Source organism: Lactuca serriola, chromosome 2 (genome assembly GCF_051521515.1).
Source record: "Lactuca serriola cultivar US96UC23 chromosome 2, Lser_US96UC23_V15, whole genome shotgun sequence".
Lineage (NCBI taxonomy): Eukaryota > Viridiplantae > Streptophyta > Magnoliopsida > Asterales > Asteraceae > Lactuca > Lactuca serriola.
The window spans coordinates 196,038,836-196,110,924 of NC_136409.1; the positions used below are offsets into that span (position 1 = coordinate 196,038,836).

General features: G+C 35.5%; 2 protein-coding genes and 2 pseudogenes across 6 annotated transcripts; 1 reads left to right on the forward strand and 3 right to left on the reverse strand.

Annotated features, from left to right (window-relative positions):
- Positions 1 to 8,381: 8,381 nt before the first annotated feature.
- LOC145087974 (MSF1-like family protein) lies at positions 8,382 to 9,794 on the reverse strand. The gene is made up of 2 exons (XM_079026139.1): positions 9,729 to 9,794; positions 8,382 to 9,095 (listed from the first exon to the last, which is right to left on the reverse strand). The coding sequence occupies exon 2, from the start codon at positions 9,076 to 9,078 to the stop codon at positions 8,515 to 8,517; it is 564 nt and encodes a 187-aa protein (XP_078882265.1). The 5' UTR covers positions 9,079 to 9,095; positions 9,729 to 9,794; the 3' UTR covers positions 8,382 to 8,514.
- A 12,014-nt stretch (positions 9,795 to 21,808) lies between these two features.
- On the reverse strand, positions 21,809 to 22,696 carry LOC145087975 (zinc finger A20 and AN1 domain-containing stress-associated protein 5 pseudogene; annotated as a pseudogene).
- Positions 22,697 to 25,368: 2,672 nt separating this feature from the next.
- Positions 25,369 to 28,432, forward strand: LOC145089925 (uncharacterized; annotated as a pseudogene).
- Positions 28,433 to 63,546: 35,114 nt separating this feature from the next.
- Positions 63,547 to 66,007, reverse strand: LOC145087976 (biotin carboxylase 1, chloroplastic-like). 5 transcript variants are annotated; one of them, XM_079026145.1, is made up of 7 exons: positions 65,427 to 66,007; positions 65,048 to 65,103; positions 64,758 to 64,984; positions 64,507 to 64,656; positions 64,309 to 64,374; positions 64,116 to 64,211; positions 63,547 to 64,006 (listed from the first exon to the last, which is right to left on the reverse strand). In XM_079026145.1, exons 4-6 carry the CDS (start codon positions 64,600 to 64,602, stop codon positions 64,116 to 64,118), a joined length of 258 nt encoding a protein of 85 aa, XP_078882271.1. In that variant the 5' UTR covers positions 64,603 to 64,656; positions 64,758 to 64,984; positions 65,048 to 65,103; positions 65,427 to 66,007; the 3' UTR covers positions 63,547 to 64,006. The 5 variants fall into 5 exon arrangements, with proteins under 5 accessions (XP_078882271.1, XP_078882270.1, XP_078882269.1 ...); XM_079026144.1 differs by having other exon boundaries at positions 64,282 to 64,374; positions 65,427 to 65,994; XM_079026143.1 differs by having other exon boundaries at positions 63,547 to 64,211; positions 64,282 to 64,374; positions 64,758 to 64,826; positions 64,912 to 64,984; positions 65,427 to 65,992.
- Between the last annotated feature and the right edge of the window lie 6,082 nt (positions 66,008 to 72,089).

The following is a 72,089-nucleotide window of genomic DNA, read 5'->3' on the forward strand; positions in this document are numbered from 1 at the left end:
TTATCCTCACTATACTAAGGGGTCTAAGGCACCAAGGCCGGCCCATTGGATTTGATATCCCAATAGTTGATGATGTGTTGAGTATGAGATAGTTATACATGCTAGTTTGCTATGCCAGTTAGGTAGATCTGTAGGACTGCCTGTGTTACCGCTTGATTATTTGTATGTGCATTTAGTTATATATGTAGACACGTTGTGTGGGTAGGGTTGAGGTTGCACTGCTTCGTATGGTGACCAACAAACCCTAGAGTATGCCAGCAATGAGCTGAGGGCCGGGAAGGCATACCAGACTCATACTGAGGACTCATTAGCATACCAGATATGAGCTAAGGACCAAGTAGTGTGCCAGACTCGTACTGAGGGAAGATCAGTTATGTTTCAGTCCTAGGACTGCAGGGAGGCAAGCCTGATGTGAGCTGTAGGCCCGGAAGGCAAGTCAGACTCACACTGTGGGACAAAGGGAGGGATAATCCAGTATGTAGAGTTGTGGACCCATTACATGCTGTTATTTTGTGTATTGTTGTTATGTATCGGTATTTTGGGGGAACTCGCTAAGCTTTGTGCTTACAGTTTCAGTTTTGATTTCAGGTACATCAGATGATCGCGGGAAGGCAAAGGCATGATCGTACAACTCCTCATGTTTATGACTTGTTTCTGGGATACTATGATATTATACTATTTTGAAAACAAGTTCTATAATAATTAATGGTTTTAAATTATTTTGAAAAGTGCAAATTTTCATGAATTTTTATGGATGTTAGAAGTTGGTATTAGAGCCTTGGTTTGAGTGAATTGGAGGAACACTCGTGTGAATCCAGTGTCAATTCAAGGAAAGATTTTCAAAATGATTTTAAATGGTTTTCAAAATAAGTAAAGGAGGATGCATAGTGTACGATCATCCAGAGCCAGTAAGTAGACCCCAAAATACCATGTAGTTATTTGATATTGTGATATGTTAGAACAACATGCTAGTACTAGGCTAGGGATATTCAGGAATTGCATGATAGAATTGCCTTATCATTGATGCATTATCTTATGTAGAGTACCACATTGATTGTTGTATGACTCTTTCGTGTGTGAATTAACTATTGGGTGAATACTCCAAGTCACATGCTACATGGGTTAAATGCTCTTAGGGTAAGGGATTTGGTCCTGCTACAAAGCTCTTGACTGAGTCCAACCGTTGTGGGATTAAATCTTTTAGTCTAAGATTGTTTAAGCCGTGTGATATGTGATTGTATTCATGCAATAGTTAACGGGCACCATTGGAGGGTCGTGGGGCAGTTGGTGGATGGGTGGGTTGTACGAGGTCAGTAGGCCAGTATGAGATAATTATCATTCCTCTAGGAGTGAGGATTGAGCGCTCACTATGTTTGTATATATATTGTTAGGGCGTTGTGATGATACTTGAGACAAATATGGGTAGGTGTGGAAGGTAGTATAGGCCCGTACTACTGAAAGCACAGGACCCATACGTGTAACAAGGAAGTTAAAACCCCTAGGGTTTGTTTGGGAATAGGCTCCCCGTCGTTTATGCAGATTATCTGATATCTTCCTGGTATATGTTCAGTATGGTGATGGCGAAAGGATTTGAGGTGGGATCCGGATCAGGATCGGGAGCGAGTGGCCAGGATAGGATGGTATTGTCCGTTGATCAGATACGGGAGATGATTTCCGTGGAGGATTCTTAGATTTTGCAAGAATAATTGTTCGGTGTCGTGGACCGGGTCACCGTGAGGGTGATCGCCAAGTTCGAGGAGCAAGTAGCAGCGTTGCAATCTGTGAGAGATGTTGCTACTGGAATGACTACTGGGGGAGTGCCGGTAGTGGGGTCACAGCTAGGAAAGAGGTGGAGGGACTTTTCAGCAGAGCACGAAGGGTTGGAGGTAGCTGACCTGGGTACTGGAAGTCAGGAGGGTCAGGAGGTGTGTGGCAAGTGTGGGGGAACCCACGGATTTGCTTGTCACAAATTCAGGTGCTACAAGTGCGAGGACATAGGGAATGTGCAACAAGATTGCAAGAAGGATCAGATATGCTTTCACTATCACAGCCAGGTTATTTCAGGTCCAACGGTCCTGTGTTGAGGACGGAAGGAATTCAAATTCCAGCGGTCATCGTTCCTCAGGAGGTCAAAGTCGAGCCGCAAGAAGTCTCTGGTATGTAATTGGAAACCCCCCATTCTGTAATAATATTATGGTCAAATCGTCTGTGATCAATATTTATTTTGTCTTGGAAGATTGTTGAGTATGGATAAGCAATAAATTATGGGTTAGTTTCCTGTTTTGTCTGGTCTATGTGTTGTGAAGCTTTATGAGTTGTTAGGTCACTAGAAGTGTCAGGGGAATTTATTGCCAGGGATTTCTAAGGGCTGGTCAGGCAAGGTAGCATGGTTGGATACCATGGTTCACGGTAGTGGTTCTGTTCTTGCCAATCTTTTGGTTGTGGCTGCTCAGTCATGGGGATGGGCTTGGTATCTGTTGTGAGCCCAGTGGCATTATGGATTCAAGTTGTTGGTGTAGACCTAGTAAGTTTTGGTTTGAGGCCTCAGGGGTTTTGCTCGAAGCCGGGAATGTGAGTCACGGGGCTCAGGAAGGAAGTGATGATTATGATCAGCTTGAGTTTTGCAGTTGGAAGTAGAATGGTTGATTGATGGATTGGAACGTCGTTTTCTAGGGCAAGGGTTATGCCCTTCCAGTTGTCTGAGTTCTAAGGAGTGAGTAGGCTTGTAACCTCCAGGGTCAGGTTGTATTTTCAGCTCGGGGTCTGTTGTTCGTAGTGATTGGCGACGGTACGTCAGCGCCGGTGTGTGCTGGTGGATCAAAGTGGCATGAGTATCTTATGATGCAAGCACGGGCCCATATTCTCGGGAAATGGGAAGGCCAAGTGTCGAATTGTCACTCGGATTGCAAGCAAGGAAGGTATGTTTGGGTCGTAAATTGGTAGTTGTCTATGCTTGTAAGCGGTTATAAGTGGGGATTTCGGAGGTCTTCAGCCGAAATTCAAGTTTCTCTTGGGATTCGATTGATTCATTCCGTAGGGATCATTCTGCGTATGTTATTCGTTCCATGGCCAGGAATGATCATGCTTGGTTGATTCAGTTGAGTTATGAGTGGGCTTCAAACCAGTGGGTGGTAGTTAGAACCCTAAGTGGGGGAGAACCGGGATTCTCAAGTGAGTATCAGTTGTTTAGGGATTTGTCGGTTCATGTTAGATTACTATTCCCAGACTAGTTCCAAGCAAATGATGATTGGTAAATCGGTTCCATAAGCGGATATGTTCAGTTCTGAGTGGGTGCTAATTCTCTGGAGAAAGTGCCAGGCGTCCTCGACCTTTGGGTCGTTGAGTTCTCATTCATCAAGGGTTATCCGAAGGATTCAAAGAGTGGTGGGTAAAGTCCAAGGGATGTGTCAGCCTATCATCAAGTTCAGTATGCTTTAAGTCCCCTTGGACTCAGGTATGATTACCCACTTCGTGAGTGTGAAATCTTGGTTTTCAGTAGGCTCAGGTTTTGGTAACATTCGAGAAACCTTTGGGAGCGAGATGCATATTCGTGGAATCTGTTCAGTCTCGATCAAGGTGGTACTTTCAGGAATGGCGAAAAAGAGAATTCGGGAAAATTTCCCAATCGGTTGGTTAGATAATAGGAGCAGTAAGGGTTATGGGGAGTATCAGAAAGTATTTATCGGAAGTATGCATACTACTTCCGTTTGTTCGCAATTTGTTGTCAAGATTTTTTATTCCAAGTCGAGGATTGGTCGGGAGGTTGCAAGTCATAAAGTCCTTTATGATAGTCTCGAGTGGTTGCCCAAGTGGGGGTACGCCTGAGCCGATAAGAGTTTGTGGGATCACGGGAATTTTTGGGTCCGAACATCTTTGGTCATCAAGCCAGTGGTTGGTAATGGCATGTCAAGGGTCGAGTGTATTACGGTTTGGTGGACCATACGGTTTGGTTTTGAGTGAGGTTCGCGATCAGTGTGTTGAGGATCATTTTTCGCATGTTTCTGGTAGTGTCTCTAGTCTGGAACTGGGGGTAGATTCGTTATTGGATTCTCATCATTTATAGAGAAGGGTCTTCAAGAAGATTGTGAGTGGCATTTTCGAGTGGGCTTTTGGTGGGAACCCGCGTTAGGGAATAGTGAGTGTATTCGTGTAGGGACTGTATTCTGGGAGACTGTGAGGAAAGTGGATAATCTTTTGGTTTGTGGGTCGAGTCGTGAGTTCCAGGCGAAAGGTGTAATGACATCAATGGGGAAATCGAAGGTTGTTGGGTTAGAATGTTCTTGTCTTTCGGGTTTTTGGGAACTTGGTGGCTGGACCAGGTGTGAGACTGGTAGTCTTAGTGGCGGTTGACGAAATCTTTGTATCCAGGTTTAGTGAGGTGTCGCGTTGGATCAGAAGATTTGGGTGAAAAGCAAGGGTAGGTCCTTGGATCTCGGGTTATGAGTTTAGGCAAATAACTTGAGGATGTTGAAGAATTCTTTGAACAAATAACTTTGGTTGTTACTATCGTTTGTGGGTCTTGTAAGAGAAAAGATATGATACGAGAGATGCAAAAAGAGAGTTGAATTCGAAATTGGTATTGGTATTGGTATTGATATTGATGAAACTGAAACATGAAGAGGGTTGAATCAAGAGATTCCTCTTGTTTAAGCTGGAGATACTAGATAGGGTTCACATTATATAACAATTGTAAGTGTTGAATTTGTTTTTGCAGAAGTTGTTGCGGTTCTTAAATATGTCAAGAAGGAGGGGTCTACTTTATATAACCGTAATCAAACAAAAGGTATTTTGTCATATTTCAAGACACTTGATTTCGTGTTTGTTTTACACTTGATGTTGGAAATTCTAGGCCTCACGAACACCATGTCAAAACATCTTTAAAAAAATCAAGATATTTTGGAAACAACTTCGTTAGTAAAAGGGACAAAGAAAACATTGCTAGTTTTTAGAAAATATGAGTTTCCACTAATTTGGAATAAGATATGTGCTTTTGTGAAAAACCTAGTATTTGGAAATGGAATTGTGGACATGTTGTAATATTATGTTGTCTCACGAAAGTGTATGGCCAATATGACTGATCAACATCATTTTGAAGTTGTGATTTTTAACACAATTTTGGATATGCAAATTCAAGAATTTGGGAATTGACTTAGTGAAGTTAGCACGGAATTAATGGAGAACATGGCAGCTTTGAGTCTTTGTGACTCATTTTCTAGTTTTGATAAAAACAAAGTTGTTGAAGCTATGTGATATATACAAAAACATGATTTTGTCGATTCAGAAAGGGTACATCTTAATGGGCAACTTGATATCTATTATCAGCTTTTGCTCCATGATGAGAAATTTTTCAACTTGAAAGAATTACGTACCTCTCGTTTGTTGGTGGAAACTGAAAAACACATCTCTTTTCCTTTGGTTTATAGATTATTAAAACTAACTCTGGTTTTGCTCGTTGCAACCGCAACCATTGAACGGTGATTTTCTGCAATGAAGTTTTTGAAGACCGATTTTCGTAATAAAATAGGCGATAATTTTATTAATGATACTTTGATTTGTAGTGTTGCAAAGGTAGCACTTGAGAATGTTAAAACTGAAAATGTAATTACTCGCGCTTTCAAGCGAAAATATAAACTTTAAAACGTAACTTTGTTATGGAAGTTGAACTTTATGTCTAATGAAATTGCGGGTTTTTTTTTTATTGTATATTACAAGATTTTTTTTTTTGGGAATACCCCTTTAGTTTGACATCTTAATAAGTGTGATTTATGTTTGTCAATTTCACCTTTCTCATTCATTTTTGGTTTAAAGAACCACTTAAATCTCAAGATCTCAAGATCTTTGGCAAATATCTACTTCATTCATTTTCCAAAATTTGCGGATATTTCATATTTTATATGAATTAAGAATGAGTATATATATCAACCGCTTCATCCATGCATCAACCCAACTAATATGTCAAGCTACAATATATATATATATATATATATATATATATATATATATATATATATATATATATACCCTAACCAAAAATTAGGAGAAATGGAAAAGATTGAACTGGGGTTAACATTACATAATCATCACTCTCCCCCTTCACTAATCGAAGATCATACCATTGAGCAGGAAAGTAGCAGAGACAAAAACCATGAAAATCGTTGCTGTAGCTGCAGACCCAACATCCATCGGAGTGGAGCAGGAGTCGGCGCTGGCACCATTGACAACTCGAATTCTCGAGCAAAGACAACAGTTGAGGAGATGAGAAAAACTAAGAGAGCGATGAATGTCAATCTGAGAGGACCAGTAGACCCCATTTTCACAGTTGTTTAATTTGATACAGAGCGATGAATGCCAATCTGAAGGATGCTAGAGAAAATCAGAAAATAGTGTTTGCGTTTTGTCAATTCAGGCTTGTGCATATATGGGAGTTGCATGTTAAAGGTAACATTTTAAACGTTGGTAATGCATCCATTGAAGACCAAAACGACATCTTTTGATAGGACTAAAATACATTTACTTATTTGAAAAATGTTTTGTTTTTTTGATAAATGTTTATAAATTTAAATGTTAACAAAACAATATTTAAAAACAATATATAGATTAGCTTATATAAAATAGAATAAATTGATAAACTATGCTATAATCCTTAAAAAAAAATTCTATTTATATATTTAAATAACCAAAAAATATATGATAAAAGTAAATTGGTATACTTATTTGGATTGTTTGGATTGTTTATTTAAAATGTTTATTAGCTTATTATGGTTTTGTTTGGATTGCTTATTTAAAATGGGTATTAGTTTATTAAGGTTTGATACCATTAATACACTTTCAAATGTTTGGATGGACTAAAATAAAAATTGTTTATTAACTTAAATAAATTGTTTTTGATCAATCAAGAGCTTCTAACTTATTTAAAATTCTTTATTACTTATAGAAAGCCGATTTACGTTTTTACCCTTATTTCAAACTTTAAAAAAATCATATGTATTGTAGTTGTTAATGGTATGGAAGTTGTTAATGGAATTATAAATTCTTTTTTTTTGCTTTATAATAAGATATATTATACTACATATCACTATTAGTCTTATAAATTTTTTTTATTGCTATTGATATTATTGTTGTCTAAAAATATGATTATAAGTTTATTAACGATAAAATTAAATTGTTACACTTAAAAATCTAATATACGGATAATATATAAGAATGTCTTTTTTGATAATTTTGCAGTTATAAGTAAAAATTTACCAAACATTAAAAATAATTTATCAGTTTATTCCATTTTCATACTGGATAAGTTAAGAATTTTGTTTTGATAGCTTATGATTTAATAAGCACTTTTATTAATAAGTATAAGCTGTTTTAAATAAGAAATCCCAAAAAAAAAGGTTAGGATCAATATGATTTTTTGAAGTTGAAAGCATAAATTGGCCTCAATATAAAATTAACACTTTTAAATAAATATTAAATGTTTTCAAATAAGTAGTTAGAAAGAAATAAGTTATTAGAATGAAATGATTATCAAAAACTGATTACTTAAATCGGTAAATATTTTTTTATTCAATCCTAACATCAATAAATGTTTATTAACTGTATACCGCTTATAAGTCGGCAAGTAAACATTAATAAAATGCTTACTTATTAGCATACAGCCATTAGCCATACACCAAACCACAATAAACTATTACACACGTTAACTAAGTAATTCCAAACATATCCTAAAAACTAACGAAAAACTATTTAAAATTGATACATAAATATGGAGTATTTTAAATTGTTTTCTCAAATATTTTTTATAAACATATAGAGTACAATAATTATTTTAGACATTTCCCAGGAGCACATCAATTAAGGACTTTCTAATGTTGGGGAACAATATTTGGTACATAGACTCTATAGATGCATTTAAATAGTTTTGATGCATTCCATTTTTCGATTTTACTTATTATACCCAATATATATATATATATATATATATATATATATATATATATATATATATATATATATATATATATATATATATATATATATATATATATATATATATATACTTCTCTTCATCTTTCAGAATATTTTTTAATGATATCTCAAATGAATGAATACATTATAAATCTCCATGTTATATCATGTAGGTTAAATTAAAGATTTATGTCTTATAACGTTTGTTAAAAACTCAGGCCACCACCCTTAAACCCATATAAAATACTATTTTACCCTTGCTGAAATAGTAAAAACTCAGGCCACCACCCTTAAGATTTATGTAAGATCGCCAAACCACATTGCTGAAATCTGCAATTTCAAACCCCTATTGCAGATTGTTTTATACATTTATGTCGAAAAAAACACATAAATAACTAGAAATTAACTTTGGAAGCTCTCTCTTTGTGCCTCATAATTAGAAGACCACAGTCCATTTATTACTTGCTATATTTCCTACTAATATTTTCCTCCTATTTCAAAACAACAGACACCTCAAAAATGTCTCACAAAAATAAAAACACCCTACAGTAACAATCAGACAGAAATACCCCTGGAAGATGATTCAGCTTCCAGATACTTACACATCCTCTCCATCACCTCCCTACCCTTAGCACTATTCTGCTGAAACTTGTCAACACATTTCTGTTCTATCTTCTCCGCCATTGATGCCAGAGTGGACAACGGTTTTATCCTAATGCTTGTTTCCTGCCTGCAAATTGTCCACTCATTTGGATTCTCAGGGTGTGGATCATACCTAATCTTCTCCTCCACTTCCACATATTTCTGCAAACTAATGTTCTTGGTAGCAAGCTGCATTGATCGAGTTTTAGCATCAACAACAGTTGATTCAACACAATGGCAGATATCTTGACCAACAATCTTGCGAAGAAACCATGGCCCAGGAGCATGAATGGTGATGGCTCGTGTTGTGTAGAGCTTCCCTGATTTGGAATCAAGGTTGTGGTTTAATGTATCGACTTCTAGGATGTGAGATAAGATGCGTTTGTTTTCTGGGTCAGCAAACTTGCGCCATGATGCTGATGTCACTCGCTCCCATGGGTGCTTGTATGTGTGTTCTTGGGAGTAGGCTTTAACCATGGTGGCTTGTGTTTGACCTAGATGGAGATATGAGGTATCAGAAGTGTGTTGCGGAATGTAAGGATCTTAATCTAATATAAAGCATCTGAATCAAAGATTGATAGTGGATATATCTAATACATGTTAGTGAATTAGGGATTAGGGAATGCATTACAAGCAATTTATTCCTTATTATGTTATTAAAATACTGTGTGGAATTGTGAGTCTACTGACTTAAGAATTGGGATTTATTCAAATTCTCCATTATATGACGTTCTGGAACGTGCATACCAATACGTGGTAAGTATAGTAGGAGAAGATGATGATAATAGCTCCAAAAACTTAACTTTTCCAACAAGAAACCACTATTCAAATTTCAACACCAAAAAACAATGAAAATCTAAACGAGATTGACTAGAATTCTCCTGATAATCGTCCACCGAATCAAGCAATAAAAATAAGAAACAATAAATGAATTCATTGACAAACAACGAGAGATGATACAGGTGAAAAGCAGATCATCGTCAAATAACTATATCGAAATCAACCAACAAAAACCATCAGATTCATAGATGGATTATTAATAACTTTGAAATTAACGACTGATACATTTTGAGCACATTTCAATTAACCAAAAGAATCACGGAGAAACGAGATCAAGATGAACGCACCTTGTCCTGGAAATCGAAAGCCGGTTCGGAATAACAGTGAAATAAGGTAAGAGAAAAAACGAAAAAGAGGGGAATTTGACGAGAAAGAAAACCTCTTTATTTTAGGAAATTGTGTAGTGCGGTGCTCTATGACGGTTTCCGTGATCACACCGTTTACAGACATCCACGTGTCGAAGAGATCTGATCTGATCGGGGTGTTTTCTTTCCGGGTCAACATTTTGGGCCATACTTGTGATACTGGATCTTCTAAAAACTTGTAAACAAAAAATATGGGCCTAACAAACTTCATAAACTGAATAGCTATACTTAACTACTCACTAGGCTACATGACAAATGATGTGGACAAAAACTCGTCCGGCCCGCTTTTGGCCAATAGGCTCAAAAACTTGGAATTGTCCGGTTGTCCCAAGGTAAGTTCGGCAAATTAGTTTGATAAGGATGGCAGGCTTTGCGTAGGCTACATTGGGCCTAATGTCACAAGTTATTTCTTTTTTGAATTTTTAGTTCATTTAAGTGTCATATAGTAGCTTAAAAAGGGGAAATCAAAATCTTGATACAAGTTTAACTGTAATTAAAAGAAAACAAACATGGTTTAACAGGAAAAAGAAAAAAAAATTATAAAATGAGTGTGGGGAATAGCAGTTCTAAAAAACTTATTTGTATTATATGTTTATGTGAAAATCATATGAAACGATCATTTGTATTAATGGAATCTAAGCATGTTTTTAAAGTTTTAATGAGTGTTGAAAAAATCCATATATTTTACGTAAAAAGAAGATGATTTAAAAAGAAAATAATATGATGATAGCCCATGATATGACTCGGACCATTGGGTTTTAAAACCTTATTTAAAACAACTTTAGACATTGATGCCACTTATAATATTTGTGTTTAATGAGTTTTGTTGGTTACAAACTTTATGTATAACTAGAAGGTGATCCGTGCTTCACGGCGGTTCGATTTTTTTTTCATGTTTACATGTTTTGATTTTTTTTTCTCGTTTGTTGTTTTCTATTTTGTGTGTATATAATGTTTTGAGGAAAATGGGGTCGTTTAATAGAATATCGAAGGTCGGGAGACCAAAAGTCAAATCCACAAACTAATGTGGCAAAAACTTAAGGTATCACATTTAGTAAATGTTAGGGACCAAAAGTGGCAAACTCTTGAAACCTTTATGGCTAGCAATAGAGAATATTGAAGCTGGGGGACCAAAATTGTCAACTCCACAAACTAATATGATAAAAAGTTGAGGATGGACCAAAAATAACAAAGTGTTGAAACTTTATGGCAAAACTTTGAAAAAGTTAAGGAGGGGCCAAAAGTGGCAAAACGTTGAAAATTTTGTGGCAAAACTTTAAGAATAAAAAGTATATTATTCATAAGGTTTATGTGATTTAATTGTATATATAATGTGTTTGTCTGTTATGATCGTGTTGAATACCGATTTAATTCTCCTTTACAATATCAATTTATAAATATAGCATTTTCGACACTTAACAAAAAGATGAAAAAGACAAATCCACAATATCTTCTTCTTCTATAATGTTGTGAAACTTATTCTTGCTATCGTACCAAGGTAAAATTCGGACCTTATTGAGTACGGTGGTTTTGAAGAAACGTCATCATGTTGTACCATGGGGAACGAAATCTCGGTGCGGATTGCATTTGTTTTAAGAAAAGTGTATCAAACACAGGTATCAGTTTTTTATGTTGATCTTTCTGTTTTTCTTGTATGTTTTCGTTCACAAACTCTATATGATCTCCTCTTTTAAACAATGTGTTTGGTAATGTTCCTTGGATAATGGTCTTTGGCCTATGTTTTTTTAATAAATGGGGTAATGTAAGGCCATGGATAATTCGTTATGCTCAAAATTTCTTATGGTTATGATGTTCTGTCATATTATTTATTTCTCTTTGTAAAACACAACAGGTTGAATTAGGTTTAGTGTGAGAGGGTGATTGCACCTAAAGAGGTTGGTGGTTTTGAGGTTAGCAATTTATTGCTACTAATCGGGGTATTTTGGTAAATTGAAGATAATATTTTTTTAAGGAAGCTAGATCCTTATGGTTGAGTTTGATAAAAGTATCCATGGTAATATGGTGATTTTAGACACTTGGCAAGTGGGTACGCCTTCAAAAGAATTGGTAATCGGACTTGAACATATTTTTGGAATGATATATGGGTTGGGTCAAGATCGTTAGCCAATTGATTCTCAAAGCTAAACTATTAAAAATAAAACGGTCTCGTCTTTTTATTGTGACACGGAGAAATACTCTACATAGAAATAGACTTTATGTCCAGAAAGTGGATGGGCAACTTTCCTTTAGTTCTCTAGACTTTTTGCTTGTGTTACTATCATGGATTTGGAAAAGAGTTATTGACATAATAACACATGAAAGTTTCGTGTTTGGTTTGAATGACCATCACTATAACAAAAACACCCTTTAATGACACGCATTGCATGTCATAAAAGCCACAGATGACACGCAAATGTCTGTCAAGGAAGGCCCTGTCATAAAGGAAGATGACACACATTTGTGTGTCGTAACCTTATGGCGCTCTCTTACGACACGCAATGTGTGTCAAAGAAGGCCATGTCATAAAGAAGACGACACACATTTGCATGTTGTAACCTTACGACACGCGATACATATCATTAAATCATGTGTCATAAATGAAGATGACATGCTTTTTTGTGTCATAAACTTAGTAACCATTTACGATACGCATTCGCAATGTGCATTTTAGGCATAATAAAGAAACAAATGTACATACCTAACATTCAATTTCATCTAAATGTCAAACTAAGTATCAAAAACATTATATTACACTACATCTCAAAAGATGATGATACCTAGCACTTTACACAATTAACAAAAAAACATCATACACCACATGTCAGAAGATGATGCGCTACCTAACATTTCATTGCTAACAAAAATATTATTTCTGGATACATAAAATCATCGATAAGCTGACCATTCTGCGCAGATTTCATCAATATCATCATTTGTGTATTTAACTTTACCACCCCCGTCCTGAGAAAAAAATTGCATACATTGTTTCAGTTATAAAAAAATGATCATTTCTTTAACAGTTAATGCTATATTCAACAAACAAACATAAAATGTAAATTCTCCTTTCTTATTAAACATTGTACTTTCAAATAAATGAAAAAGATAAAATGGCATATAATAGAAGGAAAAAGAAACCTTTATCATTGAATCGGCTTGCAATAAGCTTCCACAGGGGCAAGAAATTTTTTCCATGTTTTGATGATCAAGCATCTTCAATCTCCTCTTTAGGTTTTGTAGAGTTAATTGCATCTAAAACTGAAAACAAATACCTGCATTTTCCTTGTTACAAGAGGAAAGGACACATGTCAGACAATGGTGAATAAAAAAAATACTAGCAATATAAAGCAATAAAAGTAGATACTAGCAATATACATCTGAAAGCAAATACCCTATTCTTCATTGCTTGTTTTATTTGGCTTGTAAACTATACACTATACAGAGTGTGACTGATTTCCAATTCTGGAACTAACTTATATTAAATCTATAAACACTTTAAGTTAATGATAGTAACATGAGATTATTCTCGTTTTCCTTAGAAGAATTTGATGGAACGTGATAGATTATGTTGTTTTTAGAGGTGGGCTTTGCTTCATGATGATAATAAGATGCAACTTTACTACTTAGATCATATATAAACTTTTTATTAGGAAGTAAAAAAGAAAACCATTTAGATAGAAAGTGATTGCTTACATGTGGACGACATGTGTAACACCCATAAAAATAATATCAAATTTGAACTTTTAAAAACATTTCAACCCATTAAAAATCATTACATCTTTTTGTTTTCAAAATGTATAATATCAGAGTTTTCCCAGAAACATAAACTAAACATGAGGAGCTGTACGATCATGCTTTCGCCTTGCCGCGATCCCCTGATGTACCTGAAACAATAAACTGAAACTGTAAGCCTGAAAGCTTAGTGAGTTCCCCCAAAATACTCATACCCACAATAATACACATATAACCATAAACAACATACTATGGGTCCAGTCAACCATCGGGTTGGAATACCCCAGGCCCTCAACCATCTGGTTGGAATGCCAACATACTATGGGTCTAATCATCCTCGGGATGGAATACCCTAGGCCCACAACCAACATGTTGGAATGCCCACATACCATGAGTCCAATCATCCTCGGGATGGAATACTCACGACCCACAACCAACAGGTTGGAATGCCCAGGTCTATTGGCTTTCCAACAAAGCAGATAAGCCTCAACCGCCAAACAAACATGTGCACATATAACAGATAATCACATAGTAGTCTATAGACAACAACTGATCCAATGGATCATACCACATACCACATAATATTATCCTACCCTCTAGGATACCGAACTAACAGGTCATACCGCATATCACATAATATCATCCTACCCTCTAGGATACCGATCTAACAGATCATACTAGCATAACATAACTAAATAACAATTCAAAGGGCCGGCCTTGGTGCCTTAGACCCTTGAGTATAGTGAGGATAACTCACCTGGCACTGCTGAAGTCCTGCAGATAAAACTCCAGCTGCTAGTTGACAGATTCCCGAACTGTCAACATCAAACAATACCCAATTAATAATTGGGTTCCAAGCCCAAGGTCCATCTCACACTCCAAGACCCAAAAGTCAAGTAATGGGCCAAAGCCCAACATGTGGCCCAATTTTCTAAATTGGGACCAAACCTCTACATGGTCTTTCCTTAAGGCTCGTTCAATTATTCTAGTCCAAGGTATTCCCACGGCCCAATATCACATAATCATAAAGGCCTAGTTATGGCCCATCTATGGCCCAATTTTTTACAAATTGGGCCCAAGTCCTTCACATGAGCCTTATCCTAAGGCCCATCTAATTATTTTAGTCCATTTACTTATTCTTGGAAAGACCATCAATAGTCCAATCACCAAAGCCCAATAGGAAGGCCCAACTCAAGGCCTAAGTGAAATTAGGGTTTTCACACGAAATGACAATTAGGGTTAAGTATTCCTACTTAACCCATTAAGTCCAATATTGCCTTAGGTCAATTTGCCAATGATTATTAATTAACATTTTCAGTTTAGTAATTAATTCAAGTGTGGGTCCCGATAATTTCCCAAAATTAGGGTTTTATGCCATTAGGGTTTTCCAAACCCTAATTAGGGTTTCCAACCCAAATACCAACTCATTAATCAAATGGTTGGGCTTTTAGGTCAGTTAGGGCTTCATTGAGCCCATTAGGGTTTCATTGGGCCCATTTTGTCCAAGCATCCCCAAACGAGTCAAAACGCAAACGAGGCACACCGCCACCCAACACAGCGGTTAGTGGCGGCAAGAGGCAGCAGCCACCACCTTACGGTGGTGGTTTAGAGTTTTCTTACTATTCTGATCGATTACAATATTACAACACGATACCTGAACACATACTAAGCTACACACACTCATAAATAACACACACATAGCCACCTTATGGCGGCTGGTGGCCGAACATGGTGGTAGCCACCACCCTATAGTGGTGTCGGTAGTGGTTTCTTTGGATCTCCGGCCAAAAGACACTCTAGCGGCCTCATCCCATCACAGTACACAAACACACATCCCTTGCGCAGAAAATACATCCAACACCCACTGAGGTGGGTAGCGAAGGCAGCAGCACAAGAAAGTTGGCAACGGCGGCGGCCATGACAGCGGATGGCGTTGAACGAAATAACATGCAGCAGAACCAGTTAACGGCGGCCATGGCCAACCCCTGCACACACTCGACGTCTCACCATCAATGTCTCTCTTCTGCCGCAACAAACAGCGATGACGGCTGGTAGCGGAGACTGGGACATTTCCTCGACGTCTCCTCGTCGGCAGTTTGGATCAGCAACGGCACTGGATGCTCCAGCGCTTCTCAACTTCTCTACTCGTCGGAAATGACGTCGATGGCAGCAGCAAAGTGGAATGACAGTTTTCGGACCCGGCGATGCCAACAACGGCTGAGGAGGCTTCAATGGTGGAAGCGGCTGCCGGAAATGAGGAAGGAGATGGCGGCTGCAAATATGGTCCCTAGGGTTAGGGTTACGGGACCCTTAAATACCCACTTCATTTAGAAGTTTGCCATAATGGAAACTATGGTCCCCCTTTTTCCTTATTTTATTTCAATATAAATCCCAAATTTACCATTTGACCCCTCCATAACAAATTCTTTTCACCTTAGGTACATAATTTACTCTTTTAGCCCCAACCATTCAAAAACCTTTCATATTAAGTCCAAATGATACCAAACGCCCCCTGACTTCTAAAATCCTTTGCAAAATAAATCCCGAAATTACACCTTAACCCCTGGAGGTTCAAACCTTGTGATTTGGCTTCCCTAAACTAACACACCACTAAATATTATTCGATTTTGGGCTATAATAATACGAAATAACAATAAAAATCACTTCTCGGGGTTCCGGGGTTATTATTTAATTATTATATTTAAATGGGATGTTACAACATGAATAACCTCCATCAATGATTGAACTCATTCAATCGATTTGAAAGCGTATCCTTTACCAAATCGATTGAAGACGTCATATTGAAGGGTGTTTGTAACTAAAATCAACGAGATTGATGATTTTAGTAAGCTAAGTAAACAGACGATGGAGTGTTGAAATGGGGAAATATGGATTTGAGCCCTAGAAGCTGAAAAGTAGACACATCTATGAAGCAAGGTACATGCAATCGGTTTTGTTGGATGTGCTAGTCCGATTTTTAAGAGGATTTTATGTGGTCCAGAGAAAAGCCCTAGTTCTTCCAAAGTTGGGGGGGATGAATCCATGTAATGAGGCTTAGGTTGCCGACAAGGAGAAACGAGCATGAGATCACTAGACCTGAGGTTGTCGGCAAGGTAAGGTGAGATTGTCGATTGTTGTAGAGGCAGAGAGCACCGAGAGCCTTCGTTCTGTAGGGAAACTTAGGGTTTGTGGTGGAGATCTGGATACCAACTTGGATCGTGATATCACTTTACGAACTGATATTTCTACCCTATGTCTGGGTTATAAGAAATTTAGCCTAGGATAACCCAAGTGGACACTTATGATTCCAAGCACAAAAATCATAAGCCAATATGCTAGAGGATTCTATGAAAGTATGATGAAAAGCAAGAGCTTAAGATCGTAACCCTCTTCTAAAGAGGAAGAATTTTTTATATATTAACTGAGATTACGGTTTCATTAGGGTTGGACCGTCATTAGTTGCTTTGGAGGCAAGTCATGATAATCCGGATTTAATGAGGATTTAGGGTTACCAAAACTAACGAGTTTCGTTAGTTTTACCATAATCACCCTCAAGAAATTGAATTTTCCACTAGTTTTACCAGCCAGGGGCTCTGCCCCTTGGACCCCTCTAGGGGGCGCTGCCCCTAGACCCCGCCAAAGGGGCGCTGCCCCCAAACCCCCAACTAGTCGTCGAACTGGCTTCTAATTCGATCTTATACATGTGTGCACTCCACACAACCCCGTACATATATTAGAGTACAAATTATGAATCCATTAGCTCACATGTTAGTTCTGGTTATTTAAAATGACATGGTGACACTAAAATCACCAACACGTTCTTGAAAAAAATCCCTAGATGGAATGGTCTCTCTGATTTTGTGGAATTTAGTACATGGTCGACACGCGTTCGAAAAAAATTATAAGGCGACATCCATCTACATGACATCCATTTAAGATAGGTGCCCTCCATGTTTGTAATATTTTTTTTGTTGAACGCTAATTTTAGAGCACGCACAAATGCTTGTCCTCTATCCTTCATATTTTGGAAAAATGACATTATTTTTAGAACACGCAAAAAATGCGTATCGTAAATCAGTGCGTGTCATTAAATGGATGTTTTCTAGTAGTGCATTTAACCTTTTTTTAGACCTTTTAGATTATCAAACTCGAAATATACCTATCTAAAATACCATTTTTTTTAAATTAACAGGTTTCCAACTGAAGTGATGATGTGTAGATTGACTTTTAATAGTCAAAGGTTTCCATAGCCACCTAGACATATCCACGTGAACCTGAGGAATGACACATAAATCTTACCATTCATATTTAATGGGTGCTCCAAAACCCAGTAACTCAAGGTCGTCACCTCCAAATGCACAAATTATCATCTTGATGCATAAATCGTCATCCAAACCATCTTTATTCTCGACCTCTTCTATTTTTAGAAACCATTGTTTTTCTCACCTCCATTTTGGATCTCATCTCGACGCACACATCATTGCAAAAACCTAATCGAACTCTTTCTTTAGATTTCTGGGTAGCCTTCGAACCTAATTAAACATGTCATTTGTTGAATCAACATAAGAAATCAACTTTCAAAGAAGGGAATCAAACCTTGCCACATGGCGTGTTGGTAGTCAATTTGATGAAGTCTCTAGGTATTTCAGTCCATGATTTGTTCCTATAGTTTACTGTTAATGAAATCCATGTGGATATTACCTTTGTGATTCATCATTGTCATCACCATCGCTAGGTATTTAGGGGCCAAATACCCCATTGTTATAGTTGTTAGTGTTGAAATATGACTTTTACAATGGCCCATCAACGTGGTTAGCCTTAGATCCTCTAATCGTCCATTGAAATTTGCATCCAACATCATATTGCTAGCTTTAATGTCTCTATAAATCACTTGTTGCTCACATTCTTGATGAAGATAAGTCAAAATAGAGGCTAGCCAAATTACGATATTATCTTCCCTTCATTGAAATGCTTTAATCTTTTCACAACTGTAGCATTACCTGAGGACAATGTTGCAAAACTCGGCCTACTCGCCCGAGTACTCGGAATCGGCCCTCCACCGAGGCAAGTTATGTGAACTCGGCAAAAAAATCGAATTAAGTTAAGCTCGATCAAAAATCGGTCAAACTCGGTCAACATCTCTCTAACTCGGGCCTACTCGGTCAACAAAGTCAAACTCGGCCAACTCGGTCAAATGGTCAAAATTGTCATAAAAAAAGAAAAAAAATCAAAAATTTCAAGATTAATATGTATAATACACTTAATGATTTATTATTTAACACATACATGTGATTATTACTACATATATATCTTAAATTTTCAGTAATTATTCACAAAATGAGACAATTGTGTGTATTTCAGTTTTTATGTATTCATATGTATCTAATTCTATTATATATTTCAATCAAATTATGATTTTAACTTATGATTTTGACATATATAATTTTCCTAAAAATATTTCTATATCAATTAACGAATCCAAGTACTCCCCGAGTACTCTCGAGTAATCGCTACTCGGTTGTCAGTCGAGCAGGTACCGAGTAGCAAGTTCTACAACCTTGCCTAAGGATGCCAGAAATGCGTAAACAGACCCAAAAGCACCATGCCCAATGATCCGACCTGAAGGGAACCCATTTGTAGCTATTTTAATATCTATGTAACTGAACTATTTGGGCCCTCTTAGAAGCTCTATTTAAATGTTCATATCTATTTTTGTCCACCTCCATTTCTTGAAAGAAAGGTATCTGAAAACCACAAGAGCGCTGCACAAAACCAGTAAGGTATATTTTGATGTGGGTGTTGTGCATAAATAATTTTCTTTGTCTTGATTTGATACGCCAATGTAATGTTTGATTTCTACTATTTTGTTGATAGTCAACTCATCATTCAAAGTGTGGCTAAGGTAAACAAAATTAACTTTTCTTTGACTTTCTTTTAATTTGACTGTCGGTGTCGTTTGCTATAGATAAGAAATCATATTGTTTTTCCTTTTGTGATTCATCACCAACTGTAATTGATCGGAAAAATAATAGATTTTGTCGGGTTCGAAAGTACGACCTTCTTGGGTTCGCGGGTGAAACTTAATACACATTCTCAATTTTTTTTCAACAATAGTTTGGTACAGTGGCAATGAAAACCTTTGACTATTAGAAGCCAATGTACACATAGGAAATATAACAAGGAAACTTCATAATTTTGAGAAAAATGATATTTTAAATAGGGAAATTTTGACTTTGATGGTTTAAAAGATCCAAGAAAAAGTTAAATGATAATTTAAAACTAAACGTGAAACTTTCATATGTTATTATGTTAATAACCCTATGGAAAATTATTGATATTGTGATTTATGATGATCGGGTTGTTTCTTGGTTTCCTCAGTTTGAAATTTTTGGATACTAAAGAGGAGTGTTTTTAATCAACTTATTGGTTTTTTAGAAAAGCTAGAAATTTTGGCTTTTTGAAAAGTAAGTTATTAGATTAAAAAGTTGATATTTGTCCAATACTTTTTTAACTTATTGATTTTTAAAAATTCAATAAATTAATAGTGATTTTGAAAAGACTCCCAAACAGCCCTAATTTTATAGCAACAAATGGTTTAACGAAACAATTTATGAGGTTCGTTTTTTTGTTTTGTGTTATTTGTTTGTTTTTGTATTTTTTTTTGTATTACGAATCAAATTCTATGGTCGAAGGTGACAAATTACTATTGCATTGGGCTGCATATTTTTTGGAAGGGAAAATGACTCTTGAGGGTAATTAACTTTTGCGTTTGTACTCATTTGGTCCCTTTTCTTTTTTTTGTATTCAATATACCATCGAACTTGTTGTCGGTGTTTACCATAGCCCTTTTGACCGGCTTTTGACCTGTGATAGCCGGTCAAAGGGCTATGGTAAACACCAACAACAAGTTCGATGGTATATTGAATACAAAAAAAAAAAGAAAAGGGACCAAATGAGAACAAACGCAACAGTTGGTTACCCTTCTGATTCATTTTCCCTATACTCATTTACAACAAATCCCACATCATCTCCTACTGATATTAGTAACTTTTATGAGATTCATTCTTGCTTCTCTTCAAAACATAACCTACGAAAGGACATTATTCATACATGTACAACTTTGTAATGCACTTGAATATTTATTAGGGGAATCTTGACTAAGCAGGCGCATTTCATGACTACATTTACATTTCAATCAAATGATTTATCGTATCATGGATTCTAGACAAGTCTACAAACGAGTGGAATCATAAGTGCTATGATTTTTGAGTTTACTTAGCTTTAAGATCGAACTCATGGGATAAGATACAACATCAATATGTACAATACACCATAATATTGTACATATTGATATTGTATCTTATCCCATGAGTTCGATCTTAAAGCTAAATAAACTCAAAAATCATAGCAATTGTGATTCCACTCGTTTGTAGACTTGTTTAGAATCCATGATATGATAAATCATTTGATTGGATATGTAAATATAGTCATGAAATGCGCTCGCTTAGTCAAGATTCCCCTAATAAATATTCAAGTGCATTACAAAGTTATACATGTATGAATAATGTCCTTTCGTAGGTTATGTTTTGAAGAGAAGCAAGAATAAATCTCATAAAAGTCATTAATATCAGTAGGAGATGATATGAGATTTGTTGTAAATGAGTAAAGGGAAAATAAATCAGGAGGGTAACCAACTGTTGCGTTTGTTCTCATTTGGTCCCTTTCCTTTTTTTTGTACTCAATATACCATCGAACTTGTTGTTTGTGTTCACCATAACCCTTTGACCGGCTATCACAGGTCAAAAGCCGGTCAAAAGGGCTATGGTAAACACCAACAACAAGTTCGATGGTATATTGAATACAAAAAAAAGAAAAGGGACCAAATGAGTACAAACGTAAAAGTTAATTACCCTCAAGAGTCATTTTCCCTTTTTGGAAATAGGAAATAAGTATATAACTGATCGGGCCGAATTTAGACGTTTATGCAAGCAATGGTTTGACAAAGTTAACTCTTATCATGACTTTCGTCTCGTTATAATAAGTTTAAAGTTTCTTGGTTTGATACCAAATTTATTCAAATGTAAAGCTAAATTAATCAATTTTAATACTTGGGCTATCTTGCTTCGTCAATAATTTGCGGCATCTGTACAGCCACATTTCCAGAATACTTTGCTGGTAAAGTTGGTCCATCCACCATGCGCTACATTATCCTTTTTCTGACTTTTTTTTTTTCTCTTTTATTTATTTATATTTTCTAAATTGCCAGCTAAAACTTGAGAGCGAAATAATGATTATAAATTTAATAAAAAATATTAAGCACCGTAATTCATGAAAAGTCCCACTAACATGATAAATCAAATTGACAATATTACCCTCAATTTTTTTTTTCTTTTATCAAATTTCACATACCATACCCCACACCCCCAACCCCACCCTTCCTTTTTTTCCCACCGGAAAAACGTGACGTAAGCACCCTATCTTTCGCTACTTTTTCTGTTCCTAAGCTCCGCCCCATATTTTTACAACGGAGATGCGAAAACGAGATGAATTGATTATCCGGACGATGTCGTTTTGTCTCTCTCCAGACTCGGCGTCATACCTTGAGAATTTTCGCCGCTCTAACAACTGGATTTTCGCGAGCGATAGCCTCACGTCCGGCGGCTTTGTAGTCGTAGTTACAGTCATGTCGATCGGAGTATCGGTGCTCGGAACAAAACATCTCGCCACAACGGCACCTAAACCCCATCAGTCCAACCTTCCTCTTGCAACCTGAGCACCTGTTCACCTCCCGCTTCTTAAACATGTCACAGACGCTCTTATCGAACGGATCCACCACCTCCAATCGTCGTTTTTGAGGCAGATCCAACTTTTCCGGCGAGGCAGCGGAGTTCGGTCTGAAGTCAACGATAACACCGCTCTTCGGATCCGATCTATCCGGTGACGATCTACGGTCATCTGAAGCGGACATCTTTGAAGAGGCGGCGGGGATCGGCGGTGTGCACAAGGTCAAGGTTTCAGGAACTTTGAGCTCGGTCTCCTCCATCTCTCTCTTCTGAGCCATACCTTTTTGGGATGAGAGAGAGAGAAGGGGAGAGGGGGGAGAGAAAGAGAACGTGTGTGAAGGGAAAGAGATTGCGGTTTTAGAAAGAGAAAGAGGTTGGGGATGGGATGGGAATAACTTTAAAGGTCTGAAAGTGGTGATGGTGTAAATGACGGTAATACCCTTCTGAGTAATATAATCACTTCTGACAACTTGCATTCACAAGTCACAACTGAAAAAGAAAGAATACCCTGCCAATCAAATTATACTCCTTCCATTAATATTATAGATTTGTTAAATACAAATTATTCTTTCAACAGCTAACTAATACATTGCGATTTCTATTTCTAAAGTTACATTTTTTACTTAAATTAGACTTTAACCGGTAGAGGATGCATTTCCAATAACTTTTAATAATTTAATAATTATTAAAAAAAAACTCTTATAGTTTAATGACCAATAACGGGAGTCACTCTTATCAAACAACTATATTTCTTAAAAATATCATAAAATATAATTTGACTGAAAAACAACGATTACATGGATATGGATGGTTTGTGAGATCCATTAATTTTATGAACTACTTTTGTCATATATATTTCTAGAAGATAAACACTACTTTTCACAAATAACTCTCTTGGACTGAGTTAATTATTTCATAAACTTTTTATTTTTCTTGGCTAATTTTTTAGAGTTCATGGAATTGTTGAACATTAGGTGAAAAACTTTAAAAGCAAGTGAACATTAGGCCTTTTTCTGCATCAAAGAACAATTTGCAATAAAAGTCTACTGGTTGAGGTGCAGAATTCAACAGAAGATGTCCATTGTTTGAACATATTACTACTACTTTACATACTAAAGCTTTCACTGAAAAACAACGATTACATGAATATGGATGGTTTGTGAGATCCATTAATTTTATGAACTACTTTTGTCACATATTTCTAGAAGATAAACACTACTTTTCGCAAATAACTCTCTTGGACTGAGTTAATTATTTCATAAACTTTTTATTTTTCTTGGCTAATTTTTTAGAGTTCATGGAATTGTTGAACATTAGGTGAAAAACTTTAAAAGCAAGTGAACATTAGGCATTTTTCTGCATCAAAGAACAATTTGCAATAAAAGTCTACTGATTGAGGTACAAAATTCAACAGAAGATGTCCATGGTTTGAACCTGCACACCAAAAATATTGCTACTACTTTACGATTTAAAGAAAAAACTTGTAACACTTAAATAGAAAGTGGAAGAGTCTATTTAGTTTACCATAAAGCTTGTAGAAGTGGTTTAATTTGACAATATTATGACACTAGAAACAAGTTGTAGGACTCCTGGACTGAGTTAATTAATTCATAAATTTTTTATTTTTCCTGGCTTATTTTTTAGAGTTCATGGAATTGTTGAACATTAGGTGAGAAACTTTAAAAGCAAGTGAACATTAGGCCTTTTTCTGCATCAAAGAACAATTTGCAATAAAAGTCTACTGATTGAGGTGCATAATTCAATAGAAAATGTCCATGGTTCGAACCCTTGCACACCAAAAATATTACTTCTGCTTTACGATCTAAAGAAAAAACTTGTAACACTTAAATAGAAAGTGGAAGGGTTTGTTTAGTCGTCCGTAAAACTTGTAGAAGTGGTTGAATTTGACAATATTATGACACTAGAAACAAGTGGTAGAACTCTCAAAGATGAACTAATTGTGCATTTCCAAATGTGTATGCAAATGGGATCCGTATATGTATATTTGAGATCCATTTTTGCAACACCCAAAAGTTTTCCAACATGTTTCTATCCCCATCTTAGGATCATGATGGACATAGAGGTAATGAATATAAACAAGCCTATACTCGAAGATTAAGTGTTGGAAGGAAGAGGTTGATTATAAGTTTTGAAGAAGGAGCGGGTATACGGAAAGTAGAAAGTTGAATGATATGTCGATTAGTAGTTCTCCTAGCGATTATGAATGTATGTATCGTTTAATGCACTTCGATAAATTTTGCGGAATCCGTTCTTTCACGAAGTCCCATATATATTGTCTTTAAAAGTCGTTAGAGTTCCATGGACTATGCTTACTTAAAAAATATTAACAATCTTTATATTGTTTAAAAATGATACATACATTCTTAATCGCTAGGAGAACTACTTACCGACATATCAATTAGCATTCTACTTTTCGTATGTCTGCTCATTCTTCAATTGGTCCGAGTACTTCTAGTCAACCTCTTGCTTCCAACGTTGAATCTTCGAGTAGGCTTTTTTATATTCGTTACCCCTATATCCATCATGATCTTAAGATGACTATAAAAACATGTTAGAGAAATTTTGGTTGTTGCAAAAATGGATCTCAATACACATATATGGAGTATATGTATATGGATCCCATTTCCTTACACTTGTGGAAATGCAAATTATTATTTATTTTTAAGTGTCCTACCACTTAGAGCATCCACAATGGTAAGTTCAATGAAAGAGTTGAATGAGATGACAAGTCTAGGTGTCATTCATATATCGAGGGAAAATGAAGCGTTTAGTGTCCATGGAGATGCTGGCTATCATGCTAATGGTTTTGTTATATGATCGTGTAATGAGCAAGGTGTGTACAAACAGTCCCATTCAGCTTTCATCCCATACTTTCTGATCCACCTTATGGCATTCAAATAACAAGAGTTGGATAGAAGAGGTGTACTCTATCAAAAATCAAAAATTCACTTGGATGATGATGAATCCACCTTATTGCCAGTTTACTCCCTAGGAAAGTTTTGAAAGAGGAAGATGAATGCACTTGGATGATGATATATAGAAAAATCAAGAATCCACATGGTAAGTCTCAAAAAGTTGCTGAGGATTTCTTGAATGAATTACTTCTAAGTGATGTGAGATTAGACCCTGATTCAACTCATGGTGAAGCTCAACTAACCAATTTGGAATATCAGTTGATGTTGGATGTTGATAGATTGATTTGGAGCTTTAGGAACACTGCTGGTTTGCCAACCATTGGTACACACTATGGAGGTTGGGAGTCCAAAGATGAAGAGCTTCGTGGTCATTGTGTAGCTAGGGTGGTTTGCTTTATTTCCTCAATATTATATTTGGGCTCCATATTAAACCATTCACAAGGTATATGTTCGAAAGATTGTTACTTATGAGATAAACATGGATCAAGATTTTAGTTCATATAGTTCTTATAATTGACAGATAATGGCTGGTCTAGTGGATCACTATCTTCTGGCTTAGAATAGTCTAGCTCTAAAAATGGTGACACATATGGCTGATTATTTTGGTAGACGTGTGCAGAATGTGCTCACACGATACATCATTGAAAGACATTGTCTATCGTTGAATGATGAAACTAGTGGAATGAATCATGAATGATGTCCTTTACACACTATACACTATCACAGTATGCTCAAACTCCCTTCATCATGCTTTGTTTTAATTCATATAGCAAAATGTATGGAAATGGTATAAATGAACTCTTGTTATCACTATACAATGACTGAACTCTTGTTGTGGAGTACTATAACTATTTTATATATATGCATCCAGGGAGATACGACGCATATATGGTTGGCTCATCTTTTTGATAAACCCTGCTTTCTTGGACTACTAGCTCTAAATGTAACTTCAATGTATTTCTTGAATTTTTATCAAATTAGTGAATGCTCCCTTTAAAATTACGACATTAGCAGATGTTAGTCAAGCTTAAAAAGTTTCCTCGATATAGTGTTTTCTTAATATACTATACTCGCACCATGTTCACTTGAAATGTCAATAATTCTATAAATTGGTAGATTTTTTAAAGTACAATAAGCTAATGAAAAATTGAAATTACAAAGTTTTGACCTGTGATAGAAAAAACCAAGTAGGATGTTATAATAACCATATAAAATTATAAATGAAAGTGTGTTGCTATTTATTGTATTCAACAATCCTCAAAAAGTTTGTTTTGATTCCATTGATGTAATTCAGATGAAACATATGCAGTAACATATTATGTTATCGTTAGAAGATGTAACTTTTATGCTTTTTTGATGTTCATGTTTTTAATTTATATTTTATTTACCACCACGTGTAGGTTGATAACATATCTGGTTATAATGACATGGTTATAATGACAATACTCATATTCCAATTGTTATTGGAGCTCAAAAGTGGCATCACGCTACAGATAGAGAATGAAGAATCTTGTACCATGTATAACATGCTAAAGGTATTTATTTGCCAACAATATAGAAAATGATCAAATGTTTCGCTGTTATTTTGGGTGTGTGTGTGTGTGGGGGGGGGGGGGGTGAATGACATCTTCTGCAATTTAGTAAATTTCGGATCATATTAATTTGGTTTGTCCACAGGTCTCGCGTAACCTGTTCAGGTGGACTAAAGAAATTAATGGCGTATATATGCAGACTACTATGAGCGAGCCCTAACTAATGTTGTTCTGAGCATTCAAAGAGGGAAAGAACCTGGAGTTATGATTTACATGCTTCCATTAGCTCCTGGAGCATCTAAAGCTACTGGATTCCATAAATGGGGATCACCCTTTAATGATTTCTTGTTGGTGATTTGTTATCATCAATGTTATTTAAGTGTAATAGGATTACTTTGTTGACTAAAAATGATCTTGATAAATATTAAACAAGTAAGGAAGGTGTGGAGTACACACTTGTTTAAGTATTGATCAGGTATCAAAGTACACTGTCATTTAAGGGCGAAACCCCTGAACGAACGGGGGTCCGGGGGCAGCGCCCCTGGGAGCGGGGTCCAAGGGGCAGAGCCCCTGGCTGGGATTGAGCTGCCAGGTCAGTGCGAAATTTTTTTATTTGGGTTATATTGCTATATTAAAAATGCATCAGAAAATACAAATTTTGAATATTTGACCCGGTTTTGACTTTGCATTAATCCTTATACCAAACCCGGATTTATAACAGTTTTGACTGTTGAGAAAAACTGTTATATAACAGTTTTGACAGTTTTAAGACAAGGAATGTATATAACCAATTTTTAGTCAGTTTTCTGGTACTCACGAAAATTACACCATCTCATTCTCTCTTTCTTTCTCTTTGATTTTATCTGAGTCTTATCCAATTGAGGATTTGGGAGTACCACCCAAATACTTCGATTTGAAAGTGATTATCACGATTCTCAGATTTCCAAGTGCCACTAAACCATATTTCTAACATTTCTGGTGTTGTTATGGAACGGGTTTGAATTTCTATTTTATCCGGATTTAGATGGGGTAACAAAAGAGAAAAATATACGACTTTGATAGATTATCTCAAATGGTTTCTTTAGGGATTGAATCATTTTCGAAAATGAGCGATTCAATATACTTTGAGGAAGTGGGAAATGTTCATGGGCTTTACATCATCCGGTACATATCAAGCTCACTTGAGATCAGGGCGGCTTTTTCTTGCACAGAAAGTTGAGTGTGTTGTTGTGTTGTGTCATGGGATCCTCGCCTTCGAGTCACAGTGACCATTTCCTCAAAGAAGGTACACATAACATCACATTTCTTTATAAAACACATTATATTTTTGGTAATTAATTATTATTTTTATCATTTTATCTATAGCAAGGAGCTTCATCCACCTTAAATTTTAGAATACCGTATTGGACAACTTCAAATTCAAAAGCTAACACTTTATGGCCGGGCTATTCCTATAACGACTCCAGGTATGATTTTTTGAATCAAAAACCTAAAATAAAAGTTCAGGAAATCTTTACCTTTCTTTTGTTGATACAGGTACTTTCTTATTAGTTTCATAACAATGGAGCTCAAATGACAAAATTAACCTTGATCTCCCGATAACTCGTAGGATGGAAACAATTCAAGTTTCAGGGTACCATTTTTAAAAATCTCATTTGATAAAATATGTTTCTATTGGCACACATTTGATAATTCACTAAAAATTCATAAGTGTAAGATGTAGGTAACTAATTCTGATTTGGTTAATAGTTTGACCTGGTTTGTAGGTGAATAACGTGGCTTAGTGGCCACATAGATAGGAGAACATGACTAGCTTGTTTTTAGCTTTATTTTGTTATTCCTTTTAGCTTTAAATGTCTTTAGCGGCAAACGTTTTCTGAATGCAAGTGAAATAAGAGAAAACATTCTCCATCTCTATAGCCTAACTGTTTTTCATGGCATGTTCTTGATCTGATCTGCAGTAGGTTGTTCCAACACTTGGTATCAGAGCTTTCTCTAGTTCATGCCAAAGTACATCCGATACGAAGACATGTCAGATTCTAGCCAGCAAATCACGAAAGAAAATGGTGGAGTTTCATTCCAGTTTCCGATGTTGACTTCAACAAACTACACTACATGGGCTATAAAGATGGAGGCTATCATGGATGCTCATGGCGTATGGGAATCCATTGAAACACCAGTCGGAGTGACTGTGAATGAAAAGAATAACAAGATGGCGTGTGCGTACATCTTCCAAGTGGTACTAGAAGATGTTCTCTTACAAGTTGCACAAAAGAAAACAGCAAAAGATGTTTGGGAGTCGCTCAAAACACGATATCTTGGTGCTGATCGAGTGTAGAAAGCAAGACTACATTCCCTCAAAAGTGAATTTGATGCCCTACGAACGAAAGATGGAGATTCCATATATGAATTTTCAGGACAAATAAGTGGGATGCACTCGAAGTACAACAACCTTGGTGCCACTCCTGAAGATAGTACACTTGTGAGAAAGTTACTTGATTCAGTCCCTAAAAAATATCTTCAACTGGTGGCATCAATCGAACAGTATTCAGACTTGGATACAATGCCATTTGAAGAGGCTATTGGAAGACTCAAAACTTACGAGGACTGAATAAGACTTCGAAGTGAGAACTCAAGCGGTGATGCAAGTCTACTACTCACTCGATCTGAAGGGCAAAATAGTCAAAAGTCAGTTGGGGCAAACTCCACTGTGGCTGGAAGAGGACGGGAATCGTCTCACCATGAGAGAGGAGGCAGAAGTGGAGGTTATGGAAGAGCAAGCACTCAAGCAAGAGGTGGTCGTTGAAATAATCAACCACCACGTGATAACAACAACAAATGGAAGAGTAGAGATAAAAAGCACATAAAGTTCTTTAAATGTGAAACATTTGGGCACTATGCTTCTAAGTGCCCACATCCAAAACGCAAGGAGGCTGATGTGAATCTCACTGAAGCCCATGAAGAAGAGTCGGCTCTACTTTTAACTATATATGGAGAAAAAAACAGAGGAGGTGGTAATGTTGAATGAGGATAAGGTATTCTCTGTTGGTTCAAGCCTACACTCACTCTTTGAACACCAATCAAAACAACAATTTATGTATATATATTACCTTTGAAAGAGACTGATTACACACCTATAAAAAAAGACTATAGATGCAACTATATAAAGCTGAAGGAATACGTAATAACCCTAAAAATTATATGTGCATGTTATCCTATTAAAGTGGCTACTAAGCCATGTTATTTACCTGTAGACTTGGTCATCTAAAGACCAACTAAACGTAATTTATTCCAGTATTCGGTGGCCCACTAACCTATAACCAAAAGCATGACTTGATCCATTAAAATTACCCAACATTCACCCCCTTGATCTTGATGGACTGTTTCCTCAAAACAATGCAGACTCATCATCATCATCAGTCAAATTAACTTCTTATTTCTTCAGCACCACCACAGCCATCTCCGTTGCATTTCGCACCAGCACAACCATCACCTCCGGATTCTGCACTAGTGGCCTAGTACCCACCATGAAACACCTCCTGCCTCACAAACCCGTTGTACCAGCCGGACCTACAGAAAAATTTTACAACCTCCTTCACTGAGACTAAAAAACAAACATGACACACCATCTGTTTCATAGTGGTCCTTTTTTTGTTCAATATCAATCAACACATATCACATACAAATCTGGGTTACTTTAGATCTTCTTGTTTTCTTTAACCCACATACAAGTAGGAACACAAAGTTCTCATCATCTTCTGATCACACAGATCGATTTTTTCATGTTGACTTTCTTTTCCACACAACTTAGCTTCACCACACAGGTTGCTTTCTTCTTGGTTTACCTAGAACTTCAATCCAACACATAGCCTTCGTTCAACTCACAACACTTTTTCAGCACACAACCCTTTCTCTTCACACAGATCTTCACTGTCGTAGGAATCACCACAAGGTTCATCATCTTTATCAGCTTCTTCTGGTTCAAGCATCATCACTAATTGAAGCTCTTCAGTTGTTTTCTTTTCCCCTTCGGTTTCCTCCCTAAACACATCCACATCTTCATAAAAAACGGATCTACAGACGACAACCATTCACCACACCTATCAGAACCTACCTCCTTGGTTAGCTCTGATACCAAGTGTTAGTTCAAGCCTGCACTTACTCTTTGAACACCAATCAAAACAACAACAACAACAACAACAATATATATATATATATATATTACCTTCGAAAGAGACTGATTACACACCTATAAAAAAAACTATAGATGCAACTATATAAAGCTGAAGGAATACGTAATAACCCTAACAATTGTAGGTGCATGTGCTCTTATTAAAGTGGTTACTAAGCCAAGTTATTTACCTGTAGACTCGGTCATCCAAAGACCAACCAAACCTAACTTATTCCAGTATTCGGTGACTCACTAACCCATAACCAAAAGCATGACTTGATCCATCAAGATTACCCAAAATTCCCATCTACCAAAGGGAATGAAGAAGACACCTGGTACTTAGACAATTGGGCCAGCAATCACATGACTTGGGTGAGAAGCTACTTTGCTGATATGGATGAACGGGTAACGGGTCAGGTTTGGAGATGGATCCAAAGTTCAGATAAAAGGCAGAGGGACGATTTTGCAGGAATGCAAAAACAATGAGCAATTTGTCATTGCAGAAGTGTATTATATTCCAGACTTACATAGCAACATACTCAGCCTAGGACAGATGATGGAGGAAGGATACAAGATCGAAATGCTACATGAGTTCTTACGGGTACACGGCATCAACAATAGGCTTATCATGACGGTACAACATTAAAAAAACTACATGTACAAAATTATTTTGCACACCACACAACCTGTGTGCCTTAATACCAGTCTAGATGATGTTTCTTGTCTCTGGCATGCAAGATTGGAGCATGTGAATTTTCGAGCCATTGAATCCATGGTTGGAAAAGAGATGGTATGAGGTGTACCGATGATACAACATCCCACACAGGTGTGCGAAGGTTATCTAGTTTCTAAGCAAACTAGACATCCATTCCCAAAAGAAGCTCAGTGGCGCGCAAACTACCCGTTAGAACTATTGCATGAAAATCTTTGTGGCCCCATAATACCACACACTATCGCATGTAATCGGTACTTCCTTCAGATTGTCGACGATTAGAACAGGTTTATGTGGGTGTTTATTATCAAAACAAAAGATGAAGCATTCACATCCTTCAAGAAATTCAAGACTCAAGTTAAAAGTGAAACAAACTTCAAAGTGAAGTCCTTACGTACAGATCGGGGAGGTGAATTCACCTCCAACGAATTTAATGATTATTGTAGTAAGGAAGGTATCAGAAGGCAGTTGACGCCCCCTACTCCCCCAACAAAACGGAGTTGTAGAACGTCGTAATCGGATGATTTTTGAAGTAACACGATCGCTATTAAAGACCATGAACGTACCAGAGGTGTTGTGGGTGAGGCGGTACGTCATGAGTGTACATTTTGAACCGGGCTCCAACAAAAGGCGTGAAAAACATGACTCCATATGAAGGCTTAAAAGGAACGAAACCTACAATTGAACACATCAGGGTGTTTGGGTATGTTGCACATGTTAAAAGACAAGCAAGCCATCTTACAAAGCTTAGTGATCGAAGTATGTATTTCATCTTATTGAGTGACTCAACAATCGAAGGACCACACAAGTCAATGTGTAGAAGTTCCAATGGTTCAACGTATTGGATTAGGTGTCTAAGCTCATAAATATAAATGGGATGTACTTGACCCGATAGTAGCATGATCATTTTGGGTTGCCTTCATAATGGTGACTAGATAGGATGACTGTTGAGGAGAGAGGCTGATTTATTATTAAGAATAATAATTGGGGCATAAATATGATTTGTTAATATATTATTTGAATAATATATTAATTTGAAATCATAGTATTAATTAGTATTTAATCAGAAATTAATTTGGAATTAATTTTGGGATTAAAGGAACAAATTAAAAGTATAGGGTTGTTTTGTAATTATTTGATAGTTGAGGCTTTGGGCCATTGGATCACCCTTATTAGGGCTAGGCTGAAAATCCTAGAAGGATCAAGGAGTTTTCATCAAAGGCCTAATGCAAGGAGGTCCATGGACTTGCTTAGGCCCTAATTTAAGGGATTAGGGTTTCCACCCTGAAACACTAGCTAACCTCAAGTATAAATAGACCCCCTAAGCTTAAGAATCCATCCCACCCCTTGAGAAATCCTATAAGAGATTATTTCTAGTGATTGTTACATTTTCTCATCTCTCTCATAATCATCCTTTCACTCTTATGTGTTTGTGAGCCATTAGAGGTACTACATTTGTGGTACTTGATCTCAAAAGCAAAGGAACTTTAAGATTTAGTTGTTATTACTATATAGAAACAAAGGGATGTATTCTAATCCTTTTTTTTTAAATTTCGAAACATTAGATGCATGCTAGGGTTTCCTTTTGTGTTCATTTGTTGTATGTCTAATAGTGAAAATATAGATTCAAACTAGGGTTGCATGCACACATAGGATTGTTTGTATAATACCCAACAATGGTACCAGAGCCTTTGGTTTTTGTTTTCAATTGGATTTGATATAAAAGTATGAACTTGACAAATTAGGGTTTATGGCTAATAAAACCTAGGGCTTGGATTTTCGAAATTAGGGTTCCCAAACCCTGGTTTTTGAATTTTGTTAGGGTTTCTTGAATGCTTTCCTTTGGCATTAAAATTTCGAAATTAGGGTTGTCTAACACTAGGGTTTTCGCAAATGCATTATTCCCAAGATAAGATTCCAAAATTTTAGGGATTAGAATAATGTCATCTTCGGTAATTATCCATTTAATTGTTTAAATAGATAATTAAAGATCTTTGAATTATCCCTTCCCAAATTTTCGAATTTTAGGGGATAAAGGGATTAAGTTAAAATTAATTGTTTAATGTAATGGATAATCCTCTAAGATTTAATAATTCAAATTAATTTTGGATAATTATTAAATCAAAGTTTTAATATTTAAGATTTTAAAATTAAAAAGTATTAATTTTCGAAAATTTTAAATTTGATTAAAATCCTAGTATTTTGAAATGTTTCAAATACACCCTATACTATTATAATATTATAAGATATATATATATATATATATATATATATATATATATATATATAGAGAGAGAGAGAGAGAGAGAGAGAGAGTTAGGTTCAAATGTTTTCACTATCTATTGTGTGCCCGTATGATTGATTCTGGACCAATCATTTTAGTTATTTTAAGAAAGTAATTAATGCATATTAAATGCTGAAGATGTAATTAATACCTATTATATCTTCAACATGTAATATGCATTAATTACTTTCTTAAAATAACTAAAATGATTGGTCCAGAATCAATCATACGGGCACACAATAGATAGTGAAAACAAAATAACCTAACCCTATATATATATATATATATATATATATATATATATATATATATATATATATATAAGCTAGTCTTAACGTTAGTAGGCCTCATTCACGAAGTCGATCTATAAGGGGGGTATAAGGTTGATGCCTATAAAATGACAGTTTAATGGGTGTCCACTACCGCTTCCTTGATTGGTGGAGGGTCGTTAGTCGAACGAGTAGGATAGGGAAACTAATTCCTCATTAAAAGTATAATGATTAATAAAGTAACTAAATGTTTTTATAAAATTCACAATCTTAGTTACTTTAGGAAAAATGTGAAAATGATGTTATTCCAAGAAATTACACTTTGCATGCTGCCAAGTCGTTAGTGGAGCGTGTGTGGTTAACTGGCACACTAATTTGGGACTAGCAAAGGTGGAAAAGGGTAGCTCGATGTTTATCATAGATCAATGGAGCGTGTGTGGCTAACCGACACATTGATTATGTGATTTGTAACATTGAGAGTACCAAGTACATTTGCATTGTTATTCACACCTTGTTTGTGATCCTCGGTATCCCAGTCACAAACTTGAAGGGCATATCGAGTTATAAACATGTCATTGAAAAGTTCAATGAATCTCAAAAGATCTAGGAATTTCAATACATTTAAAACTTAATTTCTATTTCGTTTTTCATGGTGGAAATTTGTGAATCGTCATTCACTTACCTTCAAATTATTTACAATTAGATTTTGACATCCCTCTTCTGAATTGTAAATAATTATGTTGGGTCCTAGCCCTAATTTTTCGTTTGGGTGTTAAATTGGGGATTCTTATCTAATCAAACTTTGTTTCTTTTTCTTTTCAGATGTCTACTTCAACCAACAACGCTTCTGGCTCAACCCCATCCGGCTTATTCTCACTCATAAACTTGTGTGGGAGGGTGATTTTTGATGGGTCCAACTTCAATTATTAGATCCGCAATATCCGCATTGTCACCCGCTATGAGGACAAGGAGCATGTTCTCGATAAGGAGCTAAAGGAGGTTAATGTCAATATTGCTACTCCTAAAGAAATAGCTGCTTTCGAGCCTCACAAGCGAGATCCTATGAAATTCCATTGCATCATGCTCGCGACAATGACCGCAGAACTCCAAAAGTCCTATGAGGACTACTATCCTTACGAGATGTACCAAGATTTGATGGAAATGTACCATTAAAGTGCTAGGCAGGAACGGTATGAGATCAGTGCTGCAATGATCACTACCAAAATGAAGGGCGGAGAGTCCCTCACGGCCCACTTGCAGAAAAGGCAGAGATACGTGGACCGCTTGCTGAAGTTAAATGTTAACTTCGATGAGGAGTTGGCCATAGATATTATTCTACACTCCTTACCTCCTTGCTACGACCAGTTTCATATGACCTATCGCATGAACAAGGAGGAGGTTACTCTAAGCAAGTTTCAAGGCCTGGTAAGGACTACTGAGAGTAGTCTGAAAGGAAAATCTGTTGCATCTACTCATGCTGCTGCTGCCCTCGTCATGGCTATTGGGCAAGGAAAGGGGAAAAGGAGAAAGGCTCCTTCTAAGAGCCACCATAAGGGAAAATCCTATGATGATAACTCTTCTAGTGGAACCAAAGTTGGTCCCGCTGCTCCCTCTTCAAACCCCAAGGATGCAGATTGCTTCCATTGCCACGACAAAGGGCGTTGCAAACGAAGTTGCCCGAAGTACCTACAGGACATCAAGGACGAGAAGATAAAACCCTCCTTCGCAAGTACTTATACTATTCTATCTAATAACTCATCACATTTTATGTCTTGGGTCCTCGATACATGATGTGGTTTTCATATTTGTTCTAATTTGCAGGGTCTAAGAGGAAGTAGGGATGTGGAGCATGGGAAGATAAACTTGATCATGGGGAATAGGAAAGCGTCGTATGTTACCAAGATTGGAGTTTACTCTTTAGTGCTTAGTAGTGGGTTAGGTTTATATTTGAATAATTGTTGCTATTCGTCAGAAATGACATGAAACATTATTTCTTTTCATGGTTTGTATAAACAAGGTTTTAGATTTTCATTCAATAATGAAATTGGTTCTATTAATGCTTTCTTTAATGGCACTTTCTATTTTGAAGCATTGTCTTGTAATAGTATATATGAAACTGTGATGGTTGTAAACAACTTAGGAAATAATGTGTTGCATATCGATTCTTTCAATGTTTTGGATAAGACATGCTTGTGGCATTGTCGTCTTGGACATGTCAACAAGAAGCGCATAGCCTAACTCCAAAAGGATGGAGTGTTGGAGTCATTCGACCTTAGGTACGATGACACGCGCGAGTCTTGTTTACTTGGAAAGATGACCAAGTTACCCTTCACTGGTACTTGTGAAAGGGGTGAGGGTTTATTGGATCTCACACACACCGATGTGTGTGGGCCCTTTAGATCCGCCACAAGGGATGCAAACCGCTTTTACGTGACTTTTACCGATGATTATAGCTGATATGGGTATATCTACTTAATCAAGCATAAGTCAGAAACTTTTGAAAGTTCAAAGAGTTTAAGCAAAAAGTGGAGAATTAGGTGGACAGAAAAATTAAGATGCTCGATCCGATCGAGGTAATGAGTACCTTAGTCTTGAATTCCACGACTACCTCAAGGAATGCGGAATTTTTTCGCAATTGACGCCACTTAGGACACCACAGTTGAATGGTGTGGCTGAGAGGCGCAATCAAACCTTGTTAGACATGGTTCGTTCCATGATGAGTCGAGCTTCGTTACCTATCTCATTCTGTGGGTATGCCTTAGAGTCTGCCGTCCATATCCTTAATCTAGTCCCGACTAAAAAGGTTGCCAAAACACCTCACGAGATGTGGACATGGAAAGCTCCCTTGTTGGCACATATCATGGTTTAGGGTTTCAAGGATTTCGTAAGACGAGAGACTCACGACAAGCTCGAGCCTTGTAGTAAGCGGTGTATTTTTATCGGCTATCCACTAAAGTCCTTTGGATATCTCTTCTATAGATCGAGTGACAATGGTGTCTTCATTGCGAGGAGAGGGGTTTTCCGAGAGCGAGAACTCATATGCCAAGAGGAAATTAGGAGGCAAATTGATCTTGAACAGCTTCAAGAATCAAACGATGAAGGAACCTCTAACACTGGCGCTAAACCCGAGGAGGAAACTCCTGTTGAACCGATTGACGAGTCGTTACCTCTTAGACGATCCAATAGAGTTAGTGTTCCGCCCATATTATATGGTTTCCATATAATTGCTGAGGGTGATACGTTTATTAGTGATAGTACACTAATAAATTTGGATGCACCTAACAACTACAAGGAAGCCATGTATGACGATCAAGTTTGGAACTTGGTTGACAATGTATCGGGTCATAAGACGGTCGGGTGCAAATGGAGCTTCAAGAAGAAGACCGACATGGATGGGAAAGTACACACGTATAAGGTGCCATTGGTTGCGAAGGGCGTTACTCAAACTCCCGGAGTTGACTATGATGAGACATTCTCACTGGTAGAAAAGATTAAATCTATAAGGGTTATGCTAGCCATAGCTGCGTTTCATGATTATGAAATATGGCAGATGGATGTCAAAATCGCTTTCCTTAATGAGAAGTTGGTTGAGGATTCTTACATGATTCAGCCAGAGGGTTTTGTCGATTCGAAGCACCCTAATAGTGTGTGTAAGCTTGAGAAATCCATTTATGGATTGAAATAAGCATCTCGCAGATGGAATCTTTGTTTCGATGAGAAAGTCAAAGAGTTTGACTTTTCGAGAAGCGAGGATGAGTCCTGTGTATATGTCAAATCCAGTGGGAGTATAGTTAGCTTTCTCATTTCGTATGTCGATGACATACTACTCATAGAAAACGACGTCCCAACCTTGAAGGAGTTTAAGTCCTGGCTTGGGAAGTGCTTCGCTATGAAGGACCACGGAGAAGCTACTTATATTTTAGGGATAAGGATAGTGAGAAATAAGAGTAAAAGACTAATAGGAATTAGTCAAAGTACTTACTTGGATAAAGTGTTTAGACGTTTTAGTATGGAGAATTCCAAGAAAGGGGAGTTACCAATCTAAAGCAATACCAAGTTGAGTAAGACTTAAAGCCCGAGTATCGAAGCTGAGATAGCAAAGATGAGTCGAGTACCTTATGCTTCTGTTGTTGGCTTGATCATGTATGTTATGACATGTACTCGCCCTGATGTGGCCTTTGCTTTGAGCATGGTTAGCAGATATCAAGGAAACCCTGGTAGAGCACATTGGACTGCAGTAAAGAATATTCTTAAGTACCTATGAAGGACTAAGGAATGGTTCCTTATCCTCGGTGGGAGCGATGACTTGAGAGTGCGAGGGTATAGTGACACTAGTTTCAGACTGATCAGGATAATTTCCACTCGCAGTCGGGCTGGGTCTTTACCCTGAATGAAGGAGCAGTGACTTGGAAAAGTTCCAAGCAGGAGACCGTAGCTGATTCAACAGACTTTTTATTGTTGAACTCTTATTAACGAGATCTTCAACTCTCGTTTATATTATTTTGGCTAAAATTCGACAGATCTAAAATTCAATTTTTGAGCAGAATACTGTTATACCGAATCTTAGAAAAATCATAACTTCTTCTCACGTAGTTAGATTTTGACGTTCTCTATATTCATGCTCTTTGTTTAATGACTACTATGACTTTCGTTTAGATCTCTTAGGATAAGAAACAATTTATCAAAAATCCACTTTTTACGAGACGTGGAGTCGTGTTAATTTTAATCGCGAAACTTCGAAGAATCATAACTTCTTCATATGAAGTCGGATTTAAACGCTCCTTAATCTTCAGAATCCTTATGGCGTATACTACAACTAGGTTAAGATTATTAGTCATATGTAATCATACAAATATGTGAATAATGCTTTCTTTCATTCATATAAAGATTACAATTAGGGGTGAGCAAAAACCGCACCACAACAAAAATTAACCGCATAAACCGCAACCGATTAACCGCAACCGCAATAAAAACCGATGGTGAGGTTTTCTTTTTTCCAAAAACCGCAAACTTGCGGTGCGATACGGTTATTGGTTTTCAAAAACCGCACCGCACCGTGTATATTATATATAATTTTTTTATTAATTATTAACATATTAAATATTAAAAATACGACAGATTTCATGGATGAAAGATGGATAAATACTAGAAGACAAAAGTATTTTATGTTTAACTTTTAAAAATTGTGAAATTAAACAATTTTAAGATATTTATTGTTACTTACTATTGGTTTGATGTTTTTAAGTTATTAGTTGTTTGTGATTTAAGTTAATTTTCTTAAGGTTTTTTATATTATTACAAGTAATATGTTTGAACTCTTAAAACCGTCTAAGCTCTAAACTGTGGTTAAAAACCACACAAAATAATGACACCAAATTTATGCGGTTAATAACCGCAACACAAAAAAAACAAAACCGCATCGCAAAAATAACCGCCTAACCGCACCGCAAAAATAACCGCACCATGCGGTTTTGAAAAAGGATTAACCGCATTTGTGGTTAGTGGTGAGGTTTTAGCTAATTACCGCACCGCGCTCACCCCTAATTACAATGGTTGACCAAAGCGATTACAGATTATGGCTTAATCTAGCAGGAAAAGCAGGTGTTACAAATTCTTAGAGGCAAAAGGCTCAACATCAAGAATATTCACCAGAGCAGTGGACAACGGATCGACCTCGACAGAAATCAGCTTGTGGGGGGGAAATCTGTTGAGATAAGGGTTGATCGAGACAATAACCACTGAATAAGAATGGGTAAAGCATCATATAGAGCAACTAGGCCAAAATGAAGATCTTCTTTGAACTTCATTGGAAAATCTCAACACCCGTTCGTCCCTAGCAACGTTTTTGCATATACTCTTTCAAAAAAAATGAAGGGAGTGAAATGGATGTAAAGACATAATCAAGAGAACTTACCACCATTGATGACAAAAAAAAAAAAAAGAAACTCAGGCATCTCTTAACGACGACACCACTAGGTGCTCATCCCAACATTGGTGAGCATATGCTTAGGGACTTCCTCCGGAACAACAGTAAAACTATTCAAGATCCAAACCACCTCTTAATCATGAGGAAGGAGTTTAGGGGCACTATCAGAAGTCGAATCAGTACAAAAATAGGGACCACCGACATGGGAACCATTCACCTAAAAACAATGATTTTGCCAGTTCTTGGGACCGCTTTTTCCATCAGTAAAAAGAATATGAACATTCTTTTGAGCGTAAAATGCGAACTTGTCCTCGACAGTGGAGAACCGGAAGAAATTCTTGAACACCCAGATACTTGGAAGAAAGCCCTGCGAGCGACAAAGTATCTTAAAAGCCACAATTTTATTCATGATATTTAGGGTAAGCTCATAGATATTGATGTCGTTCTTGTGAAGCACTTCGTCCAAAAAGTTATTCTTCGGAAGTCGGTAACCATCTGAAACGCCTGTGTGTCCTGCTAGATTAAGTAATAGTGTGTAATCACTTTGGTCAACTATTGCAATCTTTATATGAATAAATAAGAAAGCATCATTCATATATTTGTATGCTTACGTGTTTTATAGGATATTATGTGTAAATTATATGAATATTTAATAATAAAATAAATAAAATTAAAATACGCATCGAAGATAAAATATTACTTAGGGCAAATAATCTTAACCTAGTTGTTGTATACATTATAAGGATTCCGGAGAAATAAGGAGTGTAACGCCCTGTCCCGAATAGTTTCCCATTTGTGTGTGGGTAACATAATTTAGATGATCCGGGTGTTCAGTTTGTGTTTTGGAGCCAAGGGGTATTTTGGTAAAGTGTCAGCTCGGGCTTTTATGGAAATTGGATTTTTATTTGGGAATATTAACGCGCATATGAGTTGATAAAATCATAGAGCTTCTCGTTAGCTTTCCGTGGATATAAGGATCGTCGAAATCTGATTTGTAATGAAGAAGTTATGGCCTTCGGTGTATTTTAAGGCTTAAGGGGAAACCCTAGTACGTGGGGCGTACATAGGGAGTATGCAGGGCATACTAGTGCGAAGTGCAGTACACCGGGCCTACACTAGTGTACGCTTAGCGTACCAATAAGGAATGACCACGAAGCCTCGACCTCGTATGTTGGGCGTTTGAGGAGTGTAAGGAACCCTAATTTAAGTATGTTGTACCTTATTTAAGCAACTTAAGACTTTACGGTTGGCCTCTTTACCAGCCCCCAAACCTCCTAAAACCTTAAATCGACCCTTAAGCCTTCTTTGTGCTGTCTTGAGCTCTTGAGAAGATATTGATGGTTATTTTGCCCATTGTGAAGGAAGTAAAGAAAATGTAATGTGATTTTTTTGGTGAGGAGCCTATAGATCCAGAACCATCACCCTTTTTGCAAGACTTTGGAGGTATGAAGTTCATACATTGGCTTGTAAATGCTTACATCTCTTTATGGCTTGATTTGTTATGTTTTTGGTCCCTTTTGGGTTGGTTGTTGAGTTAAGACGTTTGAAGGACATATTCTTTTAGATTTGAGCTTATTGGGAGTTCCTTAAGCTTAAAGGTGCCAACTTTATGGGGTATTGGGTCTTATTCATGCATTAAGTCACATAGTAAGTCATTTTAAGCTTAAGAACTTCATTTAGCCATGCATGAACATAAAGTTAATAACTTTATGTGATAAATCAGTCCAAGGAAGTCAGATCTAGGTTGTGGAGTAAAGTCTTTATGGAATAAGAGCTTAATATGAAAGTTGGTTGTATGCGAGGGTACGTTGGGCGTACAAGCAGGTAAGCTTAGCGTATGAGCCCTAAGGTAAGTACGCTACGCGTACAGGCTAAGTACGCCCCGCGTACTCAGCAGAGCGGGCCTCAGATCTTTTAGTCTTCAGTTTGGGCCATAGTTTGGGCTTAGATGTTTAAGGCCTTGTTGGGCCATCAGAATTTAAGTGTTTTGGGCTAAGAATGTTTTTGAAACTTGAATTAAGGCCCATGGAAGGGTTTTTGCCCAATTTGGAAAATTGGGCATGTTTGGGCCTTGTATGATTATGTGGTATTTGGGCCTTTGAGATTATAGGTTTGGGCCTAAGTCTTGGTCCAAACTAGCTTAGGCCCAAACTAGGTAAGGGGTAAATTGGTCATTTACCCTAATCATGGTCAGATAGTTATGGATTGGAGTCCAATTGTTAATTGGATGTTATTTGATATTGATAGCTCGGGGATTTGTCGAACCAGCAGCCAGGGAGTTATTAGTGTGATTCTGCAATGCGAGGTGAGTCTTTTCGCGGTGCTTGCGATTCGAAGGCACTAATGTTTGCTCACTAAATTGTGCATGTAGGATGCTAGCTGTCTTTGTGACTCTTGCATGTTTGTATGAGCCTATGTGGTAGAATAGTTGTATTTGTGATGACTAGTTGGGTCTGGCTGCTATTATGTTATGTTGTTTATGTGTGACTAAGACTACTGATAGTCTCCAGGGTTGCTAATAACCCATCGGGTGTACTGTTAGCCCACTGGGACTGCGGATAGTCCCCGGAGTTTCTGATAACCCATAGTTGATTATTTGCGTTGTAATATGTGTGGTATTTTGGGAAACTTACTAAGCTTTGTGCTTACGGTTTTTGGCTTATGTTTCAGGTACTTATGTCTTCAAAAGGAAGAGCTTGGGATGATTGTAGGTCACACACCACCTCGTTCCGCATATTCTTCTCTTACTCTGATATGATGTGATGATTGACACATTTGTTTTATCTGGATTCTTCTGATGATGTCCCTGGAATGCTAGTTTTATTAATTTAAAATGAAATCATTGGGTCTTACTTTTGGGACGTTATAAGGAGCGTTCAAATTCGACTTCATATGAAGAAGTTGTGGTTCTTCGAAGTTTCACAATTAAACTTATAAGACTCTGCGTCTTGTAAAAAGTTAATTTTTGATAAATTACTTTTTAGCCTTAGTGATCTAAACGAAATTCATAGTAGTAGTCGTTAAACTGAGAGAATGCATATAGAGAACGTCCAAATCTGACTTCGTGAGAGGAAGTTATAACTTTTCTAAGATTCGACATAGCAGTATTCAACTCAAAATCGAATTTTATATTGTTCGACTTTTAGCCAAAATATCTAAACGATGGTTGAAGATCTTGTTAATAGGAGTCCAACGATATAAAGTCAATCGAAAACGGACACTAGATGAGAGAGATATGCTTTTTATATGGGCTTTAACAATTCAAGCTTGTGTGGAAAATATAAAGTCAAAATTAGCCGATAGAATCTAAATGAAAGTTAAAGATCTCGTCGAGAGCTTTATGGGACTATAAAGAAAGTCAAAAATGGAGTTCGTATGAAGAAGTTACACAATTTTGAAAATCTGAAAAATGTTACGCCTGCGTCAGGAGCGTGGTGTGCCCAACAAGATCACGCAATCCACCCACTTTTCTCTATGTGTTAGGCCTATATTCTGCCACTTCACTTTGTCCCGACCAGAGGCATGGTGCACCTTCATAGGACTCTAATTCGCCCTATAAATACCAGTTAATTCCTTCATTCCTCCTCACATTATTCTATCGAATTTGCTCTAAAATACTCCACATTTGGCCCACTTTTCCTTCAATCTAGCCTACGACAAAGCCCTATGACGCCCCTGAGAACTTATCTGAGTAGTAGCCTTCGAGTAGGATATCCCGAGTCACTATCATCAATAGCCCGTTGTCTTTTGGAAAAGATGTAAGGTGAAGCTCTGCCCTATTCACCAGTCACCAAAACACTTTGTCAGATTAGTGCGTGGTTATTACCAAGATCATAATCTAAAATAAATTTATTATTTATATGAAACATTAAATGCTTTCCTGTACTATCTGTGTTATATGCTATTTGTGTAATTAGGATAATATTATTGGATTAGAAACCATAGCGGAAATTGATTGCCCTTAGTTATAAGTCTTACCTTGGGTTTAAGAATAAGACTTGTAAAGGTTGCTTAGTTTAAATTATGCTTGACATTGAGTAGGTCTCATGACTAGGGTAGAGTGTGTGACACCAAAGCGGAGTATTTCTTCTCTTTCTTGGATGAACAGAAATGGTGGGTCCAGACCAGACAACTGACAAGTATGTATGGGTCATCGACCAGAGTAGATGACATCACAAGTAGTGGAACCAAGGCTGCAGTAGTCTAGTGGAATAAAGAGATGTGCCTGTAATAAGTAGATGTAGGACCTTTTATAATTTACATCCTCGAGGTTTTAATAAAATAACTTTCGTTATTTAAAATGTTTTATTTAACTGGGAAATTCCGCACCTCAATTTACAAAAGCGTAAAGAAAAAAATGTTTTAATTGGTTCTGAAAATTGGGGGATATCACACCGTCATCAAAAGTCTTAACCAAGGCCCCGACCTTACCCGTAGGGGGTTCAAAAAATAAGGCCCCATTAAGGGGTAATAGACCCCCATCTTCTAGTTGGAAACCGTATTTTTCTGGAGAATGTTAAAATACTTCGATGAGGGGGTTACGCCGGCAAAAGAACCATGGTTGGAGGAATGGCTGTTGTGAGAAAGAGGGAAGACTGTAGAAATCCGAATGATAAAGACAGAAGGAAGAAAAAAATATAGGAAAAAGGAAAGTATTTATAGAGAAGATAGTAGAGATAACCAAACGCCCAGAAAAATCAATTACAACTACAGAGGCCATAAATGCATGACAACTAAAAAGGCAACATGTGTGACTAGAGTCTGGAGCATAATGGCTAACTACGCTACAACATCATTACTAGACTAGGGGGATTGATGACCTACCCCATGTTGGTACGTCATGACACAATTGACCACGAATCAGATAACCTCGCGAAACGACAACCGATCATATTCGAGAAATAGGTGCCTCACTGGATAGATGATAGTAACAAGGAAGGTTGCCACGATAAGGCCTCCCGGCAGGCTAGGCGGTAGGGTGTCGCTACTCGGATGAGAATATCTTGCTCCACATAAATGCTAACTAACGGCTATGTAAGAAATAAGGTTAGAAAACGGGTGCACGGGCCATTACCAATATTCTCTCTACACCGTCATAACAGATTAGGATCAATACAAGAATATGTAGACCAATCCAGAGCCGATACTCGAGATATCGTTGCAACGGTCCCCCTCTCTCAGGGATACAAAGCCCCAACTATAAAATAGAATAAATGATGCAAATACAAGGAACTCTCTAGACCCTTATCGCTCTTCACTGATACTCATTCATTACTCACGCGTCTGACTAGACCGTCAGAGCGACCTCCCAGGAAGCGATTGGCGTATCGTTTGATTATGGCTATAGGTTCATGTCGTAGAATTACATAAATAATCAAGTATCGAGAACGGAATGACGTCACAACTATATATATATATATATATATATATATATATATATATATATATATATATATATATGGATAGGTTATAATGTCGATGGACAACTATTGTGCGGACATGTGGACAATGTTATTCTATGAGAATTACGAAGAGAATAGATTGTTTAGTAATGTGAATATGTTCAACCTCAAACAATATCATCATTTTCATGCATTATTACTAATTCATATTCATTTTTGTTCTCACACATCGTTTTTCACTCATTTTCATTCTTACAAAATACGACTCATTAAACATTCCGACAACATTTTGCAGGATGAGAATAATAAAAAAAAAGTCTATAATAACCTTATAGACGATTTAAGTAGTGAGAATGTGTGATAATAACAATAGTTATGTAAGATTGAACATATTCACATTATCGAACAACATATTTTCTTTGTCATTCTCACATAATATTACTGTCCACACGTCCGCACAATAGATGTCAATCCATATTTGAACCTAGGTATCTCTCTCTCTTTATATATATATATATATATATATATATATATATATATATATATATATATATATTCTGAAAAGACCTTTCTTTTTTGTGTTTGCATCAGGCCTAAGATAAGTCAGGATCGACCCAGCTGCAATAGGTGGTAGCCGATGGGAGGATAGGGCAAAGAGTGTAACACCTGATTCCTGGTACGCATTTTATTATAATTTATTCATTTTTGAAGAGCTACTCGACGAGATTGGAGCCCCAAACTCGTCGAGTAGAAATGAGATTGGATGCGGGATTTAAGTCGCCTACTCGACGAATAGGGCTGGCAGGATGAAACCCTAATTTCGGGGTTTCGCACCCTATTTAAGCATCTTAATCCCCACTTTATGGCCTCATTGCCAGCCTCCATGTCCCAAACCCTAATCCACGAAACCCTAGTGCCTTGTGTGAGCTTGTGATCCATTTTTGAGTGAACTTTGTGTGATTTGAAGCTTATAGAAGAAGAAGCAAGAGGATTCCAGGAGAAGATTGTAGATCTAGAAGCAACATCTCATCCTCTTCATTTTCTAGTAAGCAAGCCTCAACCCTGTTTAATAGCTTTTTAGATCTCTTTCTTATCATTTCATGGGGTTTTTGGTCCATGAGGCTTAGTCCTTGGGATGTGGACGTCCCAAGTGATCTACCTTTCAGATCTAGGGTCTATAAGGGTTTTCATGGCATAAAGGTGCAAACCTTATGACCATTGAAGCCCCATACAAGCTTTAAGGTGTTATTATGGCCTTTTAAGCCCTAAAGCATTGTGCATGGAAAGATAGTTAGGAGCTTTACTTGTTCAAATGATGTCTAAGCCCTATATCTATGTTAATATGCTTTAGTTTGAAGTATTATGGCTTTTGGACCAAGATCTATGTCTTAGAGAACTAGGGTTTTAGCTAAACCCATTAAGAAGGACTAATAACGGGTAAAGTTGGAAACTTTACCCTTAAAAGGGCATTTCCAGTATGTAGAAGAAGTAAGGAGTTTGTATATGAAGGATAGGAGCTTAATCTGTTAAGATGGCTCAATCAGATTGGGGAACTCGACGAGTCCAGAGAAGGACTCGACGAGTTGAGTCGTTTTGTCCCGATTCAGTTTAAGGTAGAACTTGACAAGTCTGTGAAGGGACTCGACGAGTTGGATCGCGATTTCAGGGGGATGACTTGACGAGTTGGATCGCGATTTCAGGGTTTTGAGTTATAGAACTCGGCGAGTTGAGTCAACCCACGATGTCGACATTAACCAGGGGTAAAATGGTCATTTTACCCTAAGCAGGATTATCAGATTTTGACTAAGTGATATTGTGATAATGATAGTTAGGGAGTCGTTGGAGCAGCTGTCAGAGATTCCTCACCGCGAGATTTCACAGCCAACTTTGCGAGGTGAGTTTTCCTCCAGTAGGAACGGGTCGAAGGCACCAAGGCCGACCCGTTTATGTATGATAGTATGTTCCGGATTAAGGTCCAATACCGGGCGATGCCTGATGTATGTTTATATGCTTTCTGGATTTCGATCCGATGCCAGGACGGTACTCGAAGAATGTTAGTATGCTTGATGTCTTTGTGATTCTTGTATGTATATGTATTTGTATGTTCCGGACTATGATCCGTTACCAGGGCGGTTCCCCAGGAATGTTTGTATGTTTCCGGATTTCGGTCCGATGTCGGGCGGGGCCCGAGGAATGTGTATATGTCTATAGTTAAGTGGTTATGTTTATGTTATGTGTATTAATAGTTATGCTAATATGTATGCCGAGCTTTGCCCGATACCAGGCGGGGACCAATACCAGATGGGGCCCGATGTTGGACAAGCCGACACTGGGCAGTGCCCGATGTAGCCAGGCGGGGCCCAATGTATGTTATATGCGATTATGTGATTATGTGTATGGTATGTGGTAGTTTGGGGAGACTCATTAATCTTCATGCTTACAGTTTTCAGTTTTGGTTTCAGGTACTTTCGCTAGTAAGGGGAAGAGCTCGAGATGACTGCATGGCACACACCACAACGTTTTAGCCTGGGAGGATTTACTCTGATATTTTGATATATGACTTGGATACAATGTTTTGACATGTTGTTTTGAGATATTACCACTTATATTTTTATGTGATGATTGGATTACTATGATTTTATAATGATTTAAAACAAAATTTTTGGACTATATTTTGGGGTGTTTCAAGTTGGTTTCAGAGCCTTGGTTTGAGGGATTCGGGCATGCTCTCGAATGTGTTTGGACTCAAACTGAGGACTTGGTATGAAAATTTTCAAAAGAAAAATATTTTTATAAAAAGAATTTTTAAAAGAGAAAAGAATTTTGAAAAGAGAAAAAGAACTTTGAAAAGAGAAAAGGTGTGGTGCATGCAATCAGCCGAGCTCAAGTAAGTACTCCCAAATTACCCATACAAGTTTATGTTATGATATGATTATGTGAACTGCATGCTAGATTAGGGCTAAGGATCTAGGAAGGATGCCTTATGTTTCTGCTATACGTATATCAACTTTATGAACTGCATACTAGTACAGATTAGTCAGTGATATGATGGCCTGATTAGAATATGCTTGATTATGTTACTCAATGCTCGAATGTTGCTTGCTTTGTGCTTTTAGGAGTTCTAGTTATCTTTTACTAACTAGTAAATGAATATGTTAAGTTACATATTTCAAGGACTAAATAATTTCAGAAGGTTAGGTCTAGCTCTATTTCACAGCTCTTGTTTGAGTCCAACCGTTGTAGGGTAGGATCTCTCATTCGAAGAATTATCTAGTCTTGGTGATATGTAATGGTATTCGTGAGCTAGTTAGGGGGAGATAACAAGGACTTCTTATGCAGCTGATAATGGAGAGTGGGTTGGTGACCACCCTAGGGCAAGCCTAGGATGAGATTAGCTTGAGAACATCTGTAGTAGTAGAAGGGACTTGGTGGAGTCAAGGTAGTTCTTGAGGAAAGTACGGATAGATGTGGAAGGTAGTATGGGTTGTACTACTGAAATCAGGGGATCTGTACTCGAATCAAGGAGGGTTGAGATGAACCTAGGGAACTTGTAATATGTGAGATCCCTTGAGTTATGATGTGTATACTAATGTTTGTTATGGTGTAGTTTCAGTATGGTGAAGCTACGCACTAGGCCAATCGGCAATTCAAGTGTCGGTGAGGGATCAGGCTCAGGCTCTGGAGTCGGGCAGCTAGACGAGCAGACGAGGCAGTTCATTTCGTCTGACGTCACCTACAGTATTCTAGATCAGACTCCTGAGATATTCGGCACGATCAAGGAGGGTATTTTATGTAACGCCCGTAGATCCGGGCTAGTCAATTTAGAGATAACAGGGGTCGAAAATGACTTTTTGGCAAAATATTATTTATAATAAATAGTCTTAACCAAGTTGTAGAATATGTCTCAAGGTTTCCGTACATATAAAGAACGCCGAAATCCTAGTTATAACGAAGAAGTTATGGCCCGTCGAAGTTTTACGGCAAAACCGACACGACACCGGGAAGCGTAAATAGTAAATTTACGATGGAGTGATGTTTAGCCTTATTTATCTAAACCAAAGTTGTATTATATGTTAAACCGAGAACATCCGTAAAAAGAACGCCCAAATCTGACTTCGTATGAGGAAGTTATGATTTTTCTAAGATTTGGCTTAGCAGTGCCCGACCCGAAACTCAAATTTTAGTTCGAGCCATTTTTGGTTTACGCGACCTAAATGAGAGTTGAAGATCTCATTAATAGGAACTCAACGGTAAAAAGATAGACGAAAACGGAGTCCGTATGAAGGAGTTACGAATTCTTCGCGGTCATTTAAAAGTCTAAACGCATCCTACTGTTAAATTTGAGATCGGTCAAGAATTAGCCAACGGAGTCTAAATGAAAGTTGTAGATCTTGATTTTACCTACGCATTGAAAAAAAGAACGTCGAAAACGGAGCTCGTATGCGAGAGTTATGATTTTTCTAAGTTTGAAGGCTGATACGCGATAGGGGGTGACGTGGCACCACCAGAATTGGACACGTAGCACCACCAAAAGGCTGCCACATGCCCCAACTCGGCAAGTAGGTCCTTCTACTCGGCGATTCCATCAGTCAACACCCCTATAAATAGAGGTGACGGGTTCCCTCATTCTTCACACCTTCCCAAACTATTCTTTCTCTCTCTAGACTCTCTCTCTAGCCCCCTAACCCCCCTAAAAGCCTAGGTAAACCCCCTAGCACCCGAAGGAAGACCCAAGGCTACCGGAGTCCCGAGAAAAGAGCCTTTCGGTTCGGGAACGCTGCTCCAGCGAAGCCCGGTTTTTGCGAAAAATCCGTTGTAAGTGAGCTATGCCTACTATATCTTTAATATAGCTTATGTTTCAATATAGTAATGTTATTAGGACCTTATAAGGAGTATTTGGGATATTATTATGGGTTATATAAGTATTGTTTAACGTTTATATAATAGTAATAATAGCTAGACTATTAAATTACTCTCGTCAAACGTTAGACTAAACTCTAGTGGTAATAATACTAGGTTTCGTCAATGGACAATTGTTTTAAGAATAACGAAGTGTTGTCTGAGTGCCAACTCACCACCTTACCAGGTGAGTGCATAGTCTCTTTCATCTTACACATAGATATGAAGTATTTTAATATAAATTACGTGTTATGTGTGCATATTTTCTGAATACTTGTTGTCTATGCTGATGAATGATTTTTATACATGTTTTAAATGATGTTTTAGCCTGGAAGGATTTACTCTTATATTTTGATATATGACTTGGACATAGTGTTTGACATTATGTTTTGAGATTTTACCACTTATGTTTTTATGTGATGATTGGATTACTATGATTTTATAATGATTTAAAACGAAAATTTTGAACTATATTTTTGGGGTATTTCAAAGAGGATTCTTCCTGAGAATGAGAACACGAGTGGGAAAGAAAGGGTGTCATATATAGGGCCCGGTTCCGATGATGATCCGTGAGGACACTAAAAAATATAAAAATATATATAATCATAAAATCGAGCATAATATTATACCGAAGAGAAAAAAAAAAATTGGAAAAAAAGTTTTGGATCATTAAAATTGAATCATGGATCATAAAAATGATCAATGTTTCAATTTTTTCCACTTTTTTTTCTCTCCGATATAGTATTATGCTCGATTTTTTTATTTGTATTTTTTTTTTCAATTTTTTAAAGTGTCATCACCGAAAAAAAAGTCCTCACCTAATCATCTCTCTCTCTCTCTCTCTCTCTCTCTATATATATATATATATATATATATATATATATATATGTTGCAAAAAAAAATTCCAATTTTTTTTTCTCCCGGATATAGTATTATACTCGAATTTATGATTTGTATTTTCTTTTAGATTTATTTTTCAATCTTTTAAGGTGTTCTCATGACTCTTCAACTTTAAAAAGAGTCTTCACCTTACTGGAATATATATATATATATATATATATATATATATATATATATATATATATATATACTAGTCGTTTACCCGCGCTAAGCGACAGGTACAAATAATTTATTTCAGGAAGTAGTTTCTAAAGGTTACTTTTTTTATGTAAATAGTTTACTACATTTGAAAAAATATCAATAATGGTCATGCTAGCACAAACAAAATCAATAATAATTAAAATTGAAAAGTTAGATTTTGTAAAAAGAAATATATTAATCGTGCTACATTTCTTTATACATTACTTTTGATGTATGGATTTCATTCTCATTAAATTGTTCATCTGGTTTCACTTATATTTTTTAATATTAACGCGTGATTTCGACAGGCACACAAGCGGTGGATGGCAAAAAAAATTGTTTAATCTAATTGTTTACTAACTTTGGTTCTAAAGCATAAATAATTAAGTAGTATTAATTTACAATAACAAATGCATTTAAAATATATAACTATTAGGTAAGATATTATTATTTATTTGATTCTCTATAGCTGAAGTATGACTCAAAACTGTCTAATCATAAATAAGAATGTCAAATTTGTCATTTATAATAATTTTATAAAAATCATTTTCCATATAGAAGATATAGTTAGGGGTTTTGTAACCCAATGGCAACTATTAATCGATAAGAAAATTAACACACGAACATACAAACCCGTTAAAGAACACATACAAACTCATCAACTGAGAATCATCTTTTATGTCCTTAGAGTAGCCACAGATGACAATTTCACAGATTTGATTCGATGGTGTATAATAGTAAGAGCATTTAAGAAATGCATGTGAGTGGTTTATAAAGAAGGTTGAGTGGGAAAAAGAAAAAAAAATGCATTTTTATCCGTAACTCGTTTAAACTGTCACTACTTGCATTTTTATCAACAATTTGAATGTTGAAAATGTAGTTTAGAATTTACTTTGATCGAAATTTAGATGAAAGATATATTTCTTTTAAATAAATGCAATATTTTATATAGATTATCAAAAATATGTATAAGATTTTACTTTTTGGTATAACTTTAATTTTATTTAAATTTTTGTTGATTCAATTTTGATTTTTAGGTTATTAAGTTCCATCATATTGGTTTTCTGTTTTGGTTTTTATTAAAAAAAACAATTTACATAATTATACTACAAAATATCACACTGACATTTTTTAGAATTTAACCATGCACATTTTCATTTTGCCCAAATAGAATAACAAACAAACCCATTAAAATTATCGCAACAATTGTAAAAAACAATGCTTGACTTTTTTTTTCTTAACCATACAAATGAAAATAAGCACTAAAACTCCTTTAAAAAATAAACTATGAACTATCTTTAAAATAAAAATTACTCTTGAGATTAAAATCAAACCATAGTAACAAAACCCACATCTCGTGAAGATGTCGTGGTGGTATTTCCGGTCAAGCCACAACTTACAAGAAAATGCTTATAATACTATAATGTATTATGATGTTTCACCTCTCAAGCTTTTGCTCTTTCCTGAATGTTTCTAGAATACTTAAAAGGGTATTTAAGTAATTATAGCAAGGTTGGAAATATATCTAAGGTAGTTAAAAGGATTTGTCATTGTGAATTCCAATGGAATTGAATTCCATTCTCATTTTCAACCAAACACTATTGAGATAGAATTGGATTTCAATTCTGGTGAAATCTCATCCTAGTGACATCAATCTGTCATATTGTCAACAACCAAGAACCTCTTTAATTCACATCCGATGTCATTTTTCCGAAAATATCTTTCTCTGGTAGCAAGTTCTAAAAGAGTTCATTCTTTTAGAATAGAAAAATCACTACATTTTCTTATTAAAACACTATACTTTGAAAACTACCTAATTCTAGAATTGTACTTTAATTTATTTATTTTAAATATTTAACTAATGAACTCAATCCAGTTATATATAAAGGTAATTTAAATTAATAATTGGAGTTAGCATTCATGATATGTGTTTGATACACATGTGTCAACAGAAGTGAATTTCAAACTTGTAAACAAAATGGACTTTAAGTTGTTTTGTTTCTTGATAATCGATGATAAAGCAGGTCTATAAACTCCATCACTCCTTTGGATTCCCACCCAACTACTATAACTAAAAAATTCCAATTCTAAAAATGGTAGTAGCACGATGTACATTAGGGATGAGATTTAGAACCGGAAAACCGGACCGGAACCGTTAGAACCGGAATATATAGAACCGGTTCCGGTTCCGGGTTTAAAAATTGGCTTTATCCGGGTTCCGGATAATCCGGGTTTGGGTCCATCAGGTCCGGGTAAACCGGGTCTAAAAACCGGAACCGGTGTTTGGAACCGGAACCACTTTTAGGGCCGGAACCGGTTTTTGTGAAACGTTTAAAAGATGTATATCTCATTCGTTTCTCGGATTGACATAAACTTTTTTCCAATATGTAGTTTAGAGTTTGTACATGATTTTAGACTATAAATTTGTCATTTTTAGTTTTATATTCATTGACTTACACTCCCCCAAAGTCGAGATATCAAAGCTGAAAGTTTTTAGTTTTTTAGTTTTTTTGTATTCAGTGAAAGTTTTAAAACATGTATATCTAATTCGTTTGAAGTCGGATTGACATTTGGTTTTTTCCAACATGTAGTTTAGAGTTTGTACATGATTTTAGACTATAAATTTGTCATTTTTAGTTTTATATTCATTGACTTACACTCCTCCAAAGTTGAGATATCAAAGCTGAAAGTTTTTTGTTTTTTAGTTTTTTTTTTGTATTCGGTGAAAGTTTTAAAACATGCATATCTAATTCGTTTGAAGACAAATTGACATGTGATTTTTTCCAACTTGTAGTTTACAATTTGTACATGAGTTTAGACTATAATTTTGTCATTTTGGTTTAATATTCAATGATTTACAGTCCTCCGAAGTCGGGATATCAATACTGAAAATTTTCAACTTTTCAACTATTTCTTTTTGTAATTTGTATTCTGTGAAAATGTTAACACATGCATATCTCATTTGTTTAAAGTCAAATTGACATGAGATTTTTTCTAGAGTGCATTTTAGAGTTTATACATGATTTTAGACTATAATTATGTTAATTTTGGTTTCTTATTCAATGAGTTACAATCCCCCAAAGTCGGGATATCAATATGAAAATTTTCAAAATTCAACCCACTAAGTAGTAAGTAATTACCAAAAAATTCTGGTTTTTCCGGGTTTTCCGGTTCTAAACCCACTTTATCCGGTTCCAACCTACCCACTTTGATGTTTCCGGATTTTCCGGTTCTAGACCCACTTTACCCGATACCATACCCGGAACAGAACCGGAACCGGTTCCTATATACCGGTCCGGTTTCCGGTTCTACAAAATATCGTTAATCGGTTCCGGATTTTGCGGGTCCGGGTCCATCCGGTCCGGGTTTCGACCCACTTTCATCCCTAATGTACATTGCCATTGAACAAGTTCAGAATCTCAATATAGCTATTATCGCATTTAAAATTAAAACAATTCACTTTGAGGAGCAGTAGAATCTCAATTCCCTTTATTTACGTCGTATTCCTATGAAAATCTTAAACCCAGTATTTATGACCAAATAAATTACAAAAAGCTTATATTATTTGGTCGTCAAGACTTTATTTGTTTTAGCTTGAGCTTGTGGTTAAGTATATTTTAACATTTATTGTAGAAATAACTTTTCTAGCTATGTATTTTCAAATTTGAGGTTTAAATAACTATTTCGACTAAAATCGTGAATCGGGAATGACAACTTTAAATTTAGTGGCAATAACAGCAATCAACAATACCAGCAATACCGAAACAAAAACAAAGTATTAAGATAAATTACTATAAAAGAAGTGATGTGTTATGCACCTGTGCCTTTAACTAAAACAACGATAAAAACTTGGTGCTCTTCTACTAATTTGTGTCTATTTATACCCTAAACCATTTCTTGGTGATCTTCATTGTTGTAAAAATTTCCCCTTCAAGTTTTGTTTCTACACATTGGACACTTTTTGAGGAAAAAAACATGCATAGCCAATATTAGCCACTAACACCACCACACACAACAACATAAACATAACAATATACTAAGTTTTGTACCAATAATAGCATTCAACTTTCATTAATTTAAAAATTGTTACAATCAAAAACATGCATCCTACTTTCATTTATTTTATAATACAAACCCACACACAAACACTGTTGGATTAGTGTCTAAGTCCATAACTATTTTGGTATGTACTTGACCCGATGGTGCAAGGTCCTTTTAGGTTGCCTTCACCAAAGCAACTTGATAGGATGAATTATGGAGAGAAAGGATAAATATGATTTATTAATATATTACGGGAATAATATATTAAAGGAGAAATCGTATTGTTTAATTAACATTAGTCAATAATTAATAAGAATTAAGTTTGTGACTAAAAGAGATTAATTAAACTTAAGGGACTGGAATTGTAATTATATGATAATTGCAATTGGGCTATGAATTGCCTTATATTATAAGGTTGGACGAATTCCATGGAGAGACCCATTAGAAATCGTCCAAGGCCTTTAAGGAAAGGAGTCCATGGGTTGCTTAGGGCTTAAGCATCCAAATTAGAGTTTCTTTGTTAGATAACCCTAATAGCCTCACTATTTAAAGAGCCCTTATGCCCAAAAACGTGGACAAGCTTCCTTCTAGGGTTTCCACACGTTTTGGGCAGCCTCCTTCTCTTCTCTTCTTCATCCTCTTGCTCTTGGTGTTTGTGAGCCATTAGAGGAGTGACATTTGTGACTCTAAGCTTTCTAAAGTCATTACAAGGAGGATTTGTGATTGTTATTGCTACATAACAATCAAGGTATGATCTAAACCCTAATTATATGTTATATTGATTATCATATGCTAGATCTAGGGTTTATAGTCTTGGATAAATTGCATGTACAATAGAGAAACCTAGATCCAAGCATTAGGGTTTGTATGAGCACATAGGATGTTCTTATGGTTAAAACCCATCAGTGGTATCAGAGCCTTGATTAGTTTCTATTGTATTGATGCCTTGTTAATTTGTTCATGCTTGAAAAATTCGAATTTTGTGAGCCTGCCTTATGGACTCGGCAAGTAGGCCCCTACTCGGCGAGTCCATATGGGTACTCGGCAAGTTCAAGCATCAGAAAGAGAAAATATCGGGATTTCTTGCTGTTTATCTTTGAGATACTTGCCTTTATCATATTAGATCAATATAAATCCGATTTTATGATATATATATATATATATATATATATATATATATATATATATATATATATATGAGTATATTATTGATCTAATTGAAGATATTTATCAGTTAATAAAATATTTACTTACTTATATGATTAAAGTTGATTATTTGTATTAATTGGGTAACTTATTTTGCAAGAAATTGAAATTAGGTCAAATATAGATAATGATGAAATTAATCGTCTAATTTATATTATTTGTTATTTGATCCTTGTGTTATGAAAAGTTTCAATTTTCCCCTTTAGGTTTTATAGTTTAAATTTGAACTCAAAAGTTTAGTTTTGAAATTTAAATAGTTGAAACTCTAATGTTTTGAAAAGGTTTCAAAACTTGCCCTCAAGTTTTGGAATTTAAATTTTGATTAAAAGTTTAATTTTGATGTATATTTAAATTCTAAACCCTATGTTTTTGAAATGTTTCAAAACTTGTCCTCAAGTTTTGGAATTTAAATTTTGATTAAAAGTTTAATCTAGGAATGTTAAATTCTAAAACCCTAGTAGTGTTTTGAAAAGTTCATATCACACCCTTATGGTTTTATTAATTAATTAAGGTGTATAATTAAAAGAGGTTTAATAAATCCATAAAAGTTTTGGTTTATATTTAATTGAATTAAAAGTATAATCATTAAATTTGACCACCTAGTATTTTAAAAGTGTAAAATACACCCTATACTATATATAACATTAAAAGTCTAACATTATATATATGTATGAGTAAAAGTCAGTCTTACCGTTAGTAGGCCTCATTCAAGAAGCTGGTTTATAAGGGGTGTTTAAGGAAATTGCCTATAAAATGGCGATTGAATGGGTATCCACTCTTACCCACCGCACTCTTGACTAGTAGAGGGTCGTTAGCCGAACGGTTAGGATAGGACAAAACCTTCCATTATAAGTATAATGAAGTACAAAAGTAACTAAATGTTTTACAAATTCTCAATCTTAGTTACTTAGGTAAAATTGAATTGATGCAATTCCATGAAATTACACTTTGTGCCCTTGCGAAGACGTTAGTGGAGCGTGTGTGGTTTACCGGCACACTAAATGGTTCTAAGCAAATGTAGCAAAGGGTGACTCAATGTTTTTCAAAGTTCGGTGGAGCGTGTGTGGTTTACCGGCACATCGAATAGGTGACTGTAACATGTGAGGGCACCATGTAAGTTTGCATGGTTATTCACACCCGTTTTGTGATCCTCGGCATCCCAGTCACAAACAAGAGGGGCATATCGAGATTTAAGCATGCCATTGAAATGTTCAATGAATCTCAAAGGATCTAGGAGTTTTCATAAATTTAAAACTTAAATTTCTTTTTCTTTTTTCGTGGTGGAAATTAGTGAATCGTCATTCACTTACCTTCAAATATTCTGCAACTAGATTACGGCATCCCTTTTCTAGGTTGTAGCATATTGTGTTGGGTCCTAGCCTTAGTATCTCATTTGGGTGATTTACTAAGGACTCAATCAATCAACTAACTTGAATTTGTTTTCTCCCATTTTGTAGATGTCAAAGTACGACAACTATGGTCTTCCCAAATCCCGTGGAACAAGCTTTCCACATGAAGATGATATTCCACGATTCGATCGAGGAACAAGAAATCATGCTTCACTTCCTCCACCTCCTCCAATTATTCTCCCTAACCCACAAGTTCGAAGGCTTGAAAAGTTCAAGCTCACTCAAGCCCTTTTGGCAAGTAAACATGAAGAGTGAAAGTCGGTGTGTGCGCACGTCCTAAGGATGAAGTCACACATTGATAGGTTAAGAATTTTGGGATCCGTTGTCTGTGAAGAGATGGCTGTTGATTGGGTTCTTCAGTCACTTCCTAACTCGTATAGTGAGTTCGTAAGAGAGTACTATATGATGAACTGCGACGTGACCCTTATAGATCTCACCTATATGCTTATTGCTGCTGAATCAGCAATGGTTTGGCGCAATAGAAAAGCAAAGTTGATTGGTGAATCTGCCTTCAAGACCTCTATGGATATAGACAATGGAAACGAAAGACATGCTATGATCGAAAGTTTGATCATAAGAGAAAGGCAATGTCTGAAGTTGTTCCATGTCCTGTTCCAAAAGAGTCAATTTGCTTTTATTGCCAAGAGAAGGGGCATTGGAGACGAAGCTGCCCTATTTACCTAAGAAATCTAAGAGATGGGAGAGTCAAAACGTATGGCTCTACTTTAGGTAAAATCCATTGACTAACTCTTTTAAACTCCTATTCTAGATTCTTAATACATAATGTGATAAGATTACAATTGATGTTTTGTAGGATCGAAGAAAGGAGAGGAAGCTTAAGGGAAGAAGTGAGCATAATCTAACCGTGAAGAAATGGATTTCGATCGCATTATTTGAAGATTAGATTCTTGAGCTACTACTTAGAGTTAGAATTAGATTGCTAAGAAATATGTATTAGCATAGTTTTTCAATGAATTGCATTGTAAGGACAAAATTTTTCCGCAATAAAATAAATTTTGACTTTATATTATTTATTTATCCTTGCAATGGCGTGTATGAAAAATTGATGTTTGAATGTTTCTATTATTAGCAATAATGGATTTGATTCTTAATTATGGAAATGTCAAAAAATTTACCAAATAAGGAGAGTTTTTCATCGCCCAAGTTCAATTAGACAGAAACTTGGAATCATGCAACTTGGTTGCACGATGAATGAGAAATTTCATATTTGGAAATTAGACTAATTCATTGACAAAGTGTCAAGTGAAGGACTAGGAGATCAAGTACACAAAGTTGTGTGTTGATCAAGTCCACCATAAGCGTAACCAAGATATTCGTCATGATTTACTAAAGGTTTAGTAAATATGATTATACTTATAAGATTAAGTGTAATTCTGAATTGATTGAAAATGTTTAAATCAATAGCAGAACGAATAAGAAGAATCAAGTAGGCAGAAAGATAAAAGTTTCTCCATTCTAAGAAGAAGGGAGAGTACCTTTTATGCTTTATGATAGGTCTTAATGATTAAGAACCATATCTCAATTGATCCTCTAAGTAAGTCTTAGTACAATCGTATGTCTAAGAAGAGGAATCAAGAATTGAATAAATGGTTAAATCAAGAAGTCAATCATACTTCGTTCCAAAACAAGTCTTAGAGTTAAGATTGTGACATTGATTGATAAGTGTTAAGAAGGTTTATAAAATTCATCAAATGTGGAAAGTTGTGATGTCTTGGATAAGACAAAGACCAACTAGGACCAATTTATGAAGTGTTTTAATAAAAACTACACTAACTCTTGAATATTTGTTTGTCAAGAAATGTTTATTGACAAGAGAATCTTATATGTCAAGGAGTCAGTGGGAGTCTTAATGGTCTTGAAAGGTTTCAAGAACAAATCAAAATAAACCTTATCGATCATCACTAGCACACAAGTTGAGGTTTACAACCTATGGTGTTGACACTATTTTGTTTCTATGCCATTCCAATTAAGTTAATTATGCATATGAGTTCTATGAGTTCTCATTTGAACGCATAAAAGGCAGGCACCTTGATCAATGAAAAATACATTGATAGGAAAAGGTGAGCTGCTTAACTACTTGGAAGACATGGTGGACAGCTGTGCTACCATAAGGCAAGAAATCAAGATTAAGAAAGTTCGATCCATATGAGTTTGAATTTGTCGTAAACCTTGGTTTTGACAAATTCACATGGATAGGAACCCATACACCATTAAAATCTAAGTGTCATAAGTTTTTTTCCTTCATGAAAATGACTGTGAGAAAATGCTTTCACTAAGAGAGATTTTAAGAAGATAGCAATTGTAAAATTGCATTCTCAAATTTGATTATGGTTACGGTATCCCTCTCCATGATTCGAATTATGAGATTTGGCAATTAGTCTAAATTGTTTAGACACACATATGAGCTATCTAAAGGAAAGGTGTATAAGCCTTGATAAAGGATTATCAAAGAATTAGAAACATGAACTTAAGAAATTCAATAGGTATTGTTTTTCTGTAAGTTAAGTTGTTTTCTGAATACATGTCAAAGCTAGTGGGAGCATAAGTGTTATGTTTATAATAATCATCATGATAGTGGGAGCATAAATGTTATGATTGTATGATTATTAAGGCCGGTATTGCAAGTTAGCAATATTAATTATAGAAAACAAGAGTTATACTTTGCAAAGTAGTAAGGATGTAAAGTTGTTTTGCTATAATTAAGGGAGAGAATATTGTACTTTGTTTCAAAATGTAAAGCTTAGATTGAGAAATTTTAATAAATTTAGTCAAAGGATACATAGTGCGTTCTTAAAATTCGATTATGATTACGACATTCCTCTTCATATTTCGAATTATGAGAACGTAGCACGTAAAATATTATGGCAGAAGATTGATAAAGTATTAAATCTTCATGTAAGACATTGTGCATCGTGTCCATACGCTTCGGGTATAGGATCGATTGCAAATGCTATAATATTTGACCATTCTAAAATTTTCCAAATGTCTAGCGCATTTAGAGGGAAAAAGGACAAGAATCGGTTTTGACTAAGATAATTAAACAACTATCAAAGGACAATCCAAGGTTCGCCGAGGATTGGTCGCTTGTGAGTAGTTGGAAGTATGATATTGGATGGAGCATATCGACATTATTATGAATAGATAAGATTCTATTAAGAATGAGTTGTCATATGGAAAATATGGAAACGTGTCCATATTGGGAATTGAATATTGAAAATCTGTGTCTAGATTAGAAACTTTTATGCAAAGGATGTTCAAAGGAATGTACTTTGAGTGAGAGACATCATATCTAAGGAATTGTATTATAACAATCTCCAATAGAGGACTTTGTAATATCATTGGCAATAGTCTTTGTGACTTTTTGTTCTATGACATTACGAAAAGGATCATTGCATAAAATGTTAGAATCTAACATATTCTATAAGTGGCAAGAATTTGATATTCTTTCACTTATGAAAAAGGATTTGGAGTTGTGAAATGAGTATGATTGGAAATGTGTTCATTTGATCTATTTCACAAAGTAAGAACCATAAATAAACATTGTGTGCATGATAAGAGCATGGGACAAGTGTAATAATTCAAGTAAGAAGTTGATTACCCGAAAAAACAAATAATGAGTAATCGATATGATGATAAAAAAAAGGTGTTTTAATTATACTCAAAAGTTTGAGGCCATATGGGATTAGTATTATTCTTGTGTTTCACTTTGCATGTTTTGATTTCCTGAATAATTTAATTGGTTTAGAACAGTCAAATTATTCGAACGGGCCACAGTCGTTCATATGTTGGAAGTAGGTATGAATAAAGATTGTCGTGAATTGGGGTGTGGATTGTCTAAAGAGCATTAGACATAAGCAAATGTTTGCTGCAACGTTCATGAGTGCTTATGAATATGATTTGAGCATTGGTTTAAACCCACGCTCACTTGGATCACTCCATGAATTGTATCACAAGTGATTGGTGAGACGATAACATTTTATATTCTTGAAACCGAGATGTGTGAGTTGTATCTTGCAAATCGGTTGCACATTGATAATATGTAAACGCACCAGTAACTTGGTGTCATAAAACATATTATTGTGTGTGATTCAGTGAGTGAGTGAAAGCGAGCATTGAATCAAAGTTTATCCGTTCCTTTTATCCAAAGTAGGATAAAAGCGATATCTTTGGGCCCCTCGATGATTTAGTGATGACAAACGTAAATGCTCGGCCGAGCTAGGGCTAATTTGATTTGTTCAATTAGTCAGTCGTCATAAATCAGAAGTCGAGAAATAGTACAGAAAGAATGATTTGAAATCATGTCTTATACGATATCTAGAATGGAGGAATATATGATCCCTTATCTAAAGGACACGCGTATCTGATAAGATCATAGTTGACAGCGGCTTTGGAAAGCTACGATTGCAGATCAGGATCTGAAGTCATACGCATAATAGTTATTAGACTTATCCAAGTGGGAGACTGTTGGATTAGTGTCTAAGTCCATAACTATTTTGGTATGTACTTGACCCGATGGTGCAAGGTCCTTTTAGGTTGCCTTCACCAAAGCAACTTGATAGGATGAATTATGGAGAGAAAGGATAAATATGATTTATTAATATATTACGGGAATAATATATTAAAGGAGAAATCGTATTGTTTAATTAACATTAGTCAATAATTAATAAGAATTAAGTTTGTGACTAAAAGAGATTAATTAAACTTAAGGGACTGGAATTGTAATTATATGATAATTGCAATTGGGCTATGAATTGCCTTATATTATAAGGTTGGACGAATTCCATGGAGAGACCCATTAGAAATCGTCCAAGGCCTTTAAGGAAAGGAGTCCATGGGTTGCTTAGGGCTTAAGCATCCAAATTAGAGTTTCTTTGTTAGATAACCCTAATAGCCTCACTATTTAAAGAGCCCTGATGCCCAAAAACGTGGACAAGCTTCCTTCTAGGGTTTCCACACGTTTTGGGCAGCCTCCTTCTCTTCTCTTCTTCATCCTCTTGCTCTTGGTGTTTGTGAGCCATTAGAGGAGTGACATTTGTGACTCTAAGCTTTCTAAAGTCATTACAAGGAGGATTTGTGATTGTTATTGCTACATAACAATCAAGGTATGATCTAAACCCTAATTATATGTTATATTGATTATCATATGCTAGATCTAGGGTTTATAGTCTTGGATAAATTGCATGTATAATAGAAAAACCTAGATCCAAGCATTAGGGTTTGTATGAGCACATAGGATGTTCTTATGGCTAAAACTCATCAAACACAACCCACACACCTCTTTTAAACATGTAAAAAAAGTTAAAATCAAGAAATAGGATTATTATGTAAATATATCCACAATAAAGCTTCAAACCAATAAGTATTTATATAATTAAACATTCTTATTACTATTCCTTGCATCTAGCCATAAATATCATTATATATAATTGTTTTTTTTTCACACAAGCAGAAAGAACCATTTAACAGTCAATTTTTTCACAAAAAATAAAAATTAACTATATTTCCTTCCCTTCGTGTGACATCATTTTCTCAAAGAAAGTAACACACACAAACAAAGGGATATGTCACCTATCTTCCTCTGAAGTCAATTATACTACACAAAGATCCCCAAGACACTTGCTTGGACTATTTTGACCTTGAATGAAAAAGATCCATTGCTTTCTTAGCTTGATATGTAATTTGGCGTTGCACTATGATTATCAGTCGGCTTAAACTCTCCGTATTCATTATATTTGTTGCAGTCCAATGGATGTCATTCACTTTTACCACACACATCCCAAAAAAATCATCTAGAATCAATCTGTGATCAAGAAAAACAAAACAGAAAGTTTCAAATTGTTGGTCTGAAAATGTGAACAAACGACCCACGCAAAGCGGTGACGACGAATAGTTTCTGGATGGTAATTAACTCATTTCGTTGAATAGTTTCCTGGTCTGAAATTTTTGAAAGCATCTTCTGCATTGATACGACATTCAATTGAGTGTCCTCTAAGCACAACATCATCCTGTAATAATAATTCAAGATAAAATAAATATTTTTGATGCACAAAAAGATGAGAAAAATTAATTTAGTACCCGTGTTATATATAGTTTTTCACCCACAGCGAAATGGATTTGCTCCTCTATTAAGTCGACTGAAGATATCATTTCGATCACTGGATGCTCGACCTTTTTTTAACATTAAAAAAACAAAGGGTCACAACATTTATCTATAATAAAATGGAGTTTATATTTTGTTAGTTTTTTTAAACTAACCTGGTGTTCCTTTTTTCAATATTAATTTAGTTTTTTTTAACCAACCTGGATTCTGGCTTTCCTTAGATCTAGGGTTAATGCAGGCGATGGTGCTTCTTCAAGAAACTTTTGGTTCCTCCTCTGCAAGGGTAAAATCGTCATTATTCACAATACACCATCACTTCCAAATGCAGATGCAGCCTCAATCTGGGCTTGCTATTAAGAGAAAAATACAAACAAAAAGATGTAAAATTGGTCATGAAATTATAAACCAACAAAAAATTCAATAAAATAGTTAACTGTAAATTTTATAATACCTGCAATAATTTGATAAACTCGGCACGTTCTTTTGCAAGAAGCTCATTCTCACTACGAACATCAAATTCCTGTATAACACTACAAAAGGTAAAATAGTCACTTCAACAACAAAATGGAGGGTAAATTGATCATTTGAAACAACAAAATACTTACCAATAACTAACAGCACCAAACCTGTAATTTTACTCATAATAGCATCTTCACCTTACCATTTATGCCCTTGTAACTAAAAAACATAATATCCATCAGGATTTTAAGTTTGAGAAAAACATGTCAAAAGAAATATTACCCTGATTTCTCTCTGATTGAAGCATCTCTTGTCCAAAAACAAGCTGGTGTGCAGATCTACGAAATTGACACACACATAGTTAAACATACATATATAGAGATCTAGATCCAAATCCACACAAACACAAAATTAAGAGAGAGAGAGAGAGAGAGAGAGAGAGAGAGAGAGAGAAAGAGCATGTGAACGGTAAAGAAAAAGGCAATTAAACACAAACTTTACAGAAGATGGAGCCGTGAACGCTAGTGGTGGGTCGCTCTTTTTTCAGTCGGTAACAGAGTGTGGATACGATGGAGAATGGAAGTGAAAATGTGTGATGTAATCACCGAATTAGGTTACCAAATTGAGGGTTACAATACAATTATAGATTATGACTTCATACCTGTGAAAAAAAGAATCCACACATTCCTTTTGGGGGTGAAGGACGCCGGTCTAGGTAGAGGTTCACTTCTAACACGTCGATCATCCATTAGAGAGGGAAGAACATTTGGGTGAGCACGTAAGGGTTGATGGGGGTCAGGGATGGTTAATGACCCTCTTCGAGTTTGTAACGACGGCGTAGATGGAAGAAGCGATTGAAGATGATGGTTGACAGAGGAGATTCAAGTGGAGCTGGTGGTCAGTGATGCGAGGAAGGAGAGGGGGTGGTGGTGATGTCGTAGAAAGAAATGGGGAACATCCGTTTGTGGTGGTGATTTGTTGTTAGCGAAGTTGGAAGAAAAAATCTAGGGTTTAGACAAGAATAGGGCTAACGTGTGTTTTAGCTTTTCTTTTCAACCTTTGATGTTAAGCTTAATAGGGTTATATGGAATGTTGATGCACTGCTAGTACCAGTAATCTGAGAATTATTAATTGGATAGTTGTAAATAGCCCCAGGGCTATGGAACAAAGGAGTGAATGTACAGAATTGGCTATAACAGAGTTTCTCTTATTCGTATTAACAGCTACTATAGGAGGAATGTTTTTAAACCTTCATGAATCCATTTTTGTTCTTTCATTACAGGTAATTGCGCGTGTTGAATGGATTAGAGAGGGGAGGGTTCCACTACAAACCATTCGAGCTAAAATTCCTTTTTTCGCCCCCATGTACCTCTTAATTTTCAAAATACATGTAATATGCTTTATATATATATATATATATATATATATATATATATATATATATATATATATATATATATAACCATAATTAACAAGTAACGAAGGAACCAATTGTGAGCGTCAAAAATCATAATGATCAACGGCCAAGGAAATAGATGTACACTTGTATATTGGACACACACACACCGGATTATACCAAAAAATTAACCTCCTTACCAAAAAACTCACCTTTTTTTTTCGTTTGAAATTTTGGTTATGCCACATTTTTATCGAAAAAAAAAAAACTAAATATACCGTTGTTCTTGATTTTTCATCCTCTTTCCATAAAGATCTATGTTGATATATAAAAAATGATTTTTTTTTCGAAAAAACCCACTTCATTTTGTTAGTTTTTTCAATATTTAAGTTTATTTTTATCAAAAAAAAAAACTAATTATACCAAAAAAATTAATTTTTTGTACTCTATTAATAAACATCAACACCGACTAAAAAAATCTCGATCAGTGAAGATTCACACTGTAAATATAAACTGTAAATATTTCAATTTTTAACATTCACGATGTGAAAAAAAACTCGATTAGTTCAGATTCATATTGTGAATCTGATTTACTATTATGCACACTATGAATCTGAACAGGTTCACAATATTAATCTGAACTGAAATATCGTTTTTTTACATTAATATGAATCTATATTTAAAAAGTACAAAAAAATATGAATTTTGATATACTTATTATTTTTTTCTATAAAAAAATAGATATTAACTTTTCAACAAAGAAAATGAAGTAGATTTTTTTTGAAAAAAATTCGTTTTATATACATTATCATGAATCTCTATGGAAAGAAGACAAAAAAATCATGAACAATAGTATATTTGTTTTTTTTTTCGATAAAAAACATGGCCTAAAAAAATTTGAAACGATAAAAAGAAAGTGAGTTTTGTTATAATCCGGTGCATGTGCGTCTATTGTAAAAGTCTACAACTCTTCCTTTTGTGGTTGATCATTTTAAATTTCGACGCTTTGGATTGGTTTCTTGGTTTCTTGATTAATAATGATTCTCTATTGAATTATATATATATATATATATATATATATATATATATATATATATATATATATTCGTGTTAATTAAAAAAATTGTAAAATAAATTAAAAAGGATAAAAAAAAAGTTTATGATTAAAACCATCCACAATAGAAATTGAAAGCACAAGATTTTCCAAAAAATCTTTTGAAATTAGAAACTAAAGCTCACGTTCTATAGAAACATGGTCTATTTATAATGTTTTTTCTTAATTTTTTAAAATGTAAAAGGAAGTTAATTATGTAGTCTCATTCATACCCTTTATCTAAATAAAGGTTAGAAAATAACAGATCTCGCATTTATAAAAAATTATCTCAACATATATTATATTATTATTATCTATTTGTCCGTTTTACTCATACATGATTTGACGGATAGTAAGAAAGAAAAAAATCTCTTAAGACTTTATGTTCATAATAGTTAAATTGTTTGTTAAAAAGGGATATATTTATCCCTAGAAAGACCTTTTTGTTCATAATAGTTAATATTGTTTATTAAAATGGGTGATATTTATCCCTCCAAAATCTTTTCATGCATTACGTTAGGTATCAAGGATTCTTGTTTCTTTGATGAATAAAGAAAATATTCTGTCTTTACTATATGCTAAATGAAACCGCCAAGACCAAATTAAAAAGCAAAACGTAATTTACACAAGGGATTTAAGAGACGCTTCTAGCAAAAGGCAAAAGATGAGAATATAAGTAGTATTACCCAGCTAAAAACTTATAAGAGAACTATTAAGTTCGTTGTGTCAAATGAAAATCACCTCTTTATATAGATCGCAACCTTTTTTATGAACAATGCAAATCAAGTTACATTAATGAGTATAGTTAACTGTTTAAATAAAGTAAATAAAGTTTGTAACAATGAATGGTTCCACATTATCAAATATTAGATGTATAAAGACACTACTAAATCATGAAAAAAAAAATGTTTTCGGGATCTCTAGAGGATATTAATTTGTTGTTAAAAATTGTTAGAGCATGGTTAAAAAAAACACAAAGGACAATTGATAATGAAAATGATGGGGTAATGCTTAAAGAAAGAGGATGGTTCTAGAGGCTATTCATGGTCCATGTGTGTTATGGCATGATATGGCAGTTGCATGTTATCATGGGTATGCTTTGTAGTTGTAGTAGGTCCTAACACCGGTATGAGTGACCAATAATGGTTTTTAGTTTGACAATGTTATCTTATATTTACTATATTTATTAGGTATAAAATTTTAATAATTTGAAAATTTTGGATTTATAAGAAAAAATGAGAAAAATTTTGAATTATTAAAATTAATGAGACTTTAATGTGTTGAATACATTACATATATAAACCCTTTTTAATAAATACCTTACATATATATTACCTTACATATTAAATGTGAAATTTTATTTTAATAAAATGAAAAATACAATAAAATGACAAGTGAAAAATAGAAAATTTAAAAATTTTACAAAATGTCATGTGTCTAAATGAAGGAGAAGAGGACATGTAACAAAAAAAAACTTTCATTTATTATAGTAGATTTGTCCGATAATTATTGTCTCCAAACAAAAAAACACAAAGATTAAGAAAACATTAATTATTATTAATTTTATTAAATAAAATGATAGTTGTATCGTTTTGTTGCATTTAATTCCATTGTAATTGCATTTATTTCAATGATAGTTTAACTAATAACGAGAGTATTTTGGTAAACGGTATATTTATTTTTAGAAGTAGGTTATTATTTTGGGTCAAACCAAAAAGAAAACATTGACTATTAATATGGGACGGAGAGAGTATTTTGTAAAGAAGAAGGAATGATATTAGCGTTCGATGTTTTTCCTGTATTTTTGTCATCTTAATGTCATATCAGTTAAAATTAGTCTGTTAGATTTTAAAATCAGTATAAAAGGTAAAATTAAGCTCATATATATATATATATATATATATATATATATATATATATATATATATATATATATATATATATAAATTATTCAAAACAAAAATTGTCACTTCTGTCACTAATACTAATGTATGTAAAGAAATTATGGCATCTAAACGACGGGGACTCTGGGCGGCCGCATACCCCGCATAAGCCCTGGGTCGACCCTGACATTAGTTGTGTTATATTTCTTATCTTTTTTGTCATTTGAAGGGAATGAGTTATCATGCCATTCTTTAAACAACTTAATAAATAAAACCTAAAAATCCATATTCACTTATTTCGTAAAACTTACGATTATTTTATGATAGTTATTTAAAATAGCTATTATTGGAAAATAAGACACCATTCATTTCACATTTTAAATATCCCACTATAGTAACTAAGAAAGTTAAAATTGTTGGAATTCTTAAGTCGATAGGACTCTAGGCCAATTACTTCGAGGTTAAGCAAGTAAGCTTTAAGACTCATAGTCTAATTCTATAAGTTGGCAGATTAGATCTATATATACATGCATAGAAACCGAGTTAGGGTAATTCTATACTCAATCAAAATTGAGTGTTTAGCTATTTTCTCAATAATATTGGAGAGTTACTACATATCTTGTGTTTTTGTTTTAATCTTGAATTGGTATCAGAGCTTTCTGAACAAGTTTTTTCAAGGTTTTAATCAGAAAATCTTGAGTAAATTCTGCACCTGTGATCTTGAGGACTTGTTGAACAAGTTTCACCATGAAGGGTGAAGCTTCAAATCCTCCATTGAAAGAAAGAAATCTAAGCGACCTCTGTTCATTTTCTTATGATGACCACAACAAACTACACCGTCTAGGCGATGAGGATGAAGGTGGTGATGAGAATCCACAAAACATGGGACGTGATCGATCCGGGAACCACTGAAAACACATAAAATAATGATTTGGTCGTGGGTTTGTTGCATCAGTAAGTTTTGGAGAGCTTAATCATTCAAATAGGTGATTAAGATACAACCAAGAAGCTTTGGGATGCGATCAAGGCAAGGAATGTTGGAGCTACACATGTACAAGAAGCCCGTTTGCAAACTCTAATATCCGATTTCGAAAGGCTTGAGATGATGGAGATTGAGTCGATCGATGAGTATGTTGGAAAGTTGTCCGGAATAGCACCAAAGGCAGCGGAACTAGGAAAAAACAATAGAAGAACCAAAAAATGTAAAGAAATTCCTTAAAAATCTACCATAGTCCAAGTGTATGCATATTGTTGCATCATGCGAACAGGTTCTAGATCGTAATGCCACAAGATTTAAAGATGTGGTTGGAAGATTGAAGGCTTACTAAGAACAAGTGAAAGATGATGACTCTGGAGAAAGCAGTCAATTAAAACTACTGTTTAGTAAAAACGATCAAAAAAATCGAAAAACTCAAGACAATAATAAGGGACGGTGGAAGGGAACAAACGACAAGGGAAAAGGTAATCAAAATGGGAAATCTTCTAACATCAAAGAACCATCCTGATCATCTAATGATATGATGTGAAAGGATATACAGAAGAAAAACCATTCCAAAATCATATGTTACCGATGTGATAAGCCAGGACACTTTGCATCACAATGTCTTGAACGACTCCAACAACTACAAGAGGAAAACCTCACAGAGAACAAAGACAATGATGCCATTGTATTCCTTCATGAAACTATGATTTTAAATGAAGAAAAAGTAATATCGTTTCGATACGAATCACAATAAAAATATGTGTGGTGTCTAGATAACAAGTCAAGTAATCATATGATAGGAAATCGGTCATTCTTTTCTGAACTTGAAGAAGGAATAGATGGGCGAGTTAAATTTGGAGATAATTATGTGTGAAGATTAAAGGAAAAGGCACTATCATTTTCCAAGGAAAGACGGGGAAACAACGGTTGATGACTTAGATCTACTACATACCGAATCTTAAGAATATCATCATAAGCCATGGACAATCAACGAAAGTTGGATGTGACATTCAGATGAAAGACAACTATTTGACTATGCACAATGCCAACAATTGTCTACTTATAAAGGTATAACGAACTCCAAATCATCTTTATAAAGTAAACTTAATAATTGGAATTCTTGTTTGCCTTCACTCAAGACTTAGAGAGAATACATGGCGATGATATGCAAGACTTGGGCCCATCAATTTCGAGTCAATGAAAACGATGTCAAGGAATGGTCTAGTAAAATGATTACACACTTCAATAATGAGAATAAATTATGTGGATCTTGCTTGGTGGGTAAGCAAATAAGAAAATTGTTCCCCGCCATGACATCGTACAAAGTGAACTAGCCATTGGAACCTGTGCGCGGCGACTTTTATGCGCGGCGACTTTTATGGACCGATTACTCCCACTACCATGGGACAAAATAGGTACGTTTTCACATTAATATACAATTTCTCACTATATATGTGGACTTATCTAATGAAAGAAAAGATTGAAGCATTTGCAAACTTCAAAAAGTTCAAGATTTGGTGAAGAATGAAACAAGAAAGTCTTTGAAGGTTTTTAGAAGTGATCGAGGAGGAGAGTTCACCTCACTCGATTTTAATAACTTATATAATCAAAACGATATTAAACTTCATCTTACCGTCCCATACTCACCTCAACAAAATGGGGTGGTGGAACGAAGAAACCAAACGCTTATGGAGATGACAAGAAGCATAATGAAGGCTATGAATGTTCCAAACTACTTGTGTGGAGAAGCGGTAAATCACTCAACAAATTTGATCAATCGCGTGTACACACGGGTCCTAGTTGATGAAACTCCATACAAAAGACTCGAGAAGAAGAAACCAAATTTAGAGAATGTTCGAATATTTGGGTGTCTCGCATAAACAAAAGTTGCACCTATAATCTAAAGAAGTTGGATGCAAGATCAAAACCACTTGTTCACCTTGGTTCTGAACCGGGTACAAAGGCCTATC

Bases quoted from the DNA above. Each gene is read 5' to 3' on its own strand.
- LOC145087974 (XM_079026139.1), bottom strand. From the start codon at position 9,078: ATGGTTAAAGCCTACTCCCAAGAACACACATACAAGCACCCATGGGAG.
- LOC145087976 (XM_079026144.1), bottom strand. From the start codon at position 64,602: ATGACGATTTTACCCTTGCAGAGGAGGAACCAAAAGTTTCTTGAAGAA. The intron at 64,375-64,506 runs GTTGGTTAAAAA...TGTTAAAAAAAG, and splicing joins TAAGGAAAGCCAGAATCCAG to GTCGAGCATCCAGTGATCGA. The intron at 64,212-64,281 runs GTACTAAATTAA...TTATTATTACAG, and splicing joins AAAAACTATATATAACACGG to GATGATGTTGTGCTTAGAGG.